The sequence below is a fragment of the Papilio machaon genome, chromosome W (genome assembly GCF_912999745.1).
Source record: "Papilio machaon chromosome W, ilPapMach1.1, whole genome shotgun sequence".
Lineage (NCBI taxonomy): Eukaryota > Metazoa > Arthropoda > Insecta > Lepidoptera > Papilionidae > Papilio > Papilio machaon.
Window position 1 is genome coordinate 8,602,547 of NC_060015.1, and position 60,948 is coordinate 8,663,494.

At 41.8% G+C, this 60,948-nt stretch overlaps 5 protein-coding genes across 5 annotated transcripts; 1 reads left to right on the forward strand and 4 right to left on the reverse strand.

Annotated features, from left to right (window-relative positions):
• Positions 1 to 23,615: 23,615 nt before the first annotated feature.
• LOC123723080 lies at positions 23,616 to 24,554 on the reverse strand. Its single transcript, XM_045685627.1, has one exon. It carries the CDS (start codon positions 24,552 to 24,554, stop codon positions 23,616 to 23,618), a length of 939 nt encoding a protein of 312 aa, XP_045541583.1.
• A 7,159-nt stretch (positions 24,555 to 31,713) lies between these two features.
• Positions 31,714 to 33,432, forward strand: LOC123723081 (putative nuclease HARBI1). The gene is made up of 6 exons (XM_045685629.1): positions 31,714 to 31,929; positions 32,059 to 32,243; positions 32,327 to 32,459; positions 32,531 to 32,560; positions 32,870 to 32,981; positions 33,072 to 33,432. The coding sequence occupies exons 1-6, from the start codon at positions 31,714 to 31,716 to the stop codon at positions 33,200 to 33,202; spliced, it is 807 nt and encodes a 268-aa protein (XP_045541585.1). The 3' UTR covers positions 33,203 to 33,432.
• Positions 33,433 to 45,495: 12,063 nt separating this feature from the next.
• Positions 45,496 to 50,176, reverse strand: LOC123723082. Its single transcript, XM_045685630.1, has 9 exons — positions 50,071 to 50,176; positions 49,877 to 49,939; positions 49,682 to 49,794; positions 49,104 to 49,264; positions 47,967 to 48,124; positions 47,278 to 47,424; positions 46,936 to 47,068; positions 46,315 to 46,480; positions 45,496 to 45,886 (listed from the first exon to the last, which is right to left on the reverse strand). The coding sequence occupies exons 3-9, from the start codon at positions 49,753 to 49,755 to the stop codon at positions 45,496 to 45,498; spliced, it is 1,230 nt and encodes a 409-aa protein (XP_045541586.1). The 5' UTR covers positions 49,756 to 49,794; positions 49,877 to 49,939; positions 50,071 to 50,176.
• Positions 50,177 to 54,195: 4,019 nt separating this feature from the next.
• Positions 54,196 to 55,044, reverse strand: LOC123723083. Its single transcript, XM_045685631.1, has one exon. It carries the CDS (start codon positions 55,042 to 55,044, stop codon positions 54,196 to 54,198), a length of 849 nt encoding a protein of 282 aa, XP_045541587.1.
• Positions 55,045 to 57,401: 2,357 nt separating this feature from the next.
• On the reverse strand, positions 57,402 to 58,183 carry LOC123723084. Its single transcript, XM_045685632.1, has 2 exons — positions 57,613 to 58,183; positions 57,402 to 57,526 (listed from the first exon to the last, which is right to left on the reverse strand). Exons 1-2 carry the CDS (start codon positions 58,181 to 58,183, stop codon positions 57,402 to 57,404), a joined length of 696 nt encoding a protein of 231 aa, XP_045541588.1.
• Between the last annotated feature and the right edge of the window lie 2,765 nt (positions 58,184 to 60,948).

Here is a 60,948-nt window from a genome sequence, read left to right on the forward strand (position 1 = left end):
AGATTGACCGGTGGCTACACATACAACCTGACTGTTCACTTGTACAACTGCATGGATTCGCAGATGCATCTACTGCTGCCTACTCAGCGGTTTTGTATATCAGGGTAGTTAAGGAAGATGGTGTGACTGTAACACTTCTGGAAAGCAAGACTAAGGTGGCACTAACAGAGTTGCAGAAATACAAGGAAGATTAGACAATGATAGATGGTGTCATGTAAAGTCAGAAAATAATCCTGCAGATTTGGCTTCAAGGGGAGTGCCTCCTTGTGAATTAAGAAACAAAACATTGTGGTGGTTTGGCCCACAATGGCTAAGTAACAGTGAAATTGAGCAACGCAAACCTCACATTCTTAAGACGGAATTAGAACAAAGAAAACAAACAATTAAGGTATTTAATTGCAATGTAGAGGACAACATTCTGAAGAGATTTTCAACATTTAATAGAATGATTCGAGTACTAACTTACTGTAGGAGATTTATTAATTGGAAAAGAAACAAAAACAATAATAAACAATTCACCAGTTACTTGTCCGCTGCAGAATTACAAGAAACATTATTCCAGCTCATTAAGGTTGAACAAGAAAATCAATTTAACGAAGAAATTAGTGACATCATAAACAAAGGACAAGTTAAGAAAAGAAGCAGCTTAAGAAAGTTGTCACCCTACATTGAACAAAATCTTTTGAGAGTTGGTGGACGTCTACAAGGTGCCAAAGTACCTCAAGAAATTAAACATCCCATAATTTTACCCAAGAACTCACATTTAACATACTTACTTATAAGAGATGCACATTTGAAACTGCTTCATGGAGGTAATCTACTCACCACCAATTACATAAGGTCCAGATATTGGGTTATAGGTTTAAAATCTCTTGTCAAGAAATGTATACACCAGTGTGTCACTTGTGTGAGACATAATGCCAGTACCAAACAACCCATTATGGGAAATTTACCAGCTCAACGTGTCCATCCTGGAAGACCATTTGAGATAAGCGGGGTAGATTATGCTGGACCTATCCAAATTAGAACTTCTAAAGGCCGTGGCCACAAATCCTACAAGGGCTACATATGCCTGTTTATCTGTTTTACAACCAAGGCAATACATCTTGAGGCTGTGAGTGACCTTTCGACTTCAGGATTTTTAGCTGCATTTAGAAGATTTGTGGCCAGACGAGGTCATTGTGCTCATCTATGGAGTGACAATGGCACTAACTTTGTGGGTGCGTCTAAGGAGTTAGAATTTCTATTCAAGACGACTTCAGGTGGGTTACAACGCCAGATAGCTGAAATGATAGCCAACGATGGAACTACGTGGCACTTCATACCGCCAAGAGCACCCAACTTTGGAGGCTTATGGGAAGCAGGTATCAAATCTGTTAAGACCCATTTATTGAGAGTATTAGGGAATACAACGCTAACATTTGAAGAAATGATTACCTTGCTAGCTCAGATAGAAGCCTGTCTTAACTCTCGTCCCATATGCGAATTGAACGATGATCCCAACGATGTTGCCGTACTTACCCCATCACACTTTTTAATAGGGGAACCCTTGGTGGCTGTACCACAGAAACAAGAAACTACATTTAATATCACGCCACAGGAGCGTTGGAAATTAGTTAGAAAATTACTGCTCATTTTTGGCAAAGGTGGAGCGTAGAATACTTGCATCATTTGCAACAACGACATAAATGGAACTCAAAATCAAAGGCTCTAGAGATAGGTGACATTGTTCTTATAAAGGAACCTTCTCTTCCTCCTACTAAATGGCTTATGGCACAAATTATAGACACACATCCAGGTCAAGATAGGGAAGTGCGAGTGGTAAGCCTGCGAACCAAATCAGGCTTACTGAAGCGGCCAGTTTCGAAACTGGTTGCTTTACCTTCACATTAACAACTACGGTGGGCTGCGACAGGAAGAACGGAGTTCTTGGTGGGCGGGATGTTCACCTAAATTGCCACGAGATGGCGTTATTACAAATTTTCTTGTCGCCAACCAACGAAGCGGTCGCGGCCGCTTTAAAAACTGTCAACGAGTCTGCAAAACACCTAACGTCGTGCCGTGAGTTTATTTTCAATTTTAATTAACTTTACTCAATTTATCATACACATTTTCTTTTTTTTTTTTTTTTCCATAGGATGGTTATCATCTCAATTACGCTTATGTCGTGAATATAATTAATCAATTAATTGTTTCTTATGCAAGTGTTTATTTAATGATTAGTTTCATGAAGTCCTCATAGATGGCGGTATACGTTGATTCATCGATAAAACTCTTCAATATTGTTAGACATCTAGATTGCAAATACACCCAATAGATGGCGCTGTGTTCTATTTCTTAGAATATAAATTATATTACTTAATTTCACGTAATATTTATTAAGTTATTTTTTTTTATTTTTTTTTATGGTTTTCCACCCGAGAGTACACCCTCCCGGATGGGAATTTATTCATGTGATTCACAGTTTTAATATTTCCTTATGTGCTATGCGTTCTTTTTACATATTGTGTCGCAAGGCCCAGGCAGCAATCATCCTAAGCGATTTGATACTAATGTCCGACTGCTGCCTGGGCACCTTGCTCCTATCAACTAATTTAATACTATATTTATTTATATACATACAGAACAATACTTAGTATTTAGATATAAGTAGAGAATTCTTGAGATACAAATTTAAAGTTCTTAGTCTATGAAGTATGGAATTGTAGAGATGAGAACCCTATATTTAATAACATATATTTAATGGTAATAGATCCTGATATTTAGTAGAACTAATGCTAAAACATATAGTTTGAATAGGGCTATAATGTGCAGTAAAATACACAAGTGAATGAATTGATATTTACTTGATGTTAATGGTAGAGTGTGGCTCAGAATAATGATAATATAGATATATGTTACCGAGCCCTTTGTTTTAAAGGGCCTCGGTGGAGGGTCCCTGCGGGGGCCACCCTCCGGGTCAACGGAGAGGAAGTCGGGGTCAAGGCCCGGATAAAATATCTGGGTCTTGTCCTCGACGGGGGTTGGCGCTTCGTTGACCACTTCAAAGCGCTGACCCCCCGGCTTGTGGGCGCGGCCTCAGCCCTGGCGAGGCTCCTCCCTAACCTCAGCGGTCCGGGTGTACATGCGAGGATGCTGTACACCACGGTCGTCAAAAGTATGGCCCTGTACGGTGCACCTATATGGGCTCGCGCCCTTAACGCACCGAACAGGGCCCTCCTCCGCAGGCCGCAACGCATTGTTGCGGCGCGTGCGTGCCGGGCCTACCGAACGATAGGCCACGCGGCGGCCTGCGTTTTGGCCGGCACCCCTCCGTGGGAAATCGAGGCGGGAGTGCTGGCCGAAGCCTACTGTGCCTTTCTACACTGTGACGGCTCCGCCGAGCATTTGCCTGGTTGTTTATCACCGACACCGCCACGGCGGAGCCCTCAGCAGTATGCTATTGAGGCACGTGCTAACCTGTCCCATTTTTGCCTGATGGGACAGTCGCCGCTGAAGGCAGCGTGCCTCGCGTCCTGTAGCCCGGCCAGGCCGCAGTTCCTGCAAGTCGGGTCCCTTCCGTCTGCGCGGGAGGGGCAATCCGCACGTTCGTGCTCCCCCCCGCACAGACCGCAAAGGTCCACGGTCTCCTTGCAGGTTCTACGGCCATGGCCGAAACCCAGGCAGCGAGTACACTGCAGCAGCGGCGACTGATCCTCGGCCGTTAGTCCCTGTATATCTATAAATACCGTCCTCGCCTCAATCAACCTGCGCCACATCTGTGGGGACACCTGCAGGATTGTATGGGTCTGATGAGGATTCCGCGCTTTTTTCCTATAAACCTCTTTGACCCTTTTTTTTTTTTTTTTTTCCAAGGAGGAATGCTTAATGCATACTCCGTGCCTCGGGGAAGACACGCGAGTTATGTGAGATTCTCTCCCCGAATGGGAGCATACCCACTAAACCTCCTTGTTCCCTCATGGCCATAATGTGGGGCGCCACGGGATCGCGTGAGCTTGCCACCGCGACGCCCCACTGACCGCCCCGGGAGGGGCCCTCTCTGCGCCCCCAAAGGGGCGCTGCACCCTTAGGCGCTCCTTGAAGACGACACCGTGCAATGCAGGTTCGAAATCCCCTCCTCCCCCGCTGGTGCCGCCTAGGGTTTATAGAGACCCCGCCTCTTGGCCCCCGTCTTGATCAAGACAGGGGCCCGCGGTCCCGGTGATGGCCACCGGGATTACGCGATGGGACGCAGGATCACACGCCATCGCATGACAGCTCTGCAAGCAGAGTGCTACCGAGGTCGTGCTCCCACGTCCCGACCGACGGCCACGACCCTAGTGGGCCGCGCCACCCACCACGCTCAAGGCTTACCCTCACCTTTCGCCGCCCTGAAAAGGGCAGTTACTCAGCTCGGGTTCGCCGCCCTCTCATGTACGGACCCACAAGTGGGCCCGCACCCTAACCTTTTTTTTTTTTTTTTGTACGAGGGGAAATGCAGTTACACACCCCTGCGCCGGGCCTGTATGTGCAGTGGCGCAGGGAGTGTGGGACTCGCCTAAAGTCGTTCGGCCATACCCACTAAAACCCCTCGGGCCCTCCATTCCGCCTTGTGGCTGGGTCACGGGAACACTTGCGCAATCTTCCGCGACCCAGCCGGCGTTGTCCTCTCGGACTCTCCTCTTGTGGGGACAAAGATGTAGGGAGTCCCCACAACGCACGTCTTAAGGCGCACCCAATGCTAGGGAGCGCCTTACACCCGAAGGTTTGGCGGGCGATAGGGCAATAGGCCGTCCATCGCCCGGAGCTCTTCCATTAGGGAGGCAGACGGCGGGTATGCGCCTGCCGCCTGCGCCCATCGCGTCGACGGCGAAGAGGGTCCGCGGCTGTGTCCTCCTCCCGCCGTCGTTCCGCCGCCTCCTTCAGCGCCATCACCTCCTCGCAGAAGGAGGCGACGGCGTTCCAGGAGCTCTCGCTACCCACCATCGCGTTGACGACAGCGGGCAGCGAGAGGTCCATCCCGATTTCTGCCACGAGTGCGGCGCGCTGGGCCGACCAGTGCACACACGACTCCAGAGTGTGCTGCGCCGAGTCCTCAGCGTGGCCGCACTCATGGCACCTCGCACTGGGCTCTCGCCGCGCAATCCGGCACAGATACGCCCCGAAACAGCCATGTCCCGAGAGTACCTGCACCAGACGGAACGAGAGAGCCCCGTGCTTCCGACCCGTCCAGAGCTCGAGGACGGGCCGGATCGCCTCAATGGTGCGTTGGCCGGCGGACGCCGTAAGCAGCCGCTCCCGCCATTCGGTGACGAGCTGCGCCTCCGCCGCCCGCCGCCACGCACTCTCCTGATCCGGGGGAGGGATCTCCCCCCGGGATCGGGCTTCCACCCTCCGCCAGTAGGCGCTGGAGAGCACCTCCGCATCTAGGTCCCATGGCGGCGTCCCCGCCAGCACACAGGCCGCGTCGCATGACACGGTGCGATAGCCACGACTTACTCTGACCGCCATGACCCTCTGCGGCTTTCGCAGCAGGGCTCGAGTCCGGGCGGTCAGAGTATCCGCCCAGATGGGTGCGCCGTAAAGCGCCATCGACCGCACCACGCCTGTGTACAGGCGGCGACACCGCGATCCCGGGCCGCCCAAGTTTGGCAGGAGCCGGCTAAGGGCCCCAGCCGCCCCCATGAGTTTCGGGACGAGACGCCGGAAGTGCTCTTCGAATTTCCATCGGCTATCGAGGACGAGTCCGAGGTATTTCATAGTACCCCCGACGCCGATGGAAATTCCGCCCACCATGACCGCGGACTGGGTTGGAGGTGCTCGTCGAGGCCCGTAGAAATACATGGCCTCAGACTTGTGCAATGCAACCTCCAAACCCAGGCGACGAATTCTGGCCACCGTTATGGCCAAGCCAGCTGTGGCCCTGCATCGGGCCTCCCTGAGGGTGCTGCCCCGCGCCGTCACCAAGGTGTCGTCGGCATAGCAGACGACTTCGACACCGCTTGGGAGGGGCAGGCGCAGCACCCAGTCATACCCGATATTCCACAGGAGCGGCCCGAGAACCGACCTCTGCGGAACACCGCACGAGGTTGCCTTCTGCAACCAGCCGACGCTGGTTGGGTACGCGACCGATCGCTCGGAGAGGTAGGCCGCGACGATCCTCCTGAGGTACGGCGGGAAGCCGTGGTATCCCAGCGCCTCCCTGATGGTTTCCCAGGGCAGGGTGTTGAAGGCGTTGGAAATGTCTAAAGACACGGCCAACAACACCTCACCCTGGGACTCGGCATCCTCCGCAAGGGTCCTCACCCGCGCAATGGCGTCAAGGGTGGACCTGCCAGTGCGGAAGCCGAATTGGTTGGCGCTGAGATTCGGCCCCACCCTCTCCAGATGCTGGACGAGACGAGCGGCAACGACACGCTCAAAGAGCTTGCTGATCTCGTCCAGCAGAACAATCGGTCGGTACGCCGACGGCTCGTGGGCCGGACGTCCATCCTTTTTGAGCAGGACCAGTTTCCCCTTCTTCCACTCACTCGGGAACTGGCCCCGCTCCAAGCAGGCTTGGAAAAGTGCCCGAATCCACGGTTCGAGCGGCTCCAGCGCTAGAACCCAGGCGCAACCGGGCACACCGTCGGGGCCGGGGGCAGTGTTTTTAGCGCGCATGCGCAACACCGCCGCCCTCAGCTCTTCCTCCGTTACCGGCGGTGCACCTGAATCCGCTCCTCCCTCTACAGTGGGGTCAGCCATTTCCGGCGCCCGCACCCTAACCTACCTTAACTAACTTAACCTAGCCTACTCTAAACTAACCTATAGGTTCGCCCTCACCTTTCCCTGTGGTACTCAGCTCGGGGTCACCTCCCTCTCTTTTACGAGCCCACAAGTGGGCCCGCAGCCTAACCTAACTTACATAACTAACTAACCTAATAGACGCTCGCCCATCGGCGAGCGCCGCCCTCTCTTTTGCGAGCCCACAAGTGGGCCCGCAGCCTAACCTAACTTACATAACTAACTAACCTAATAGACGCTCGCCCATCGGCAAGCGCCGCCCTCTCTTTTGCGAGCCCACAAGTGGGCCCGCAGCCTAATCTAACTTACACAACTAACTAGCCTAATAGACGCTCGCCTTGCGGCGAGCGCCGCCCTCTCTTTTGCGGACCCACAAGGGGCCCGCAACCTAATCTAACTAACCTACTTAACCTAACTAACCTAGCTAACCTACCAGTGTTTGGTTCGCGGGGCCGAAGCCCTACCCCGGCAGAAGGCCGGGGCGTTCCCCTATCCACCACCCGGGGACGCGCCTCGTCGGAGTTCACCTCTCCGCCCACTCGGACAACCGAGCAGGTCCGTGGAAACCTCTTTGACCCTAAAGTGATCAGGGTCCATGTCCGCCCACAAACTTTTATTTTGGACTTTTGATGATTCTATTATGTCGGCTTCAGTGTTGTAGGCGAACACGTTCCTTATGACCACTCTAGGGTCTCTACTTGCCGCAGGTTCAGTTTTTAGGTCGCTGTTAGTTTTAAGCCGACCTTTCATTTTTTCCAATTCTGGCTTATTTCCACAGCTTATGACAATCTTCCCATCTCTTATTTTTCTTATCCTGTCGATCTGTATTCCTGACCTTCGGGCATCTAGGGCCTTTTTTACCTTATCAATGACATTTTCACTAGTGTCCATGTCTACTTTAGAGGATACGATCAGGGCGTGGCTGGGTTGGCCGGGCGAGAGGTGGGCCTTTGGTGTTTGGGCTTTTGCCGTTTCGGCGTACGTTACGGCCCCGGGGCCTTTAAAGGCCTCTAGGGCCTTTCCGGTCTCCCTTATGGTTATTCCGTTCTCTTTCACTCTCTCCCCGACCTCGCCAACCCGTGTCCCGACCGTCTCCACGTTCATGCTAGTCTCTCCTATTTTCTTGATTACACCCTCTGTCATTTTTTCGGCTCCCTCTGTTACCTTTGCGGCTTCTTCTACTGTTTTATTGTTTTTTTTTTTTTTTTCCACATTTGTTTTTATTTCTTTTACTATTTCCATCAGACCTTCCAATTTCTTGACATTGCCGCATAGAGCCCTGCCCGGTGGGTATTCGTCGAATCTACTCATTACATCTTGGTTTATCATGGTCTTTATTGATTCTGTGTTTGTAACGAGTTCTGTTAACTTTGTTCCTATATCCTGTCCACTTTTGTTCCGAGCCAACAACAGCTCGCGGCTGTGTCGTGGCGGTACCTCTCCGCTTTTGTTTACGATCGTCGTCCTTACGTTCTGCGTGTGTGATGGCAACGTTTTTGACGTTTTTGCCCGTCGGAGGAGACATGATTTTCTAGGTGAGTACAACCCGACGTAAAATTTTTATTCTAACCTAACCTATTCGCCACCAAAAGGGGTGGCGGTCAAAAGACTGGATCGACAATTAAATAAATAAACTTAAAATAAAAATCGTAATGTCCCAATAAAGGACAGTCGGACAGCACAAAACAAATATTGATTAATTCTATGGGTCTTTGACCGGTCCAATATTTTAAAACTTAACTATTAAACTAAACTAATTGGTCAATAAACCCAGTTCTTATATTTATAAAACTATTAGATAGATCTAATATCACAGATTAAGACCTTGTCAGTATGCAACTATAACTATACAACTTTTTATGGCAATAGGTTAAATTGTAAAATCCAAATTGTTACTAAGTCTATTTTCTAGTTGATTTAAATTTAGTACTTATTATAATTTAAAGATTTAAAGTTTTTACAATTACAAAATTTTTAAAGTTTTGAAAGTTTTTATTTTGCTTAGATTTTAAAGTTATTTGTTATTTTAAATTAGTTTGAAACTACGTCAATATTTACAGTGATAGCTAACAGGTTTTGTTTACCAAGCAGTCAATTAATTAAAAAATAAAATAAATATAATTAAAGTTCCCAATGCCTGAGACAATAGGTCATTAAATTAAATTAATTCTTAAGTCCTTTGTTTTATTTCACACACAACAGTTGCAGTTACGTCGCTCTGTGGTTCCGGGCCACGCCCCTTTTATGATTTTGAAAAATGTTCTAGAATATTTACAAGAGTTTTATTCTGTTTTGTTGTTTGTTTTAAATTTTGTTGTTGTGTATTTAGAATATTTTACAATTTTAGTCGTCCAATGTTTGTTATAACTTGGGTTTAATATTTTTAATATATAAAATAAAATTAATCTCGTCTAACACTAAAGGTCAAGTAATCTTGTCAACACTCGACGTAGTATCGGGGGCAGTGACCCCGGGCCGTTTTCTTAATTCTATTTGCGGCGGGCAATTACTCCGCCAGCAATTCAACTTATATAGAATAATAGAAAAATTTAAAAAAATCTCAAAACAAAAGTTTTTGTTAAATATGAATGTTAACACAATAACTACGCCCTATTGTATTACAGAATGGCCGCCGCCGCGCTCCTTTGTTCCACTAATGACCGCGAGCGAGCGAGCTCTCGGAACACAATAGGCGTATGCAAATGATAATGTAAGTTAAAATGTAAACAAACTATTTCTTATTTTATTTGAATTAACAATTTTAAAGTTTTGAGATTTGAAAGTCTTTACAAAATTTTACAGCAATTTTTTAAAATGTTTAAAATATTTAATAAAATTAGTTATTATTGTCGTTATATGGTCGTTATATTTGTTAAATATTTACACACTTGATTATGTTAGTCTTAATAGTCTAATTCCAATAATAACAGTTATTACGTCTAATACAAAGGTCAATAAACCTTGTCAAAGTACGGCGTCACGTCTAGGGCAATGACCCCGGACCGTTATCTTAATCGTATTGGCGGCGGGCAACAACTCCGCCGACCATTCAACTTATAATAACTTATAACTAATATTGTCGGGTAAAGCCCGGGTCAATATGTTAATTCTGACTTTTTCCGACTTGACCAGTTCTACAAAATCTTATCTTAATTAATTATTTTATAATTTAGAAACAAGTTTAGACAATTTCGTTAACTTATTTTTATGATATAATTTACGTTACTTTAATTAAATTGCCAAATTTATAATTTTTACATCAATTAATGCAATTTTTAAAACTCTGGTAATTACTATTTACTAAATTTTTACACTTTAATATTATACACTTTTATTCTAGTCCTTTATATTACAATAACAACACATTAATACAACTACTAAATATTTCTAACTAATTCAGTCGTCAAGTCGGTTTAATAATTGTCTAGTTTATAATTTATCTGCAGCGCAGGTGTGCAGTTGCGTCACAAGTTCCGCCTTCCACGGGCCAGCGAGGTGCGGGCGGCGGAGGAGGAGGGGGAGCGCGGCTGCAGGTGCGCGCTATGACGTCACTTGTTTTTGTAATAACTTTATAATAACTTAACCGGATTTAACCAGTTATTTTTCTAAATGTTTCCAAAAATTTTCTTAAATTTACACAAAATATTTTATTAAAAATAGCTTTATTGTACGCTTCACTCTTACTTATTTACTTAAATTTTTATTTTACGATTTTTACACTTTTTTAAAACTTGTTTTTCTCAAAAACTGCACACGGGAAAAATCCAAGCAGGGTGTCTTTTTGTTCGTCTTTAAATGCACTATCTAACTATAATTTAAAATATATGTGTCCTCGCTTTAAATCGAAAGTTATGATTTTTTAAAGTTTATGCACTTTTTGTCAATTTTAAAATATTTATAACTTTTTAACCACTGACCTGATTTTCCTTTTGAAAGTTGGTACCTGCTCGGTTTTTGAAGGGCTATCCAGCAGTGTATGTCACGTCCTTCTAGCACGTCTGGAACCAGGTCCTCGTGGTCACGCCGTTTTAGTTTTTCCCCGTTTTCTCGGAATTTTCCTACGGGAAAAATTCGGGAGACGACTCGAGGTCCTAGTCCTTGTCGAGACCTTTACAATGATGTGATAAAAACTATATGTTGTCGCTTTTAATTTCGCAGCGGGAATTTTTAGAGTTTTAAATTTTGCAAAATTGGTGGTTTTCCACCAATAGCTCCCTGGTCTTTCGACCTATAACTGCGATTTTCACACCGTTGTGCTCGTGGTAATTTTCCCTATCTCACGATATGTCGCACTAGTAACTTCACCCGACTTTTACCACCACTTTGATTTTTCGAGCGTTTTTGACTCGCGGAGCACTTTAAACACACTGCGCGCGACGCGTCGTCAGGGCGGGCGGGACGTGACTGGGGTTTTTTTTTTTATTTTTTTTTTTTTTTTTGGGCGGCGCTATGCCGCCCTCTCGTTCTCCCCCTGGCGTATTTTGAGCCAGAGACTTTGGTTGTCTTTATTAATAATCATAGAAATTCTTAAGCTAGTTACTTATTCAATATTACATAATTTCTTAATGCTAATTTAAAACTTAATGCTATGTAAAATAAATTAACATTGTAAAATTACTATCTATGTACATTTAAAATTTCGTTTAAAAAATACATATAAATTTGCTAAAATTACAATAATAAAAAATATATTTACAATTAAAACTTTAATACTAAAACTTATGTCAAGGTTAAAAAAAAATATATATAAATGGTAAAAATAGAATAAATATCACATTTTGGTAACTAGCTTACTTATTTACTAATCGTCGCCTCAGTGCTTATTTGTTCTATCTACCAACGGTTACTTTTTCCAGTAGACACGTTTTTATCTCGATTTAAAAAAAAAGCATTTGTTTTTAGATTCGAAAGTCTTTCTTAGTAAAATAGTTACCAATCAATAGATTTTTATAATTCTCATGTAGGGATGGTTATGAATTATACCTTATTTCACAGTTTATATTTGGAGATAGAACAAACATGCACAAATGTTATTACGAATATGGAGTTAGAACATTATCACATAAGAGATAGGCCAAAGTTATTGTTCCATTTTTGCGTGCTTGTTTGTTCTATGTGCCAAAAGTATATATAGGATGTTTATTTTTTTTGTCATTAACTTTTGTGATGACAAAAAGCTTTTTTTTGACTTTTGCAACCCTTTTTAAGTACATGAAACAATAAGTAAAAAATTGTTAAATAGTTACCTCGATCTATAGAGGACCTCTGTGGCGCAGTAGGGCGAAAGTCTGCCTGTAACGCAAAGGTTGCGGGTATTTGTTCAAGATGATCTGGTCGTTTTTCTATGTATAATAAAAATATCTATATAAGTAGTTTTTTTTTTTTTGACGGATTTCTGCTGTATTCCCTTAGTGGGACAAAAACAGCGCAACCTTAGCGTTCAGGCGAGTCATACCTCGCAATGACAAGAGCGAGGCAGACTCAACTAGCCTGTATCTATATAAGTAGTGTATATCAGTCGTATTATATGTATATCAGTCATGTAGTACCCATAACACAAGCTTTAGGTGCTTATCTTGGGGCTAAATGATGCTGAGTGAAAAAAATAAATGAGAGATTAGAATAAAGAATAGGTAGGTATTAAAATTTTAAGGGTGGTTCCGGATCAAGATATTAATTATTTAAAATTAACTAAATTGGAAAAAAAATGTAAAGCGACTTCAAATAAACAGAAGGTACGAGTACCACCATAAAGTAAAAATAATGTCATTTTATATAAAAAAATCCTTTCTTAGTGCCGCTCATTTAGAAAGTATCAGGAAAGATAGCAACTTACATCCAATCGTACCCATTTACTCAAAGAATTTTCCCTTAACTCCTAACGGTTAAGGAGTTACACCTTCCATCATCAGCTCAGCAACTCGATTCGATGTTCAAGTTGGTACCTGAATAGCTTTTTATATATACAAATCGCTTCAAGTGTGCCTATAAAACTTTAAGAGTTCCCTCGATTTCTCCGGGATCTCATCATCAGATCCTGACCTGGAGACAATAGGATCATACGGGAAGCACAAGCTTTCAAATAAAAAAAGAATCATCAAAATCGGTTTACCCAGTCGAAAGTTGTGAGGTAACAAACAAAACCGTAGAATTGAGCTCACCCTTTTTTGAAGTCGGTTAAAATGTTGTTAGCGTTATCAGTTATTATTATAGCGCTATTATGCAAGATTGTAAAAACTTATTTTTTCGGTCTCGAAAATAAATACACGTCATAATATCTCCTTAAACCTCCCCCCCCTCGCTTGTGATTTATGATGATTTTTTCGGACCCTCCCTCTCCCTTTGAGGGATGGGTAAAAGTGTACAAGTTTGCAGAAATGGTTCTCAGTTATTAAAAACAACACCCTGTATCCAATTCATAACGGGATTGAGAGAAGGTTAAAAAGTACTCGCTGCTCAGTTCGGAGCTGCATCTTCTTATATTTATTTTTGCGACTAGTTGCAGACATTGTTTATCACTTCTTTGAAACAATTCTGGCACAAACACACAACGATTGATATGTTTTTTTTTATTTTTTCCGGGAGCGACTAAGTGGTCTCAGTGATGACTTCGGAAACAATGACAATCAAACAAAATGGCGGACATGGCGTCGTGGGCTGTGATTGGTCAATTCATTGGACATAGAACACACAAGCACTGAATTTTTATAACGATGTAGGATATAAAACAAACACTGGACTTAGAACAAATAAGCACAAAAAATTCATTGCAGTGTCGTGTCATACGTAAAATTTAAATGTGTTTTTGTAGTTTTAGAAACAAAAACTTCCTAATCTTCCTTTACCAACAAGACTGAAATTTAAATCTTTACGATACTACATTTAAAGTCCATTTTCGGTCAATTTGGTCGATAGAACAAAAAAGCACTGAGGCGACGTAATGTCGACAGCATTCGGATTATGTTTTATTCCTTTTTATTACTATATTTGCTACTTCTTTACAATACTCTATTAATTTTCCTCTACTTTCTTTATTTCTTATTATATTATTTATATTAGGTCCTTACATATGAAATTGGCGTTTTTCGTACTGGCCACTTTAATCACGAATTTCTCCTCTTTGGTAAGGAATTCCAAATTCAAATTTGTACAGCTATAGACTCATGTATTTGTGGTTCGATGACCGTCATTCATTTGTTTTTTTTCTTCTGTTTTTTTCTGTTTGCGTCACTCATTTTACAAAATGGAAAACTTAAAATATCGCATTATTTACGAGTACGAGTTCCGCCGTGGTACTAGTGCTGCGGAAACGACTCGAAGGGTGAATGATGTGTATGGCGGTCGTGTTGCAAAAGAAAACACAGTTCGTTTTTGGTTCCAACGTTTTCGTTCTGGAAATTTCGATCTGCAGAACAAGCCCCGTGGACGGCCTAAGACTCAAGTTGATAATGAAGAGTTGAAGGCTATTGTGGAAGCGGATCCATCGCAAACCACGTCCGAGTTAGCTGCAGGCTGCGATGTTAGTGATAAAACTGTTTTAATTCACTTGAAGCAAATTGGGAAGATTAAAAAGCTTGAAAGGTGGGTACCTCACGAATTGACTGAAGCAAACCGGCAAACGCGCGTCGACTGTTGCGTTACATTACTAAACCGGCACAATAATGAAGGTATTTTAAACCGAATCATTACCTGTGGTGAAAAATGGGTTCTTTACGATAATCGGAAGCGCTCAGCGCAATGGTTGGATCCTGGCCAGCCAGCCAAATCCTGCCCCAAGCGAAAATTAACCCCAAAAAAGTTACTTGTAAGCGTTTGGTGGATTAGTGCCGGTATTGTTCATTACAGTTTTCTCAAATCTGGCCAGACTATTACGGCTGATGTCTATTGTCAGCAATTGCAAACCATGATGGAAAAGCTAGCGGCTAAACAACCTAGGCTGGTCAATCGCTCCACGCCACTGCTGCTTCACGACAACGCTAGACCACACACTGCGCAACAGACGGCTACTAAATTAGAAGAGCTTCAATTGGAAAGTCTAAGACATCCTCCGTACTCCCCGGACCTTGCTCCAACAGATTACCATTTTTTTCGAAATTTGGATAACTTCTTGCAAGGGAAAAAATTCAACTCCGATGGGGCAGTCCAAATCGCCTTCAAAGATTTTATTGATTCCCGTCCGACTGGTTTTTTTAGTAAAGGGATCAATGAACTACCTATGAGATGGCAAAAGTGCATAGAAAATAATGGTTCATACTTTGATTAATTAAATATATTATATTAAAAAATATTCGACTTTTTGTTCCTCCCATACAAAACGCCAATTTCATATGTAAGGACCTAATATTTTCTAATGATATTTTCCCTTTTATTGCAGTTTCGAGCTCTACTCTCTTCCTACCAAACACCGTACACTCTACTATGGCATGCAGCACGGATTCGCCCCGTGCCGGATCGCAGATGCACGAGGGGCTCGTCTTACACTTGAACCTGTGTAAGTATTCTGCGAACCCCCCGTGACCTGTTAGAACTTGTACCAGCACGGGGTCCAACTCTAACTTGCGGAGCACTGGGTAGGCGCTGATGGCGTCAGGGAAGAAGACTCTCGTTGTCGAGGCCGTGACTCCCTCTTTGTAGCGCCCGTTCCATACCTCAAGCGATTCCAATCGGAGTTGCCGCTTGACGTATGAAACGGGACACTTGTCGTAGTTCGGTTTGGTCTTCATTCCGACCGCAGCTTGCTTTGCAAGTGCGTCCGCCCTTTCGTTTCCCTCCACCCCGGCATGCGCTTTCACCCAATACAATCTGACATCCTTCCCTTGCTCTCTGCTCTTTCGTACATTCTCTCTCGCTTTCACTGCTAGGGGATGGAGGGAATCGCCTTTTGCTACCGTTTCGAGGGCGGACCTGGAGTCGGAATAAAGACCAAACGAGCGTCGGTTGCTCTTTACTACAAACAGGGTTGCCTCGTGCAGGGCCAACAGTTCCGCCTGGTATACGGTGCAGAAGTTTCCCAGCTTTAATTTCCGGCAGAGAGTCTCCGCGGCGCCATCCCAAATAGATAACGCCGCGCCGACCTTGCCCTCAATTTTGCTACCGTCGGTGTAAATATTTACATCGACGGCAGCTCGCTGGGCCACTTCGTCACCGTCCGCCATGCAGTCGAACTGCAGCCCCTCCAGGTGCACCGGGTGCTGCGTCTGGGCGTACAGGACCGGTAATTCCAAATCAAGGTCCCCTAGCACTTGCCGGGAGTGACCCTTCTTTACCTCATAAAGGAGGGCCGCTTCTTGGACCCGAAGGTCCAGAGGAAGCAACCCAGCAAGTGCTAGTACCGAGTTTAGAGACGCAGTCCTGTACGCCTTCACAATCTTCTGCGCGAACCCCCGTTGCACCCGGTTCAACAACGTCAAGGTCCCCTTCCTTTTCGCCGCCTGTGCCCACGCGCTGGCCGCGTAAAGAATGGTGGGCTCCACTACTGCCACGTATATGGCCCTGATGACCTCTGGGTTCAGCCCCCAGGAAACTCTGGCAGCTCTTGCCAGTTGACGATAGATGCCTTGCGCTTTGACGCAGACATTTGCGACGTGCGTCTTAAAGGTGAGTCTATCATCAACTGTCAAGCCCAGGACTTTGACCTCCCTAACCAGCTCAATGGGCTTTCCGCCCATGTTCAGACGTGGGGAGTCGTATTTGATCCTCCTAGTGAGGACCATTGCCTTGGTCTTAGTAGGCGCGAATTTTAACTTGTTCCTAACTCCCCACTTCTGAACAAGGGCGAGGGCCGCATTGGCACGGGTCTGTATTTCCGAAGAGCTTTCCCCAGAGAACATCAGGATCACATCATCGGCAAAAGCCTGGCAGTGTGTGCCCGCGCTATCTAACTCCACCAGGAGGGGATTCAGCAGCAGGTTCCAAAATGTAGGCCCCCCGATAGAACCCTGCACGCAGCCCTTGGTGGTACATTTCGCGTACTCCGCACCCGCAAATCTGACGCGCACTGATCGGTCGCTAAAATAGCTGTCGATCATGCGCCTCAGATTTACGGGGCATCGCGTTTCCGCCAGTCTGCACCGGATTGCGGGCCACCAGGCGTTATCGAAGGCTCCCTCTATGTCCAATGATACCAGCACAACGATCTTTTTCTCTAAGAGCTGAGACCTGATGTGCTGGACCATCTCATAGAGGGAGTCTTCGGTAGAGCGCTGCGGCATAAATCCGTATTGGCGCCCGCTTATCGACGGCGCAGTATACCACCGGACACGTCTTACAGCCATTTTTTCTAAGATTTTTCCAAATATCGGCAGAAGGCCTATGGGTCTGTAAGATTTCGGCTGCGTGAGGTCGTCCCTACCGGGTTTGGGTAATGCTACCACTGCTGCCTCCTTCCACCTCCTAGGGAAGATAGAGAGGCTTAAACACTTATTCGCTATCGCCAGGAAGAGGTCCGGATCCAGAGTAATCGCGACTAAACAAATATCGGCCGTGAGTCCATCGGGGCCAGGTGCCTTTTTTGGATTAAAACTTGACGCGGACCACTCGAGTTCTGCCCGTGTGAATGGGGGGTCGTATGAACCATCATGCGACCCCTCGTTTACTCTATCGGCCTCTGTTCTTGTTTCTTTGTGGTCCGCGTCGTCTCCCTCCGGCTTGTCATCCGGGAAAAATGCTTCCGCTAGGCACCTGGCCGATTCCGCCCCCTCTAAGACCTTACCGTCTTTAACGAGGGGGGCTTCGTCCTTCCTCACGGCTGTACGGCGTATCACCCTGTAGATCCCGTCCCACATGGATTCCCGATCTTGGCGGCCACAGAAGCGTTTCCAACTTTGGGTCTGAGCGTTCTTAACCTCGCGCTTGTAATTCTCCTTTGCGTCGATGTACTGTTTGACGACCCACTCTCTGCGAACTGGCGCGGCGGTGGAGATCCGCCTCTTCTTCCTCAGGACCTCGGTCTTGAGTCGAGAGAGCTCTTCGGACCACCAGGGCAATCCTGCCCTCTTCCTGCTGCTAACCTTGGGCAATTCCTTTTCGCACGTCTCCACCACGGAATCCACATACCTTCCTATCATATCTTCTAATCTTTCAGCCGTCTCTATCTTCCCAATCTCTTCCACTGTAACCCTTTCATCCTTCCACAACTGGGCGAGTTTCTTACGAAACTCTACCCAGTTGGCTTTCTTGGTAGTGTACTTCCGGGTGGAGGAAGCGATGCTGGTTCCTTTGGACCTTCCCAGGTTTAGCTCGAACAGAATTGCCCTGTGGTCCGAACTGGATACTTCCTCCGATAGGCGCCAGTCCTGCAATCTGCCTAGCAAGTGGGCAGAACACGCAGTGACATCGACGCGACTGGAGAAGCGCACACCTCCTCGGGTTACTTCGAACGTTGGCTCAGACCCTTCGTTGACCACATGCAGACCCAGCTGGTCGAGCTTTTCCGCGGCTATAATACCCCGCACGTTATCCTCCCGGCTGCCCCACCAAGTGCTCCACGCGTTCAGATCACCTCCCACTACCACGTTTGCGGTATCGAGTCGTTCCACGGCGGTTCCCATCTGGTCCAGGAGCGGTTCAATGGGCTTATCAGGCTCCAGGTAGACGGACACCACCCCGATCTCCCACGCCGCAGTCCTCAACTTTGCAACCGCAATGTTGCATGTTGTAAGGTGCGGACAGTGGGACACATCTATGGTGTCATCGAACAGCACAATGGCCGCCTTAACCACGGAGTCGGTGGTTAGGCTCCTGGCACATTGCACTGTCCTTGTCCCTGGATGCTGCCTCATCTCCCCGCGATTGCCTATATATGGCTCCTGGACTAAGGCGAACGCAAACTTACGTTTGGTCGCCTCTTGGATGAGTTCCGCCGTGGCTATCTGCGACCGCTGCAGGTTGGCCTGCACGACGTGATAGAGGGGCCGCCCGGTGTTAGGGTTGCTGGGTACGCCTGGGGCCACCTTAGCAATACGCTATAGATGACCTCACCAGGGAATCCCATCGCCTACGCACCGGGCATTCTTCACTGAACGCGTTATGCTCCCTCCCATCGAATTTCGCATGTGCGCAATTACGACAGGAGGGCGGTTTACCGGCTTGCCGTTCGGTACACGCCGATGCCATGTGCGGGCCACCACAGTGGCTGCAGCAGTCTACTGACTCCGTACAGACGCGCTTGGTGTGCCCGTACCCTAGGCATCGCGTGCATTGAACGAGCGGGGATTGGTCCAGCACTCTTACACGCTGAAGGTCTACATGCAGTACCCCCGCCTCCGTGAAACCCTGATCACTACGTGGGACGTGTGGACATTCCTGGCCCGCTTCCGGAACCTGACTTCCATTCTAATCTCTTCCTCGCTAATCCCTTCCAACAAATCCTTATTCTGCCCCCTGATTGCCCTGATGATGTCTTCGTCACTATTGTAAGACAGCACATCCATCAGGACTATCAAGGGGTCCCTTGCTTTCATCTCTTCCACTCTCAGGTTTCCGGAAGCCTTTTTTAGCCTCTCCTTTACGCGGCTCAGTTCCCCTTCCGTGCTGCATCCTACAATCACCTTCCGGTCCCGTATCTTCCTAACCCTATCAATTTTAATTCCTTCCTCTTTCGCATTTATAACTTTTCTTATCTTTTCCAGAACCTGGTCCCCGGTGTCCGTGTCGTCGCTGGAGGAGACCGCCACCGAGTGTGTGGCCCCAGCACCCAGGGGCGGCCTCTGCGACGAACCTGCTACTACGCTCGCGTAAGTGCCTCTCGTTACCCTGTCACCGGCCTGTCTAAGAGCTTCCCTCAGTTCTTCCATATATTTACTATTCTATTCTAGTTGAAGTCTGTGCTGCTCTAATTTTTCCATTAACTCTCCTTGTTTCCTAATATGCTGGTCGAGGGGGGCAGGAAGGGGCGTTTGCGAAATTAGAGGGCTAAGGCTCCGTTTTCCCGCCGCCCCCCCCTGCGTCCCTCGATCAGCGTCCTTTCCTTTTTTCAATTTCCTTATTTCGAGTTCAGCTTCTTTGACACGCCGGTACAGTGCGTCGATGGCATCTGAGGCCACTGTCTTTATTTCGGTTTTTAGATTACGGGAGTTTGCAATAAGCGATTTCCCCGACAAATAATTTTATTTTATTTTATTTTATTTTATTAAGGTACTGAACAGCCATAATACAGAGAAGAAATAAAATAACATAATACACAAAAAGGCTTAAGAAGTACCATTAATTAATTACAAACTAATATAACTAACATAAGACAAATCTTAAAGTATTAAGTATTCTAAAACATGCGACGCAGCGCAACGCAATAAAAGAAACACAACATAGATGCAATGAACAACGCAATAAAAAATACACAATATTGACATAGACTTTAACATAACAAGTTATCAAAATTATGCTTACATCTTAACACTTTTCAGAATATTACGTACTTTAAATTTGTAGACCGCAAGTTTAAGTAAAAATATGTCAACCTCGGAGAGAAATTTATTATAGAAATTACAGGTGCGGAGAAAAAAGGTGGACCTGAAGTGGTTTGTTCGAGAGAATGTGATGTGAAATGTGTCTCTGGATCTTGTATTGAAATTTGGAACTTTAAAGGAAATTTGTTCAAGAAGAGGGGGACAGTCGATATATTTGTTAATAATTTTGTAAAGAAACATTGAATCGAGATAATTTCTTCTAGTTTTTAGTGATTCGAGATTTATATTTGAGTTGCTATTGAGTTCCAATCCGGTTATTATTCGAGATCTATAGTTTAAATGTCTTAGGAATATGTTTTGTATTTTTTCTATCCTAGCTGAGTGTACTTCATACTGTGGATTCCAGACCACACTAGCGAACTCCAAAATGCTACGGACATATGAGCAATATAGAATTTTAAGTGTTTCCAATTTTTTAAAAGGTTTTCCTAAACGCAAGATTAAGCCTAGTTTTTTATAAGCAATAGGAACTACAGAGTCTATATGAATATTATATGTTAATTTAGAATCTAACGTGACTCCTAAGTCCCGGATACAATTGACACGAGATATGATGTTGTTACCAATACAGTAGTTATAGGTTAAAGGATTGCGTTTGCGTGTGAAAGAGATTATATTACATTTTTCACTGTTAAGGAATAATTGATTTGAATTACAGTATTGGCTGAAAGTTACTAAATCGTTTTGTAATATGTAGCAATCTTCTACTGATTTGATAATTTTGAAAATTTTAGTGTCATCAGCATAAAGTAAATGAGATGAATCGCTAAAACATGAACCAATATCATTTATGTAAAGGGTAAAAAGGAAAGGGCCAAGGTGAGAGCCTTGAGGAATGCCAGAAGGAACAGGTAGAAATTTCGAACGGTAACCTTTTATAACTACTGCTTGACTTCGGTTTCTTATATATGACTCAATCCATCTTAGCAGGTCTCCGTGTATACCGAACATCTTTAGTTTTTGTAATAGTATTGAGTGATTTATTTTATCAAATGCTTTAGAGAAGTCAGTATACACAGCATCCACCTGGTGGCCATCATCGAGGGCTTTGGCAATAAAGCTGGTGTAAAGCACGAGATTAGTGTCAACGCTACGGCCACGGTAGAATCCATGCTGCTGCGTTGAAATATGATTGCAGAATTGAGTAGTTAATTCAGTAGTGATAATTTTTTCAAAGAACTTTGCGAAGATACAAAGTTTAGAAATAGGTCTATAATGCTTGACAATTTGTTTGTTCCCACCTTTATGTATTGGAGTGATTAAGGCCATTTTCCAGGTGTTGGGAAAACATCCCTCTGAGAGGGATTTCCTGAAAATAATAGCGAGAGGAGTAGCTAATTCCTTTGCTAGTTTAGAAACTAAAATAGGATGGATATTATCGTAACCGGAACCTTTATTGATATCTACTGTCTTCAACAGCTTATGAACCGTGTTATCAGATATGCTAATGGAGTTGATATTCAAAGGAGAGGAAACGCCGGCGTCAGTCAGGTTTGGGATGTTGTCGTCTCGGCTAGCTACAAAAACCGAATTAAAATATTCATTAAATAAATTGGATATTTCTTCGGGGTCAGATGAACTACGGTCGTCATATGTCATATGTACAGGAATGTTGTTAGGGGAGAATTTAGATTTTATAAAAGACCAAAAATATTTAGGAGAATTGGTTATTTTATCTTCTACAAATGAGATGTAATTGCGATAACATTCTGATTCTAGTGACTTTACCCTTTTGCGTAAGAACTTAAATTCTTCTAAATCTAAATAATTCTTGTAAAGCTTCCACTTCCTATGGATCCTTGACTTTTCGCGCATAAGTTTTAAAAGAGGTCGAGAATACCATTGTGGATATTTATTATTATTTTTATACGGTTTTTTAGGTACAAATGATTCTATTAACTCATACAATACACAATAAAAATAGGAAACTGCATCCTCCGTATTTAAATTCTGAAGATCATGAGCCCAATCAATGTCTGTTAAGCCCTTTCTTAATCCTTCAAAATCAGCAGAGTGATATAAGTATTTAAAACGATCAATGTCCTTTATATGAATAGGGTTGGAAAGGTTTAGTTCTATTTCTAAAGACTTATGATGGGGGTCCTCCGGGGTGAGGGGCGAGGTGCACGCAGAGACACTAACATCGTGGTCGCTCAAGACGAGGTCGAGGATGCGCCCGTTAGAGTTATGACAACCGTTATATTGTGACATATGGCAAAGATTCATAAAATCACTCAGAAGTGCAACTTTATTACAATTATTAACATTGATTAAACTAATTTGTGAATACTCGTTTATAGACCAAGACGCCTGGGATATATTATAGTCACCCAAAATTAGGAAAATGTTGTTTGCATCGGTTTCATGTGTTATATCGTGAACGTTATCAAAAAATGTTTGTAAGGATTGTAAATGGGCATTATTATGCGGGAAATAACTGCAAGCAATGTGAAGCGATCGTAATAAATTACTACGACTACACGGCCGACAGTTGTCAGAAAAGCGGGGCGCGTGCGCGGCGGCGGGGGGCACCGCGGCGCAGGGTGTGCGGGCGGCGGAGTTGTGTAATGAGGCGCGGGGTGCGGAAGCGGCGGACGGGGGGGGGAGGCGGCGTCGCGGCGGCGCGCGCGCTGAGTGTTTATCGTGGCCGGGCCTAGCTCAATAGTAAGCCACAGCTCCTCGGCGTCGGGTGCTGAGATCCACTCATCCCGCCGCCGCGCGGACAGGCCGTTACGCACCGCTATCAATACACCCCCGCCCCTCACTCCCTCCCCGGCGTTACAGCGATCCCTTCTGTAAACATTATAGTTGCTGAAAAAATACTCCGCGCTATCAAAATCTGCCGTTAACCAAGTTTCTGTTAGACAAATAATATCATAATTAGATTGGAGAACCCTAGAAAGAAATGAATGAGATTTAGTACGCAATCCCCTCACGTTCTGGTAATAAATATTTAAGCTGTTTAAGTTAACCATTTTTGATATATGTTAAAGTAAATATTAATAACGAAAAGTAACATATGTGTGACACACAGCTACTATAATAGTTAAAGGAAAGTAATGAAAATATTTGTAAGAAGTAATAAACGTTGTGTGTATAAACTATAAATAAGAGACGAGTTATATTGTGTAAATATAGAATAAACCAATGTAAATATACGAATATATGACAGTTTGATATTGTTGCGAGATATAACGTAAACATAAAGTACTGATAGGTTGACACATTTTTAATGCGTAACTTGCATGTTTTTATTACGATCAATGGTGTATTGTAGTCCATTAACCGTTTTAAGTTGTTATTATAATAGGAAGATATATGATCAATAGGGGATAACATGTGTTTTGTAACAAATAGATCTGTACCGAACTGACAAATACAATATAGTCACTTTACCTTTTGGAAATCAGTTTCTTTAGAGATACGAATAATGTTTGATTTATCATTTTTTCTCATAAATATCTTACAGTCCCTCACCCAGAGGTAAGAGTAATTATGCTGCACTTTAAGCTGTCGTGCGCGTTTCAAGAGGAGCTTGTTATGCGGGGTGAGGTGATCGCTGAGGTAGACGGGCAGCGCTGGGCCGTGCATCCCGAGGTCCGCCGTGGTGAGGCCACGACGCGCTCGCATAGCAGCCAGCAGCTCGTCCTTGCGCCGGCGCTGGCAGAAGCGGATCACGATGGCAGGATGTCGCAGCGGCAGATTAGTTGCGTCAGAGGCAGGATTGTTGTACGGCCGGACACGATGTATAGTGTCAACATCAGTGTTGAGCAAAGTGAAGCCCACAACATTACACAGATCACCTAGAATTTTGTTGAGGTTTTCTCCTCTGTGTGAGGGAACCCCAGACAGCTCAAGATTGTTTAGGCGGGAGAATTGGTCTTGATATTGGTTAGTGTTTTCCAAATCTTTCATTGAATCCATAATAACAGAGGTTTTTCCTTCCGCGATCTCAAGTCTGCTCTCCATGTTGTTGAGGCGCAACTCCAAGTCACTCCACTTATTAGTGAGATCCTGCACACTTTGAGCAATACAATGTATCTCTGACTTAAAAGAGTTGAAGTCGCTTTTCATTGTGCAAAAATCTTCACGGAAGCATTTAATTTCATTAAGGAGATCAGCCAAAACGGGATTTTCAGGTGAGGGGTTCCGACAGGAGGTGCATTTCCAGTTGGCGCGTTTCTCCTGCCCCATGCGTCGATAGGCGTTTTCAGTTATACCGGCACAAGCGTGATGATATCTATTCTCACACTCGCGGCACAGAACAAAGTCACTTACAGCTTCATGACATTTATTGCAGAGCGGCGATTTATTTTTGGCAAACATATTTAGGTAACAAACGTTTGCGTAATAGTAATTATTCGTTATTTAGTCCGTAATGTGCGGTAGCGGTGAATAAAGATAATGCGCGCGACTGTCCGCTGCAAGTTAGACGCGAGAACTGGAATAATAGGACCGCGCCTCCCGCACCCTTTCACTGGTGCTTATATTTTGTGGGGCCTCCGGTGCCTTCCACCTCTTTATGAATCTCCTGTGAGGGCACTATACGTTTGCGCCCAGCCTTTACAGTTTTCTTGGGAGACGCCTGGGAAGTGGGGTCCGCTCCGGACTCCCATTCCCCAACGCTCTTCCTGACGCTCAGGACCTGGGCCTCCTTGTCAATGTTTGGTGACAATATTATCTCCATTGAGTCAGAATCCCGTTCAACTTCTACCGGGCTCCGGTCCTGGGCGTCCCTCTTCTTCACCGGGGTCCTTATACCGAACATGTTGGGAAACTCGTCAGCTTATAATATTTAAATTCAAATTAAATAATAATAAAATTTTTAATTTTAAAATTAAAAAGATATAAAATTTTAAAATTAATTAAAACTATTTGTCAATAGACTTACTCTAACTTGGGCAAAAAAACCCTGTCCAAAAGCTTAAAACTTAATCTAAAACTAAGGGCAATAACCCCTTTAGTATACTACTACTACTAATTTCTTAGGGCAATAACCCCGTCAATTGTTAATTATATCCCTAATAATACTTACAACTAATATTGCCAGCAATAGCTCGGTCAATATGAAGTCGGACAATATCGACTTGACTAGTTATGTTTATATTTATGTCTGCTGTTAGTTCCAGGAGTTGGCCCACACAATAGAATTAATGATAATTATAATTTAAATTTCTAAAAAGAGTATAAAAAATCTAAAATATAAAATAGTAAAAGTACAAGTAAAATTGAAATAAATATTCAAATCCAAATCCAAAAAGTTTTAAACTATAATAGTCAAAACTTATAATACAATCTAAAACTTACTATCTAAGCTTAAACTCCTAGAACTATATCGCAGTTTTACTATTTATCTTAATTTAAAAACACAAAATATATCAATAATAATAATACTACTAATAAACATAAAACGATAAAAAACAATATGTCAATACAATGTCTATGACGTCAAGTCAATGTCCTATTAATTAATTGTTTATTCTCCCACGAGCAGGTGCGCCGATTCACACGCTAATTACCCCGTGGGAAAATATGTCTTGGCGCCGGCGTGTGAAAGAATGTTAGCGCCGGCCGGCACGCGCAGGAATGTTGGCGCCGCCGTGGGAGTAATGACGCCGGCGTGCGACGGTGCAGGTGCGCGGTGATTCACACTTGTTTACGTTTTCAAACTGATTTTACGTAAGTTAATTTTCAATTTGTCCCCTTTAAATTTTGACTTTTTCACTAAGTTTTTCACTTATATTATTCTTAATTCTCTTATTTTTTATTGCGTACAATAAAAACTACACTTAATCTAACCTTAATGTCTATAATGAACACTTAGAGTTTTCTTGATTTTTGTCCTTTTTGAAAACGTAATTTCACCGTGTTTTCTTAAAGTAAAAAATTTAATTTCGATATCAGTTTGTTCGTCTTGAGACGCCGGTTTTTATGATATATTAAAATATATATATCACAGATCTTGATCTTCAGTTACGATTTTTTAAAAATGATGTAAATTTTTGTAAACTTTCCTGTCTAATTTCTCCCTAACTAATTGTCCAATTTAATTCCTACAAATTGATATCTGGTTATCTTCCCAAGGGCTATTCCAGGATATGTGTCACGTGCTTCCCGCACTCCAGGAACCAGGACCTCGTGGCCACGCGGTTTTTGTTTTCTTAGGTTTTCTTTGGTTTTTCGTCCTTGAAAAATCCCAAAAACCGTACGAGGACCTAGGTCTCAGCGAGACCTTTCCGACGATAATTTAAAAACTATATGTCACAGATCTTATTTCGACGGCGGGAATTTTTGAAGATATAGATTTTCAAAATGTTCTGTTTTTCGTCAATAAAAATTTTTCCTTCACTTTTTTCGCCGCGAAAAATTCACTACGCGAATCACTTGATTTTTGCGCATCCAATGATATATCGCACTTGTCACTTTGTGAGAATAATCCCACAACTCTGATTTTTTAGTCTGTTTTAACTTGCGGAGCAACTTTTTGCAACTTTGCGCGTGTGTTCTCGCTAAGGCGGGCGGCGCGTGGATCCGGTTAGGTTAGGTTAGGTTCCCCACCCCACCAACGGTTCCCGCCTTGTCGTGGCGGTGGGGCTCTAGTAACCGTGGCTGTCTCCCACGGTGAAGCTAAGAGGAACCAGGGTCGGCCTAGCGTGTAGGACCGGTCGTCTTGGGCCGGACTGGACTGGTCCAGCGTGCAGGGCCGACCCACCCGGAGGAGGCTGCCAGAGGTGGACTTTGGGGGTCCGCCTCGGAGCAGGCCTGGAGGTGGGGCCGCGGGGGGTGCGGGTGGGTACTGGTTTATCCTGCCCCCTGCAGCCCTCGTGGCCGGATGTGTGGTGGGGCCGCGGAGGGGTACTGGCATACCCAGCCCCTCCGCGGCCCGTAGGGTCAACGGCGGGGCCCGACATCGGACCCGCCGATGGTGGCTGGGGAGGCGGGGGTAAAACCCAGTCTCACCGGCTTCCATAGCCCCGTGGTGGCAGGTTCGGGGGGACCTGTCACCCGCTTCGAAGGGCAAGGAGGATGGCGCGTATCGTTCCGGCGCGCCTCCCCTAAAGGATGGATGGTGGGTGTACCCACCCCAGTGGTGGAGCCGCTTCGGCGGCTAGCGCAGATGGGGCCGCGGAGGAGTGCGAAAGCGTGCCCGTAGCCCCGTCACCAATGCGCAGGAGGAACAGAGGTGGTTTAGCGGGTATGCTCCCATTCTGGGAGAGAATCTCGCATAACTCCGTGTCCCCCCCGGGGCACGGAGTATGCATAAAGCATTCCCCTCTTTAATTTCCCTCTCTTTAGAATTTTTCCCAATGATCCCCCGACATGTTTTGGTCGGAGACTTTGCGACATTGCTCTCTTTTGACTAATTGATGATTTACAATTTTTGTATCTATTTTACATTTTTTATGTTTACTTTAAAAATGTTGACAAATTTTGCGTATAATTTTGATTTACCTAATTATAATAATGGTGCGGCATTCTCTCTGTGTATTAAAAAATACACACAAGGAAGCCGCACCCAGACATAGTCTTTACTACATACAATGTTTGCACCATTTTTATTTTTCTATTCAAATTTTGGCCTAATACGACATTTTTTGTGCTTCCAGGTTCTTTTTTACTCCACGAATTGGCTGCAAGGAACTTCCTCCTCCACTTGGTGAAATTGGTAAGTTCTATTACTAATATTTCTTTTCCGTTCTCTTTTAATATGAATACTTTTCCATTTCTGGGTCCCCTGATGACATTGCGAAAATACTCCTCTAGATCTTTATTACCGGTTTTTCTTTCTAATACCAAAGACCACGCAGATAACACTGACCAGACGAGGTCGCCCTCCTCAAGTGTTTGGTGGCATGAAGTAATATGCCACCCCACATTTGTCGCTTTTTCCTTTTTCTGTGCCACGCTAATATCCGCGCCGTCTTTGGATCGTTTGTAGTCCGATCGGCAGCGTCCCACGAGTACCCCTTCCCTATTTCTATTTTTTGAGACCTGCCCATCACTTACGATGGACAGAACCTCATATCCCATTCTTTCGCTTTCTAAAGACCAAAACCAACTTCCAAGAGTGCCCGGGAGGACCTCAGCAATAGGCTATGGCAGATCTCGCGATCGCGTCCCATCGCTTCCTCACCGGGCACTCTCGATCAAAAACGTTATGATTTACCTTATCCATCCTTTCTAGCTTACAGTGGATACAGACTGGCTCCACTCCTGCTAGCCAATCGTCACATTTCATCTTTTGGTGTCCCGGCATCCCGCAGTCGCTACAGGTTTCGCTAGTAATTCTACATAGCCTTTTCGGGTGTCCATATTCCAGACAGGTCGAACACTGAACGAGTGGGGATTGATCCTCAACCACCACCCGCTGCAGGTCGACCCGTACCTTTCCTGCCTCTATCATTTTTCTCCAAACCTGCGGGGGTACCCTCAACACTATGTGTCTAGTGTGGGGATTTCTTGCCTTCTTTTTGTACACTATTTCCAACCTGGTTGCGTCTATATCGTCTATTATATTTTTATTCTGATTTTTCAGAGCAATCATTATCTCTTTGTCGATGTTGTAGTTAAACACGTCTTTTAAAATTACTAACGGGTCTTTATTTTGAATGTCCTTTACATTTAAATGTTTTTCCGCTTTCTTTAATCTTTCCTTTAATATCTTTCTCTCCTCTTCCGTCTTACACCCTACTATTACCTTTCTATCCTTCGCTTTTCTTATCTTTTCAACCGATATTCCGCCATCCTTCGCGTTTACTGCTAATCGAATTCTATTTAACACCTCTTCTCCTGTTTCTATTTCATTTCTGGCGGTTACGACTATCGAATGTAATGTTGGTTGTTTCGTTGTTTTTATTTCCTGTGTAACAGCATTTGCGTAAGTATAATTTTGTTTATATGATTCTTTTTGCTCCTCTAATGTGGTTTGTAATACGCTAATTTTTTCATTACTTTGTTGTATAAGTTCCGCGTGTTCTTCCATTTTTTGGATTAGGATTTTCCCAAATTTTTCCATTTCCTTCTCTTTTTCTTTTTCTGGTTCCTTTTCTTCTCTCTTTTTTCCTTTTTCATTCTCCCCTTTTTCCTGTATTTCTCCTTCTAATTCCTTGATTATCTTGTATAAAATATCTATGGCTAAACAAACTTCATTCTTTATTTCCGTTTTGATGTTCCTTGATTGACCCAATTGAATTTTAGCTTTCGTTACCCATGTCTTGGCTTCCGCAGCTCGACTCCGATACTTTGGGGAGCTGTCGGAAGTCTCTTTATGTATATTTAATTTGATGTTTAATTTCCTTTGTGCCTCTTTAACTAAGGTGCCTTTTGTTTTTTCAGGAGGAGGAGGAGAAGTTGTCTTTTCTACGCAGACCATTTTGGATGTTCCCGGCCTTTCTATATCAGGTGGAGTTACCTGGCCGGTCTTCTTTTCGGGTGTTCGGAATCCAAACATTGTTCGGGCGATCGTATAAAATTTTTGAAAATATTCTCAGTCCCAAAAACCTACCTAACTATACGCCACCAATAAGGGTGACGGTCAATAAGACTTTAAATACAATATTTATAATAATTATCTTAGTGTCCCAATAGGGGGACAGTCGGACAGCACAGTAACATAAATTGATATTTTCAATGGGTCTTTGACCGGTCTAAAAACTTAACGACTACTCAAATTTTTATAAAGCTTACAATCGTATGTATAAAGTCAAAAAACTTTTATACGTCAATAAAATTTTTCAATTAACCTAGGTATTGCACAATAGATGCAAGACGACAATTACAGGCAGATAAAAGCTTAAATAGCTTAGTTAACTTATTTTACAATGACTCTACAATTTGTAGAGATCGTCTCTATATACTAATAAGACGATAGCGCCAGGCTCCTACAGTTGGGGGCCCTGTGGCGGCACTCTACCCACTCCCGCAGGACGGGTCGGATCGCCGCCACCAACTGCCGGCTCGGTCCCGGGGACTCCAGCTCCTCCGCCCACCTCCGGAAGAGGTCGTCGCGAGCCTCCTCCCTCCACTGCTTGACCTCCGACGGATGCGGGCGGAGGTCACTCTCCTTCAATCGCCGATAGACCGCCACGAGGACCTCGGCCTCGAGCGCCCACGGCGGGCTACCGGCGATCAGACACGCCGCCTCGTATGACGCCGTACGGTACGCCCGAGCCACTCTCAGCGCCATCACCCGCTGCGGACGTCGCAGCAGGATGCGGTTACGGGCGCTGAGGGATTCCGACCATATGGGCGCCCCGTACAGCGCCATCGACCTCACCACCCCCATATAGAGGCGGCGGCATGTCCCTCCAGGGCCGCCCAGGTTTGGAAAGTTTGGAAGGCTCCCGGAAGGCCCATCGACCATCGAGGATGAGTCCTAGGTACTTCATGGTACCTGCGATGGTGATGGGTGTTCCGGCCACCGTTATTTGGGAGCCTCGAGGCGGCCCACGTCGATGCCCATGGAATGCCAGGGCCTCAGACTTGTTGAGCGCCACCTCGAGCCCCAGCCTCCGAATTCGGTGGACCACCTGGGCGACCCCCGCTGTGGCGAGAACCATCGCCTCGCGGTGTGTACTGCCACGGGCAGTCACGAGGGTGTCGTCGGCGTAGCATATCAGGCCGACCCCCCGCAACATGTCACCGCGCAGCACCCAGTCGTAACCGATGTTCCACAGGAACGGTCCTAAGACCGATCCCTGTGGAACACCGCACGACATGGCCCGTCGGGCCCAGCCGTCTCTCGTGGGGTACACCACAGCCCTTCCGATAAAATAGTCCCGGATCAGCCTTTGCAGGTGGCCCGGAACACGGAAGTGCTGCAGTGCCTCCATCACCGCCGTCCAGGGCAGCGTGTTGAAGGCGTTTGAAATATCCAACGACACAGCCACCAACACGCCGCCCTGTGCGACTACCTCCTCGGCTAGGCCCTTGAGTCGGGACACCGCGTCGATGGTCGACCGGCCACAGCGGAATCCGAACTGCGCGTCGCTCAGATTTATGTGCTCGGCGAGACGAGCAACGAGCACGCGCTCGAAGAGTTTACTCGGCTCGCCGAGCAACACAATCGGCCGATACGCCGATGCCTGGTCGGGCGGGCGGTCATCCTTCTTTAGAAGGACGAGCCTACCTTCCTTCCACGAGCTGGGGAACCGGCCCTTTTCCAGGCATCTGGTGAAAAGGGCCCTAATCCGCCCCCCGAGCTCGGGAAGCGCCAGGTATAGTACCCGACCAGGCACACCGTCCATCCCGGGGGCGGTCTTCTTGAGGCGGAGCTTTACGGCGGCGTCCATCACCTCCTGCTCGGACACCGGCTCCACCTCATCGTTGACCGCCTCTCCTTCCTCCTCCGCCGGCAAGGCAGACCCTACCCGGTGCGGAAAGAGAGCCCCGACCACTTCCTCCGCCAACTGTGGCTCCATGGTAGTTGTTATGGGTGGAGCCCAGGGTCGAAGCTTCTTCCGCACCGCTCGGTACGGTCTGCCCCATGGGTCCTCCTCCAGCGTTTGGAGCCACTCCTCCCACGCTCCCTGCTTGGCCTTCGCAATGGCGAAAGAATCGCGAACGGTTACTCCAAAAAATTCCGGAGTGGCAGTTTAGAGCTCATTACAGGCTGAATAAGGAAGAGTTCCACTCGTTGTGTGACGAGCTCAGGCACAATACCAGTTTAAAAGGTTCGAAAACAACTTCACTGGAACTTAAGGTAAATTGATTTCTTATGATATATGTTTTTTTTAATATATGTGTGTTAAAAGGTGATTATGTATTTAATATGATTAATGTTAACTTTAGTCACTTTGAGTCTTATACTGACACAATTATTATATTTTAGGTGCTGACAGCATTGAACTTTTATGCCATGGGTTCATATCAGAAAGGTGTTGCTAATGAGGTACATATGAATCAAAAAAGTGTAAGTCGGTGTATCAGAGAGGTGACAAAAGCTCTGAATGAGATTTCAAATAAATGGATACAATTCCCACAAACAAGCACACAAAGAACTAAAATTAAGCAAGGGTAGGGGTTACTATATATAACTTCCGTCATTTTATTTTTATTATCTTGAGCACATACAACTACTTACAAATATTATTTTACAGATTTTATACTAAGTTTAATTTTCCTGGTGTAATTGGTGCCATTGATTGCACCCATGTGGCCATAGTTCGTCCAGCTGCAGATGTACTTTGTTTTTATAACAGAAAAGGCTTTCATTCTCTTAATGTCCAAATGGTATGAACCTTTTTATGTTTGTTATAATAATTATAAGATAATTAAAGATTAATCTCAATTAAATATTTTAGGTATGTGACAGTGATCTCAGAATCACTAATGTTTATTTATTTATTTATTCTTTAGCACTTTTATAAGTACAAGGAGGACTTAATGCCTAAAGGCATTCTCTACCAGTCATCCGGTATATGAGAGGAAAGTATAATTATGTGCAGGGCAGATATGAATTGAAGATACTATTTTACTAATACAGATATTATGTAATACAGTAATACATTAGAAAAAAAGTAAGTTTAAATTTATAAATATTGTATATGTAAAAGAAAGAGAATAAGATAAATACGAACTCTAGATTAATAAGTACAATAATAGCGAGAAGGCTTCTTATGAATGGAGTCTCATAACATAATGTTAATGCCAAGTTTGGTGGTGCAAGTCACAACAGTCATATCTGGGCAAGTAGCAGACTGCAAAGCCATATGGAGGCTCTGCAACTATCTGGCAAGTCAGTTTGGTTGTTGGGTAATTGTATTTTTAGTAGAAAAATATTCAACAGGTGATGTTCTATGTTAAATATTATTTGTAACTTTAATATTACTTATAACATTTTAGGTGACAGTGGTTACCCTCAAAGGAGCTACCTTGTGACACCTATTCTGAATGCAGAACCAGGATCTAGAGGAGAGAACTACACTAGAGTGCATGTCAAGGCCCGAAACTGCATAGAAAGGGCATTTGGTTAAATATAGATCTTGATATTTGTTAGCTCAGCGTATCCTTTATTATCAGCATAACATGCTCATAGATTCAAGAGGAACTCCTACAGATGATGCAGAAGTACTTTTGTCCACTGCTCTTACACAACCAACTGTTGTTGAAAACGGGCTGGATGTGATTGTGGGGCGGGCTGTTAGGAATAGACTAATTATTGGCAGTTTTTAGTTTGGTTGAAGAAGCCCACACAATAATGTCTAAAAGTGAATTTTTAAGAAGAAATATGATGAAGATGAATGTTTTACAAATTAAAAATAAACTTTATTTATATACAATTATTTTTTATTTCAATATTCACTTAAACATTAATTACACAAGTTACAACCAAAACCAATGTAAATGTTACATGTTTTTGCATTTGAGACTGCATCTCAAAGCATAAGCATTACATTAATAAGCCAGTGAGTGAGGGTCCTGGATGCCATTTCCCTCTCCTTTGAACTGATGATGGGGCAGCATATATATCATTTTGTTCATCATCTGAAATATCATGATAAAGTTAGTAAATATTAATATTTAAACTGTATATAATAAGATAAAACTAAACATTAAATTGTATCAATTGATTTTAATTTATTTATTTTACCCAAATGATTAAACAGAAACATGGGCAAATAAATTAGGGTACTAATTAAATATTTTTCTATTAATACAGTTACCAACTGAAGAATAGATTTGCATATCTCTTTTCTAAATGAAATAACAGGATTGTAATAAATTACTGTCAGTGATCTGCTCCAAAATTTGTATTTGGATAGATGGTTCCTCAACTGGAGGCTCCTCATTTGACTGTTCCTCTACTGGTAGTCCTAAAATATAAAGTTTGGGTGATGAAATGTGATATTCGTAGCTAGGAAAATGGCAACTACAAAACTATTGTTATTAAATACATGATTCAATAGCAAGGGCACTTGCAAAGAATAAGTAAAATAAAAAAGGATGTGTCTGCCAGCATAACAAACATGCTTCAGAATGAATGTCTTGTTTTATGTTTACAATCATTATTACATTAGAACCAACCTTGATCCATTGCTCCATAGACTTGTCAGGATCACTACCTGCCTTACCCAGCAACATCTTTAATGGTTGGCAAAGTTCCTGGCGCCTCACTCTTCCCTGCGGGGTGTTTACCATTTTAAATACGTTATTGACGTACCTTTCCATAAATTCCACCATTATGGCGATTTGCACACTGCTTGCGTTTTTCGAATTCATTTTACAAAACGTAAATTGAAACACAAACACTTCACTAAACTTTTGTATTTTTACCGCGAGAATATTTGAACTTTATACGTCAAATTCAAATGACACAATGTTCATCGTCAAGTATAGACAATAATTTGTTTTTTTTTGACGATTTACCTTCGTCTGCACGAAAGCGACACCTCCGTGAAGTTGGCCCCCTCACTATAATTTTTTTAACTTTTTTTTACGCAAATCGTTTGAGAGGGTTTGAGAGAAAAGAAATATCGTTTGAGAGTTCCTACTTTCTCCGTAAAAACAATTTCAAATTCTAGTGTGAAGTTGGCCCCCACACTTTACTTTTTTTTCTTTTTTTCAATGCGAATCGTTAGAGAGTCGTTTGAGAGACATTAAGAGAAAAGAAATATCGTTTGAGACTTTTTACTTTTTCTGTAATAAATATTTTAATTCTGGGCATCGAAAGTTACTAATCGATTTTTCTTTTTTTCCGAATTAAATATGGCAATCATGCACTTGGACGTTTCAAATTTATTGTGTAGGTAGAAAATGGTAAGAGAGTGATTGAGAGAAAAGAGAAATCGTTTGAGAGTTAATACTTTTTCTGAAATATATATTTCAATGTCGGAATCGAAAGTATCAAATCGATTTTGCTTTTTTCCGAATTAAATATAGCAATCATGCACTTAGACGATTCAAATTTATGGTGTAGGTAGGGAATGGTAATAGAGTGATTGAGAGAAAACAGAAATCGTTTGAGAGTTAATACTTTTTCTGAAATATATATTTCAATTTTTGAGATTTGTAACTTTTGATTCCGACATTGAAATATATATTTCAGAAAAAGTATTAACTCTCAAACGATTTCTCTTTTCTCTCAATCACTCTCTAAGCATTCTCTACCTACACAATAAATTTGAAACGTCTTAGTGCGTGATTGCTATATTTAATTCGGAAAAAAGGAAAATCGATTTGATACTTTCGATTCCGACATTGAAATATATATTTCAGAAAAAGTATTAACTCTCAAACGATTTCTCTTTTCTCTCAATCACTCTCTTACCATTCTCTACATACACAATAAATTTGAAACGTCCAAGTGCATGATTGCCATATTTAATTCGGAAAAAAAGGAAAATCGATTTGTAACTTTCGATGCCCAGAATTAAAATATTTATTACAGAAAAAGTAAAAACTCTCAAACGATATTTCTTTTCTCTTAATGTCTCTCAAACGACTCTCTAACGATTCGCATTGAAAAAAATAAAAAAAAGTAAAGTGAGGGGGCCAACTTCACACTAGAATTTGAAATTGTTTTTACGGAGAAAGTAGGAACTCTCAAACGATATTTCTTTTCTCTCAAACCCTCTCAAACGATTCTCAAACGATTTGCGTAAAAAAAAGTTAAAAAAATTAAAGTGAGGGGGCCAACTTCACGGAGGTATGCTTATTGTACTCTTTCGTCATCTTTATGATCGAACGACGTCATCGATGTCGTTGTAAATACAGCTTTCTGATGAAGACAGTATATCAGTGCCCAGTTGGCACACCTAAAAGCCACTGCTTGGAAATTGAATTGAATTGAATTGATGAAGACAGTGGGGCTTTGATTTAAAATGATTGAGGCAACACTCTTTGCGTCCCATTCATTGTAAATGTTTGGAATCAAATAAAAGTTTTGTTGTTCACTCGACACCTACAATTTATTTATTGGACTTTATCGCATTGGAAAGAGATTAAAAAATATTTAAGCTTTTCATTTAAAGTGATATTGTGACAAGCTCAGCGTGAACGTATCCGGGGTGGGTCGACGGGTACGCTCCCGATTCGAAATGGCGCCACGCAGTCTGGAAAATGGCGACGTATTAAACAGGGAACAAACATTTTTATTGCTCACAGTTAAAATAATTTAATCTGCATTTTGTTAATTAATTATTTTATATATCTTATACAAATTTTGAAAAGAATGGATTTTATAATTGTTGAACAAAACTCATTTTCTTTGTTCAAATATTCCTTGTACAAAGTAAAGATATAAAGAAGTAAGTGTACAAACACTTTTAATGGCGAAATCTTTTTATAGGGTACAGCAGAGTAACATAAAACCATTAATAAGCCTCTTACCCGATCCGTCTAAGTCAACATTGGAGGATGGGGTAGGGGGAGGAGAGCGTTGCCATGACGCCCGGGGGCGCGGACCCGAATTTTATCGATTGATACAGCAGCCGGGTACAGGGAGAGCTCTGAGCCAAGCTAACACGATTCAACGCCCGTGTTTGCGTATTCCGACGGTTTAGGAGGGCTTTGACATACAGTAACACGTAGGATCCTATTTAAATAGCTACTATACAAACTCCCGCTCACCAAATTGCTTCTTACGTAGTATGTAATTTTCATCATGAAGTCTGATTATGTAAATTATATAACCTAAAATTTTACTTCTTTAGATCTTAACTTTGGTTAGAGAACAAAGTTAAATTTTGTAAAAAGAGCACAAGTTAAATATCATAAAAGTAACTTGGTATCGGACATCGTATTTTTATCATTATTATTAGATGTTTAATGCCATTCAACAATGCCATTAGCTTATTAAAAATAAAAAAATAAACAAAATCCTAAAACAAAACGTTCGATTTAAAAAAAAACAAAAAAGCAAACTCATATTAAAAATGTAAAAGAGCTTATAACCCAAAAGCGTAAATGGCAAATAAAAAATGGAGCAGTAGTTACAGCACATCGAAAACATAACTCTCCGAGCGATTTTTGACTGGAGATAAAGGGAGCATGGGGTCGCAAGGGTTGCCACGACTCTCTGAATGTCTCAATGTCTCACAAAACCTCCCCATGTGAATTGTTACCAGTTGCGCATATTTTTACTCGCAAAACAATCCTTTGTGTTCGCAGCACTAACTCATGTCCGATCATAAATAAATGTGTATTAATTTATTTATGTCTTTTACCGAAGTTTCCACTATGATATATTAAAAAAAAAATATCATCCATCTCTAAAGATTATATATTATATAGCTGTCGTTCGCGACTACATCCGCGCGAAATTAAAAAAAACAGCGTATTATAAGCCTATGTGTTCTTCCAAAATATTTTCTACATCTGTGCCAATTTCCATCAAAATCCGTTTAGCCGTTCCGGAGATACCTTCTAACAAACATCCATCCATTTAAACTTTCGCATTTATATTGTTAGTAAGATTAAAAAGTAATAAATAAGAATGAACTTAACAAAATAGGTTGTATATAATTTTCCTTATAGGTAAATTTGTAATGTAAATAACCACACTGGGGATATTTATCACAAAAAAGAGGAGGCCGTTTTCTCGTCTCACTTTTGTACTCCGGATTAGGTATCTATAGATATAAATTAGTATCTATGTTAATCTCATTTTCTCTTTGCAATTATAATAATATGTTTATTACAGTGAAAGTGCAACTTAAAATCCATACGGATAAAATTACACGAAACAATAGAAACGAAATAAAGAACAACCACAAAGAAAACGGGCAGATATAATTTTTTTCCAAACGACGCCGAAAAAATTCGTAAAAAGTATCACGGAGTCCGATTAACACAATATCCTTGAAGATGTCCCTCACAAAAAGGGGCACGAGGGGACAAAAGTCCGGGATACGGTTCCCATTGAGGCGTGGGGGCAAGGGGTGACCACCCTCTCCCCGAACAAAATAACGCTCTCGCTCCATAGTGTCCATAATGTATACTTGAGAGTGGACCGTGAAAAGAAATGAGCTTTAGGGAAGATAGTAATTTTTTAACAGTAATATCACAAAACAATCTCCATACAATAGTTGTAAAAACTATTCTAATCAGTACTTGATAATATGTTTAGCGAATCTAATACAAGGGTAAGACTATGTTGATGTTATAACCCCTTGATCAAGATAATATTTAAGGAGTAGTAATGGATACGATACGACCTTACGATTTCATATTTGCTAGACCATTTACTAATTTCACTTAGAAACTTACAACGAATATTAAATTCATCAGTCGGTATCAACTTACTACTTGGTTTAAGAAAATAGATTGTATACCAAAACTAGATACCTTATAGGAGACCTGGGGAAAGCATCCTACGCCATGTAATACGTCGTAATATTGTATTTAATTTATATTTGAACGTAAATGTTCACACTGTGAGTAGATAAGGCGGACCCCGCACCTTTTAACTTGTAATTGGGGTCCTGAATGACTCGCGATTATGTTGATTGAATGTTTCCTATATATGACCACTTTTAAATCAAATTTTATATGAACATTTTTATAGCGTAGACTTCGTACGTGGAATTAAAAGCACTGAGCCTAAGGGCTTTTTCAGACTGTAATCTAGCTCTGTCGTTCTGGAATTAGATAGTAACCAAGAACCATACATGAATCCATTCAAACTTTAGTATTTATAATCTTCGTAAGATTTATTGTGAGGAAAAGACGTGTTTACAAAAATATTAAACAGGCCTGAAATTGTCAGTGTAACAACACTGAAGTGAACAAACCAATGACTCTGCAATGACTATATTTAAATAAATAACAAATAATTAAGAAATATAAAGAACAAGGGTAATCGACAGCCAAACGTCATGAAGCAATATATCAATGTGATTGTCAATAATAGAAAACTACATAAGCTATCAAAATAGCAAAAAGGTCCGCAACATCCTCCCCCTCGTGCAGCTAAGCACAAACTGGTTATTCAAACCAAGGTCAGTCAAGGCCTTAGGTGGAGAGCCTAACCAGCTTTCGTACGGGTCAGTGTAGCGTTCCCCCTGCTGTTGCAACGTCCACTACCCTTATCGCGCCATTGAATTGACAATGGCTTCTGCCTCGGCTAGTAAACTGCTTAGGGTTTCTTCTTTCGGAGCTCGTTCGGTTAATGTTGCGTTCAGAGCCACCTTTACTGATCGCACCAAGCGCTCCCAACATCCTCCAAAATTAGGTGTCGCAGGTGGGGTGAACTTCGCGAGTATACCTTGAGTGCTTGTGAAATCTTCGACATTTTCTCCGTAGAACTCTCTGAGAATGCGATTGGCACCAACAAAGCAGGTTCCGTTGTCCAAGAAAACAGTATTTGGAGAGCCCCGTCTTGCAATGAACCTTCTAATAGCCATGATGGCAGAGTCAGTTGATAGACTATGTACCATCTCCAGGTGAAGGGCTCTGACAGTTAAACAGGTGAAAAAAGCCACATAACGTTTTTCATGCCTGCGCCCGATAGTGACGCTTATGGGGCCGAAGTAGTCCAGGCCCGTAAAAGTAAAGGGCCGTCGATGGTGAGCTAATCTCTCAGGTGGCAGATCGCCTGTTTTCGGGTTTACCGGCAAGGACTTTCTTATTCTGCATAGTAGACAATCTTTAGCTACTGGCTGACGACCGTCAAGAAGGATGGGGAAGCGCGTGTCAGGATCAATGCCTTCTGCGGCTTTAATTCTTCCGGCTAACCGCAGTAATTTGTCCTCTCCCAAAGCGGGTGACAGTTTTCTGAGACGACTGTTCGGAGGATGACATGAAGAAATTCTATGGAAAAGCTCTCGAGCTGTGTTCGTTGCAGAATTTGCCTTTCAGCGGCCTTTATTAAATCTGCACTAAGAGGATAGGGTAGTGGACGCTGAAGGATGGCGGGCACAAGCAACTTCGCCTTTCAATTTAGAATTTCTAAAGGAAGCCAAAATAACACCAAACTTTGCCGCAGCTTGAAGTACCCGGGCTGTGGCACGTAATAAGCGCTGCCAATTACTAAAATTGGCAAAAATAGCTGTGACAGGTGTCGGTAACTCTTCGACAAAGGAAGTTAGTCCGACCAACTCAAAACTATTGGTCTTGAGTTCATCGGTATTTGGTGATACCTCGGCTCTGTAGGCCAGTCCTCAACGGATTTAAAACGAAAAGATGGTCCGCGAAACCATCTGTTACGCGTCGAGGTTATTGATTGCGTTCTGGTAGCGTCATCGGCACATTCAAGTCTGTTGGTACCCATCGCCAGATGCAAGAGTTTTCAAAAATTTCGCCTAAACGATGGGCAACAAAAGGCTTAAAGAGCGCGCACCACTACGTAACCATTGAAGGACTGTCATAGAATCAGTCCAAAAGAAAGTATGTGCCGGTTGTTTTCTATGACTGTCCTTAAAGGTGAACGCGTGACGAGAAGCTATTAAAGCGGCCTGGAGCTCTAAACGTGGGATAGAGGTAGGTTTCAAGGGTGTAACTCTTGCCTTACTAGAGATGAGAGAAAGCTCGATGTTGCCGTCTGAGTACCAAAGACGCCAATGAGCGACACACGCGTTCGCGAGCTCACTTGCTTCAGCAAAAACGTGTAACTGCCTCTGAGTTGGTTCAGAGTTTTTAGAGTTAGAATACCAATACGGAATTTCCAAAGAAGTTACTTTTGACAACTCTTGAAACCAATCAGACCACCTTAATGCTTCCGTGGTTGGAACTCGGTGTCCCAAGCGACATTAGACCTCCACGTTTGTTGAAATAAAATTCGACCCTTTACGACTATTGGAGCGTCCTTATCTTGCTCCCTGATCCTTACTTGAGGGAACATTTCCCGGACATCAGCAGTGAGAGCGATACGGCCCTCGCGAAACCGAAGTAAAATACCTAACAAGGGCTGAAGCAGGTCTGGACCAGGAAGCAACAAAGAGTTTAGGCTCACGTTCTCATTCGTGATTGCGGCATCGTGAACTACACGAAGTTTACGTTTCCAAGGGTGGTACACGCCAAAATGGGCTAAACAGAGCCTCATAAAAGAAGATATAGAATTACGTACCTTATTCGTTATCGTAATTAACTCTTTTAAGTAATATCCCAAACGTGGTAAATTTTTTAGAGCGGAGACTTCCCTAAATACTATAATTTCAGGGCGAGCGAAGTTCTCCTCCAGAGCTCTAATTATATCGGTCGGTTCGTCAGTAGCCAGCAACAGTGACGCGACTGCATCTCGGGCCGCGCCGCGAAGTGCATTTTGTAACCTACTAATATTTTCAATATCTGAAAAATTGCTTTTGGTTAAATCAAAAATACGTTTAAAATGTAGTTTATGACGGTGCGAAGTAGCAAGCGCCTTGGCCGCAGCTGCAGTGTCAGCAACAGCTTGAAGCAGGCTACTCCGATCAAGCTCCGTGGATATGAGCGGTCGCGTTAACACGGCCGCCTCGGACGCTTTTGTGATGTTTGAAAGTTGCTTCTGAAGAACAAAACGGTTAATAGGGGATGCAGTTGACCTAGTGGCCGGCAGAGATGCCTGGTGGCCGGGAGGCGGAACCACTAATGGCTCGCGCCCTACTGCGGGAATGCCTCTATTACCTGTATCTTCGCCAACGCATAGCACGGCCGCCTCGGACGGCCTCGTGACGTTTGAAAGTTGCTTCTGGTGAAAAAAACGGTTAATAGGGGATGCAGTTGACCCAGTGGCCGGCAGAGATGCCTGGTGGCCGGGAGGCGGAACGACTAATTGCTCGCGCCCTACTGCGGGGATGCCTCTAAAAACTGTATTTTCGCCAACGCATAGCACGGACACGTTGGATGCTTTAGTGACGTTTAAAAGTTGCTTCTGAGGAACAAAACTGTTAATAGGGGATGCAGTTGACCCAGTGGCCGGCAGAGATGCCTGGTGGCCGGGAGGCGGAACCACTAATGGCTCGCGCCCTACTGCGGGAATGCCTCTATTACCTGTATTTTCTCCAACGCAAACTGGCTGTCGTAAACTTTGTACCCATCTTTCTGTTCTTTCCACACTTACTTTGGCAGAACCACTGTGACTGCTGCGACTTAAAGTGGCTTCCGCGTCGAGAGCGGCAAGTTCGGCCTGCAATTCGCCCTCCTCTACCTGCTGGCGGAGTGCTGCCAGCCGACTTTCTCGTTGCCTTTCGCGTTCGGCCAGCTGCCTCTCGCGTTCGGCCAGCTGCCTCTCGCGTTCGGCCAGCTGCCTCTCGCGTTCGGCCAGCTGGAGCTCACGCTGCCTCTCATTTTCAGCGAGCTCCTGCTCGTGCTCAAGACGTCGGCGCAAGGCGAGGGCCTCTAGGGCGGCCTTTTGAGCCTTAATTATGGACGACGAGCGTGATGACTTTGATTTAGACGTCTCACTTGGGGCAACGGTGTCTACGTGTTGGGAACTAGTCGCAGGGCTTGTCGGCATGATTTTACTTTTACTGCGGGTGATCATTAGGTGAAAAAAAAAATAAATAAATAAAGTAGTGAAAATGAAAGCAAATACTACGAAATGAATGAATAACTAAAGTTACGTAATGAAAAATAGGTACGCTGGAAACTTACGGGTGAAGGACCAAAATGAAGTGAACAAACCAATGACTATGCAATGACTATATTTAAATAAATAACAAATAATTAAGAAATATAAAGAACAAGGGTAATCGACAGCCAAACGTCATGAAGCAATATATCAATGTGATTGTCAATAATAGAAAACTACATAAGCTATCAAAATAGCAAAAAGGTCCGCAACATCCTCCCCCTCGTGCAGCTAAGCACAAACTGGTTATTCAAACCAAGGCCAGTCAAGGCCTTAGGTGGAGAGCCTAACCAGCTTTCGTACGGGTCAGTGTAGCGTTCCCCCTGCTGTTGCAACGTCCACTACCCTTATCGCGCCATTGAATTGACAATGGCTTCTGCCTCGGCTAGTAAACTGCTTAGGGTTTCTTCTTTCGGAGCTCGTTCGGTTAATGTTGCGTTCAGAGCCACCTTTACTGATCGCACCAAGCGCTCCCAACATCCTCCAAAATTAGGTGTCGCAGGTGGGGTGAACTTCGCGAGTATACCTTGAGTGCTTGTGAAATCTTCGACATTTTCTCCGGACAAAATGAAATGAACAAAATGAAGTGAACAAACCAATGACTCTGCAATGACTATATTTAAATAAATAACAAATAATTAAGAAATATAAAGAACAGGGGTAATCGACAGCCAAACGTCATGAAGCAATATATCAATGTGATTGTCAATAATAGAAAACTACATAAGCTATCAAAATAGCAAAAAGGTCCGCAACAAACACCTTTAGAACTTTTAGGCTTAGCACGATAGAAGTGTAGGTATTAGGTATACATTATTCTGTAGTAATCAGCTTAACACGTCACAGTGTTAAACCGAAGTGAATGCACTTAGGTTGCCTTTCAAGCCGATTATAATTAGAAATGTTTTGCTGAACACTAATATAAATAATCTTACTAATATTATAAATGCGAATGTTATGGTATCTTCGGAACAGCTCAACGGATATTGACGAAATTTGGCATAGATGAACATCAAGTTTTTTTCTTTGATTCCGCGCGGACAGTGTCGTGGGCGAAAATTAGTATTCCTATAAGAAATATTTGAACTGAATCCAAAATAATTAACAACTGACTGTATGACTTATGAAGCTCTGAGAAAGAATACAAATGACAACTCACTCTTCAAAATCAGTCAGAATGTATTTGTATACAGGTAGTCATAATAAACAGTTACCAAAGTAATTTATCTCTGATATAAATAACTAGCAGTTGCACGCGACTTTGGGCGGAATTAAAAAAAATCTAGTACTAAACATAAGCTATGGCACCCGGTGTTAGTGTAGTTTTACAACAATGAAAGAATTCTTCAAATACAGTGTAAACTCTTTATAACGAAACTCAAGGGACTGAGCATTTTTTTGTCGTTATAGAGAGTTATCGTTATATGGAGCGAACAAAAAAACAACCAAATTAGCAAGATAACATAACATAAACAATAATACCGATAATAAATATTTACTATCTACAAATATGAACACATTTTTCGTAATAGAGAATGGCGTATCGCTATAAAGAGTGTTTCAATATGTGAGTTTTAACGCAAATCAGCCAAGTTGGGCTCACTTCAACGTTACAGGGAGTTTATTGCTATAAAGGATAACGTTATAAAGAGTTTACACTGTAGTTTCAGTAGTTTCAGAGCCTATTCAATGACAAACAAACAAACAAACAAATCTTACCTCTTTATAATATTACTAAAGAAAATAATAAAACTCGATAAATTCAAAATTAATATTTTAATTAATATTATTTCACAAGATGTCAAATATTTGGACACTCCATGTGTAACCAATATCTTCAGATCAAAGCATTTTAAAAATAATAAATATAAAATGAAAATTTTAGTCATAATTTTACTAAGTCCCATGCAAGTAACTGTAAAAAAAGTCATCCCTTTCATTCTTTCTGACAAAAGAGACCACATCATGTTTTAATACAAATCTTGCAACAGTGGAAATGTACGGTTAGAATTACTGCAATTTGTAAAACAACTGACAAATGTCTTAATGCTAAATACATAATACATACAGAAAACCCTTTCTTTTCTGAAGATAAAATATATAAAGTTATTTTTTGTATTTTCAGCCGACTTCAAAAAAGAAGGAGGTTATCAATTCGACTGTATTTTTTTATGTTTTTTTTTTTTATATGATAAGGTGGCAAACGAGCAAACGGCCACCTGGATTCGCCGCAATAGCGAAGCTCCGCCTCTGGTGGTCCGATTTTGATAAAAATTATTTCAAACGAAAGGTAGTGCTTGCAGATGGGTCCCATTTTTTTTTTAATAACTAAAAGACTACTAGATTTTGAGTTTAACTTCACAATGTGTTGCGAAATTTAGTGACTTTGTTTTCATCGCTTATTGTATCTCTACTACATATTATGGTTTAATTTGATTGTATAAATTATTTTATAATTACTTTTTTTTGTTTAGAAATATTTTTGTACTTTCTAGGCGTTTATATTTATCAATAGTCCCTTATTAGTAATTAGTTTTATTTCACACAACAACAAAATTATCAGGACATAGACAAAATCCAGTTAAGTAACTTGTGACGTCAAACGAAACATACACATGAGATTTGAGACTGATGACGTCATAAAAACATGCTTTTTACTTTACAGGGGAAGGGGTAAAGAAAAGGGGGTGAAGAATCACACCTCGCAAGTTTCATGTTATTTTATACAATATCTAATATATCAAAGTGAATTGAAAAATTTCTGTCTAGACAACAATCAGTCTAACTAATCAATTGTGGTGTAGTCATAATCAACAACTTGCACAAACTAGGGAACTGTTTGTCGATGGCGTATTTGAACCACATTGAGTTGTCTATGGTCTCAGCTTGTGAACCTTCAATTTGTAAATAAGTGTACGGCGCAAATGGTAAATGATTCCTGAGACTTAGTTTAGAATCAGCGTTAGGGATGACTTTGTTCAGCATTGTTACAGTCTGCATGTTCAGTTTGCTGAACACATAACCTTCCTGGCGGTTGCTGAGGAAGTTTTCTTGATACAGACAAGATATAATGTCTGATGTATACGCCTTTAGTAACTGTCGATGTTCAAATTCGTGGGTATTTCGTACACCATTGTTCTTATTTTTTAACTTCGAGAATATCTTCCTGTACCTATAAAATTAAATTAAAATAAATTAATTTACATATATTTTCTCTAAAGTAATTTAAAGTTAAAATAATAGATTTTTTAAGAATTCACAGATAGTCTTAGTGAATATAATTTCAGCTATGGTGTTCTCATTTAAAACTATTTAGTTATTTCTGCCTTAAAATCTATATATATATAAAAGAAAGTCGTGTTAGTTACACTATTTATAACTCAAGATCGGTCGAACTGATTTAGCTGAAAATTGGTGGGCAGGTAGCTTAGAATCAGGAAACGGACATAGGATAATTTTTACCCCGTTTTCTATTTTTTATTCCGCGCGGACGGAGTCGCGGTTAAAAGCTAGTTAAAAATAAAAAAGAGAGTAAAGAGGTTCCTAAAGTGGAGTGTATCACCCTGTATACAAAAGAAATGTATGTATGATTGTACTGACGTAAGTATGAGATGTACGAGGTGGTCGAGGGTGGCGGCAGAGGGCGCCAGCAGCGGCAGCGCCAGCAGCAGCGCGGCCGGCACACTGCACGCAGCGCCCAGGCATACATCTGCGCGTGCGCAGCGCGACGCAGCGCTCAGGCAACTCGCCAGCACTAGCGCATTGTCTAACACAGGCTTACATTTACATTCCATACAACGAATACATTCAAATACAGTAAAGTGATTCAAATAAAAGATTTTTTTCATTCATCATCAGGTCACTGTACATCCCCACTGAGGGGCTCAGAGCCTACCCTAATTTAGGGGTGACGAGGACATGGTCAACCACAGCCAAGTGCGGGTTGACTTCACATATATCTTTGAATTTCTTCTCAGATATGTGCAGCATCACAGTTTTCCTTCATCGTAAGAATGTCGGATAAACGTACATATGTAAATCGAAAAACACTTGGTACATGGTGGGATTCGAACCCAGGACCTGCAGATTGCAAGTCAAGTGCTTAATCCCCTGAGCCACCGACGCTCCCAAAATTTAAAGATAAAATTCAATTATCTCAAGTCAAATATTACAGAGTTTTATTAATTTTTTATCTTATGTTATATACAAAAATATATTTACCTGGATTTATTTGTAAGCCTTTGCTATACAATTGTGTTAACAATTTTGCTACTCCACGTAAAATCTGTGTGTATTCTATCTGTGGTGAGTTTGTACTCATAAATAATCTGCAATTTCGAACACTGGTGTAGACCTAAAAAAAAATCGTTTCCAATGTGCAAACTGATGTTAACAACAACACTATCACGCTCGAAAACGCACAAGGGTAGGCAGAGACCATGGACTTCCAATTGTCATCTATAAACCAGTCCACCATTACTAGTACTTTTATTTACTGTTTAGCAGATTGAAGACTTTACATTTTACTAGAATAAAAACCATAAATAATATAAAGTAACTCACTAAATTAGCATATATCGCTGACAAACTCCTGAGTATAACGCATTGGTCCATTGAATTTGCTCTGCAGTATATCTTTGTGAGTGAAGTCATTATTGCCTCAATGTATTCATAACAATCCGCACTCAACCATTCCACCAGGTCCATTATCTGTAAATTAATATAAAAAATAATCTTTATACCAATATTATACATAGATGAAACTTGGATAAGCTGATGGTAAGAGATAATCTCTATAAGCGTGAGTCTTTGTCCGGTCCCGACGAACGACCTTCATAAGCGAGAAACTTGGGTTTGAGAGAAACCTCCGTAAGCGAGAAACTTGTGTTAGAGAGAAACCTCCATAAGCGAGAAACTTGTGTTAGAGAGAAACCTCCATAAGCGAGAAACTTGTGTTAGAGAGAAACCTCCATAAGCGAGAAACTTTTGTTAGAGAGAAACCTCCATAAGCGAGAAACTTGTGTTAGAGAGAAACCTCCATAAGCGAGAAACTTGGTTTTTCTACACACTGCCTACCCTATATCAATTTTGATCCACGTTCTTCACATATAATATAAATAAAATAATTATCTAAATATAAATAATTATCTTATTACGCTCGAGTGTTAGAAACCAGTCTTAAACTAGAGCAAACAGGAGTGAAATTTGTGCAAAAAAAAAAGATATAAAAAGGAATGTGACAATGAAATTACCTCACCAAAGAAGTCAGTTTCGTTCCAGAACGCTATAAACTGTGCAAGGAATCTGGTCACAACGGGAATTCCTTGCAGTATTGTGCGCTGGAATACTGCCAGTCTGTGCAGCAGGTATCGCTTCTCCTCGTAACTGTATGGTGATTTGTCAAAGAAACCTGAAAACAGAAATTATGACAAAACTTAAATCAATCAACACTCAATTCAAATCATACTAATATTTTAAATGCGAATGTTTAGATGAACGGATGGATGGATGTCTGTTTGAAGGTATGTCCGGAACAGTTCAACAGATCTATATGAAATTTGGCACAGTTGTAGAACATAGTCTGAGAGAACACATAGGCTACATATTAAGTTTTTTTTAATTCTGCGCGGTCGGAGTTGCGGGTGACAACTAGTAGTCTATATTAGCGCATTTTATAAAGTATTAGGCAATAGAGTATTTCACACTGTACAGTAGTCAGGGGTACAGTGACTGGGTATAAATCCTAGTCGCGTTTACTTAATAAAAACATCGATCACTCTTATTGTTTATTTGAAACAGGCGGAGTTTTTTTTTATATTGAATAAAGGCTTATTGACATTGACACAAACTTAAAGGCACTTTAAGTTTGTGTCAGGGTAAGTTTTCAGTAACTGGAATACCGCGAACGAAGTCGAATCTAATAGCATTGTGAGCATGAAATCACATGTTACCGGAATGGGATATCGTCATTGTCCTGACAGACGACTTCCAAAAGCGATGAAGTAGAGTAAGAGAGAAACCTTTATAAGCTAGAAAAATATCGTGATCCCTTGGACTCTTACTTGACAGGTTTGACTGTATATCATCAGCTCACTATTCTACCCCAAGTTAGGGTTGACTAGACCATAGTCAACCACACTGGCCGGCTGCGGGTCGGTTGACTTCACACATATCATTGAATTTCTTCCCAGATATGTGCAGGTAGCATCTCAATGTTTTTCTTCACCGTTAGAACGTCGGATAAATGTACATATGTAAATCGAAAATCGAAAAAACACATTGGTACATTGCGGGATTCGAACCCAGGACCTGCAGATTGCAAGTCAAGTGCTTAACCCCTGAGCCACCGACGCTCTTGACTGTATATTTGAATGAAATCTAACACTTACAGTGATTGAGTATATGATGCAGGTCATGTGAGAAGAAAGCCTGTTCATTGTCGCTGGCCAGTGCCAGCAGAGTGGTGCCAGTGTCGTTGCAGAGCAGAGCGCGCAGTCGCGCTGGCCGAATGCTGGACCGGCTAACACTGTGCTTCAGCAGAGATACTGGGCTGAGGAAGAAACATAAATACCAACATCTGATCGACTAAATGTGGATTTATACTGTAAAAACAATCACAGAAAAGCTGACTTATTCTTTTCCTTCTTTAATATCATCTGAAATTCTTATAATCCTTTTGGCCATGGAGAAATAGTAAAAAATTTCTTAAGAATGTTTTAATACAGTTAAAAAAAATACTAGTACAGTCGAACCTTGATAAACGAGAAACCTCTATAAGCGAGAATCATTATCTGATCCTGAAGGATGGCATCCGTAAGCGTGAAAATTATTGTGGTCCCTTGAACACTTATCTAGATTTGGTTGTGATTTTCATGTTTTTATACTTTAATTATATATATTATTATATAAAAAATATATATTACTCTCATTGATTTATATTTTTTAAGGAAATATATAGATATCTTACCTAGAAAAATCAAGATATGTTTTTTGTGTAACTTGTTCAATATACTGCATTGAACCAAGCTTTAAAAATTCCATGTTTGGTATCAGTGGGTCTTTCTTATTTCTTCCCGAGTCCTGAAAAAACCAACACAATATGTTATATTCTTTTATAAATTTATGTATTTTTTAATTTAGAAATGTTTATAAAATTACTTACACAATTAATTGGATTCGTCCACAATAAATACTGTTTTGTATTGCACAACAAATTTCTTTTGCTCTGAAATTAAAAAAAAACTTAAGTCAACATGTGAATGTGAGTAAAAAAAAACATTGAAAGTATGTTTTGAGGCTGACAGAGAAAGATCATGGCTTAAAAAAAAGTAAAATAAATTAATAATAATAACATACCTGACTTATTGTGAATCGATTCAAAAGGTTTGCATTTATCTTTCTAAAAGATGTATGTATGGATATGGATGGTATATCTTCAGGTACACATTCCGGTCTATATGACTTGAACAAGTCTATGACACGGTAATAATAATACCGTGAGTGAGAGAGATACAGTTATACACAATTCCTGTGACGTGACAAAGACAGGGATAACTATCTTCCGTCCCTTTCTGCGTACCAGGGTTTGGGGTTTGTTTGGAACAAAGGTTGTCCCCTACAAACAACCTAGGTTGTCCCTAACAAAGTTTGACATTCGTGCTATTTTTCGAAAATTGTGAGTACTTAGTGGCTGTAATTGTGCAAAAATATTTTGATATTACAGTTTTAGTAAGGTAAAGTTTATAAAACATGGTATACTGCTGTATCGTCGGTTGTAAAAGCCGTAGTGAGCGAAAAGAGAAAAACATAACCTTTCACTCGTAAGTACTGAAACTACGCACCTATTCACATGTATTCATACAAAATAAGGAAGAAAATACAAACTAGTTGTTCTTTACAGTCTTTGTAATAACTAATATGTTAAAATACGGGTAAAATCAGCTAAAATAAAATAGTATTTTTCGAACATTATGCGCCCAAACGCAGATGTCATTTGTGTCAAATAATATACTGTAGATCTGGGAAACAAGCGGCCATATTAAACTTCTTTTCAAATTGGTTGGTTATTACCCGTAAAAATAATACCACCATCTTGTTGTAAAAATTACCCTGAATTTAGGGGAAATAAATTATAGTATGTATAATGTATATAAATGAAACAATTCACATTTTTTATACTATTTTCAACAGATTTCAAAAGGAGTTTTTAATTCTGGTATATGCTGTGTTTTTAAATATTTGATACTTTCTTATCCCGTTGATTTTAAAGAGTATGCTTTTTAATTTGTCCCATGTAAATTTTGTTTGTTAGAAATTACATTCAAAATAGTTTAATATTAAGTAGTTTTACATGTAGTGTTCACTGTAATGATATACAGAGTAATTTAAAATTATATGACTATAATATTGGTATGTTTTTTGTAGCTTTTTATGAAGACTTAGGGCTTCGTGCATATCGAAGAAAAATAGGACATCGTTTGAATGCTCGTCTAATGGACCTAAGACTGAAGAGATGCCGCGCTTTGTTGAAGCAGTACGCGGGAAAAAAATATCGGGAAATTCTTTTTTTGGAGTCACTCAAGACATCCTTGATTAAGGCAGCCGCCGATATTGACATGGACCTCGTTCGTGCTGTGATAGACGACTGGCCGAGCAGATTGAAGGCCTGTATTCAAAATCACGGATGTCATTTTGAGTAAACTTTAGTGTCATAAGAATCTATGTTTTGTTAAGTTCATTTTGGTATATAAATGGTCACATAATGAATAAACTTGTTTCAATTATTTTATATTAAACATGTAACAGAATTTATGACCTAAGTATTACTAAAAAAAATCTGTTTACGTAATCTTAGTCACATAAACAAAAATTACGCATTGTTTTTTATATTTATTACGTTTATTAATTACAATTTAATTGGGAATATATAAATTGGTCTATATTAAATTATATCGTAATTATTCATTTTCGGGACAAAACAAATAACTGGTAACCCCAATCCTTTTACTTATATATAGGTATAGTCTATAGTACTCTCTATCTGTCCCTTACGGGTGAACGCGCATGCCATATCTATATAATTCTTCATCTGAGTTTGTGCCTCGTTTAGATTGGGATGAAGAAAAGAAATTTTGTTGCCACTATAACAAAAAATGTAACACAAATTATAACAAATACTTAAAAAATAATAAATTTGATTTAACGCAGTTTGAAAGAATTTGGTTAGGAATTACACACTGTAAATTACTTAAATAATGTTTATTATTAAACTAATATATTGATTGAACAACAACGTAAAATAATAAAATTAAAATTCTATCTCGTGCACATATTTTCTCTACTGTTTTAAATATATCTTCCTTATAGAATCAACCTAATAGTGCAACAACCTCTTTCGATCCTCAAGAAGATCCTATTCACAACACTCCACCTCAATTTAAGACTGCACTAAATTTCTGAAGCAAGAATACCAATCTTTTAACAGACATATCGATGTAATAAATAAACGGCACACCAAATATATTGATTTGATTTTATTTCATTAAAAATTACAGTGTCAACGTAACAATTTCTAAATATAAAAAATATGAAAAATGCAAAGGTTGAAATAACACCACATCACCACCTTTAGGATCGCCGAAGAGAAGTAGCTTCATCGTTTCACACAACTTCATTACCTCCTGCAGGTTCTGAATTTTCCCGAGAAGAGTGCTCCGTCTACTGTTCTACGAGGATGTTTAAAGAATCTTTCATGCGGAAGCATTAATGATGGTGCATAATAATGATCTGATGGAACTGCTGGTAAAACATGTTGATTGGTAATCTCAGAGTATACATACTCCTTAGATAACTTTGACCTACTTGGTTTTTTATGTAATATATTTAAATTACTTTAAATTAGGAATACTAGTTTTATTTTCAATAGATTGGATTCTGTCATAATAAATTAATTCCGTTTATATTCTCAAATAAGTAAGATGTATAGTATTCAAAAATAACTGTTTAACTTTTATATACATATTTAATAATAATCCTGTATCAACTAAATTATATCCAATATGTTTGAGTAAGAATAAATATTTTCCGAATCAGTCTATAAGTGTATATTTGGTTTGAGAGTGATCCCATCATCAACATCCACCATTTCAAGAGGTTATGGGCCCAGATATTTATATTTTTTGGAGTTTTTTTCCAGTTTTTTGAGCAGGAGTGACTGTTAAAAGGAAATTTTTTTTCAAAGATGGACAAGCCCATCAAACCATTATTATCAAAAGACTCTGACTACCATAGTTGGAAACAAAAAATTACTTTGAAAATAATTGCTGCGGGTTTTGAAAATATTTAAAAAAAAAATGAGGAGATTGCGACCACGACAACAAGTGAGGGATTATTATCGATAAATAAAATGGAGGCATGGGGTAAGTCGTTAATTCTAAGCTCAATAGATCCAGACCTAGAGAATTATGTGATTTTAATAGATACGACATTTTCTATGTTGGAGAAACTGGATAAGATTTTTCTAGCAAACAGAGACCTGCAGATCAGTGAACTTCTTAATGAGTTTTACACTTTTACATTTAATTCGGAGGATATATTGACGGCTATCGGGCGTATTGAGCTTTTAGTAAATAAACTGAACTCATTAAATCACAAATTATCGAATGTAGAAATAACAACGAAAATTATTTCAATATTACCAGCTGAATACAAAGCGTTTAGATTAGCGTGGGACGCAACTCCATCTGATAATAAAACTATGGAGAACCTTGTCTCTAGGCTTTATAAAGAAGAGAGGTTGGAAAAAGCAAATACAGCTACTACTGTATTCAAAGCAAATGAGAGGGAGTGCTTTATTTGTAAGTCTAAGGAGCACATTGCCAAGTTCTGTCCCAAAAATAATTTCGCACAGCAATATAACTGCGCTTGTAATTGCTCTAAGAATAAAAATTTTTTTTGCTCTTTCTGTAAGAGACCTGGTCATACTGCGGATAGATGTTTTAAAAGAAATAATAGAAACAGTTATAATCATAAACCAAATAATGTGAGTATAGTTGCTTTAACGAATGTTCTTTTGTGTCGTTAAATAAAACAGTATTATATAGTTATAAACGATTTACTTAAGCACAATTAAATATACACATCACAAAAAGACTTTTAGAAGCTATCTGTCTCAAGTATTTACGCTGTCGGGACTCAACGGTTACTCAACGGTTACTGTTCAAAAACCGCGTCTCGCCCCCACGCGCCCGATCGCCCCCGAGCGCCGCTCGGCGTCGTCAAGCGCGAGTCGGGCGCTAGTGGCGGGTAATTTAAATTATCCGCCACATCACCCCCCTAGGCAGAAAATAAGTCCATCCAAAAGAGAGAAAAAAATTATATGTAACAAACAAATAGTAAATGTAGTAAGTATACAAAAATAAAACAAAAAAAAAGTATGCTATTTATAACTAAGCTATGTATACAGGTTTGAATGGAAGAGAATTAAAGGTCCAAACGGTCCTTAAAGCGGACGGTACGGCCTGCGCGAGTGGTGTACGAGGGTGGTGTGTCACGTTTGTGACATGCAGGAGGCACAGTTGAGGCAGCTGGGACAGCTGGAGCTGCAGCTGGGGTGACCGATGCAGATGGTTTATCAATCGGACCACTAGGAGCTGGTGCAGAACTGTCTAATATGTATGCCGGTTTCACCCGGTCAAGGCTCACTTGGGTATTCTTGTCACCCACAGTGATGGTGATAGTCTTCTCCGTCCTAGAAACGACCTTATGAGGTCCACTGTAGGGCTGTTTGAGGGAAGGTCTAACCGTATCGTCTCTCAGAAAGACATGAGTAGCGGTAAGGAGATCCTTCAACACGAAGACTTTATGTTGACCGTGGCGAGAGGCTGGTGTTGGCCTCAGTCGTGCCATCTGGAGACGGAGTTGCGTGGCAAAGTTAGAAACATTTTCGACTGTGAGAGTATCTGTGGAAGAAGCAAGAAATTCGCCCGGCAAGCGCAGGGGTTCCCCATATACAAGCTGGGCTGGTGAACATTGCAAATCTTCTTTTAGTGCTGCGCGCATGCCAAGCAGAACCACGGGCAGTGTCTTATGCCAGGTGTCTTCATGACACATTAAGGAAGCTTTAAGCTGCCTGTGCATGCGTTCGACGAGACCATTAGCGCAAGGGTGATAGCTCGTCGTACGAACGCGCCTGCTGCCACACATCTGCATGAGAGTCGTAAAAAGAGAGGACTCAAATTGACGACCTTGGTCGGTCGTAACGAGGGCGGGCACGCCGAACCGAGCAATCCAACCTCTAAAGAAGGTCTCCGCGCATTCCTCCGCCGTCATGTTGACCATTGGCCATGCCTCTGGCCACCGAGTAAATCTGTCGACGGCTGTCAGACAGTACTGGTAACCCTTGCTGTAAGGGAGAGGGCCAATGATGTCAATGTGAACGTGGTGGAAGCGAGCGGTTGGGCTGGCGAAGTTGCCGAGAGGTGTGGATGTGTGGCGGGATATTTTTGATTTTTGGCATGCGACGCAAGCTCGGGACCAGGTGTTACAGTCCTTCCGCATGCCAGGCCACACGAAGCGATCTGCAACCATGCGTGCGGTTGTCCGCGCGCCAGGATGGTTGAGATTATGGATTTGGCAGAAATATGAACGTCGGAAAGATGGAGGAAGTAAATTTCGACATCGGAACCTGGGACTGTGACTCTCTGTAACTTAAGGGAAGAATTGGTCAGTACGCCGTGGAGTTCCTCGTCAGCCGCCTGTTCCTCGGCAAGGTCAGCAAAGTTATTGAGCAGATGAACGGCCTCTACTCGCGACATGGCGTCAGCGACGACGTTCTCCTTTCCGTTGACGTGGACTATTTCTGTAGAAAACTGCGAGATAAATGAAAGTTGGTTGAGTTGAACCGGTGGCAATTTCTCTCGTTTTTGAGAGAATGCGTACGTGAGCGGCTTATGGTCTGTGAATATGACGACATGTTGGGCCTCCATAATATGACGGAAATGATGCACAGCGTCGTAAATAGCAAGCAGTTCCCTGTAGTAAGCTGGCCAAATGCTCTGTCGAGCTGTAAGCTTTTTACTAAAAAATGCGAGGGGTTGCCATGAGTTGTCGACGAGCTGTTGTAAACATGCGCCAACGTGCGTGGAGGAAGCGTCAGTAAAAAGACCGAGTTTAGCATCTGGTAAAGGGTGTGCCAAGAGCGTCGCGTCTGCAAGATGGTCTTTGCACTTCTGAAAAGCAAGCTCGAGTTCAGGTGTCCACGGAACAGGCTGCGATCCTTTTAATTGAGCGGACGCATAGCTGTCGATAAGTGGAGCCTGAAGCTTTGCGGTATTTGGCAGAAAACGACGGTAAAAATTGACCATACCAAGAAACCTGCGGAGGCCTTCTACAGTCTTAGGTGGAGGGTAATTCCGCAGGGCTTCGATGCGCTCAGGAGGTGGACTTGTACCAGATTTGTTCACCTTGTAACCCAGGAAGATCACTTCATCAGCTCCCAGCACGCACTTCGACGGGTTGACAACGACACCATACTGGGTGAGTCGCTGGAATAAGACTCGAAGATGGTTGGCGTGGTCTTCGGAGGACTTGGAGAAAACAAGTATATCATCTAGGTAAGGGAAGACGAAGTCAAGACCATGGGTAACTTCGTCAATAAAACGCTGAAAGGTCTGTCCTGCGTTTCGGAGGCCGAATGACATGAAACAGAACTCAAATAAGCCAAACGGTGTTATGATGGCAGTTTTACTTACGTCTTCCGGTGCGACGGGAATCTGTTGGTAGGCCTTGACTAAGTCTATCTTACTGAAGATAGTACAGCCGGCCAGGTTGCTAGCAAAGTCGCCAATATGACGGACTGGATAGCGGTCAGGAATCGTCCTAGCGTTCAACCCTCTGTAGTCGCCACATGGTCGCCATCGGTCCTGCGATGTGGATGGTATCTCAAGGTGTTTATCCTTAAGGACCATCTGCAAAGGAGATGACCATGGACTTTTGGAGAGGCGAGCTGTACCGTAAGCAACCATGTCCTCAAACACAGCCTTGGCTACTTTGAGCTTCTGTGGTGCCAGCCTACGTGGCCGGCTGCAGACCGGTGGGCCCTCTGTCGTCAGGATGTGATGCACGGTGTTGTGCTTGACGACTCGAGGGAATCCCGGTGGTCTCGTGATATCTGGGTGCTCCTGTAATATTGCAGAGAAGACGGAATCATTACACAGAATTGTTTTAACACTAGCTTGATTGATAGATGCCACGGTGGCGGGAACAGAAATATTAGTAACTCCGTCTATCAACCTGCGCTTTGAGCAATCTGGTAACAGATTGTGATAAGCCAGGAAGTCAGCACCAATAATGGGAGTAGCAACATCTGCTATGATGAAGTTCCATCTGAATTCTCTTCGGAGTCCCAAATTGAGACGTAATATGTGAAAGCCGTATGTTTTGATGATGCTCCTGTTAGCAGCACGAACGTCAAATTCGGAGGCTTTACATGAGCCACGAAGTAGTCTGCGGGGAAAGCAACAAAGATCCGACCCGGTATCGATAAGGAACCGATGACCCGACTCGGTATCTTTGATAAACAAACGGCGACTTTTTTTGCTGTCGCAATCAGACGCCGCTACTGATTGCTTATTGCGTTTCCCGTCTGCTTGGTTGTCCAATTGCACGGGGATATGCATCTTGCGGCTTTAGCGCCGAATCTGGTGTGGTACCAGCATGCGCCAGATTTGCCGGTGCGTGATGCTGAGCGAGACCGGGAACGAGATGTACTCCGCGTGCGAGAGCTTCCGCGGTGTCTGCTCAAGGCGTCGACCTTGTGTGTCAAGTCATCAAGACGCCTCATGAGTTCTGTTAAGTCAACAGACGCAGGTGCGGCAGAAGTAGCACTAACTGACTTACCAGAGGGTACGTCTAGCATACTGTCTGCAAACTCGGCCACCTTGTCCAATGACAGGTCCTGATGAGGCATCAGGATGCGCTGAACATCAGTGGGCAGGTTCCTCATCCACAATTCGCGGATGATGCTCTCGTCGGCCCTGCCTGCGAGTGATCTCAAGTGCCGCAGGAACGACGAGGGCGTACGGTCGCCCAGCACCTGTTCGCTGAGAAGTTGGCGAATGCGCTGCTCGCTGGAACTGGAAAATCTTTTGATGAGCTCGTTTTTTAAATGCCCGTATTTATTTTCCGATGGCGCATTGTCGATCACATCCTCAATTTCCTCTGCTATAGAGGAATCCAGGACAGATAAAATGTGACCATATTTGGTTGAGTCCTTAGTTATACCTGCTATCTCAAACTGTGCCTCCGCTTGTGTAAACCAAGCTTTTGGTTTATTCGGCCAAAACGAAGACAACTTGACACTAACTGCTCCTACGTTGGAGTGACCATGACTACTACTGGAGCTATGTACACTGATGTCTTTAAGCTGCCTTTTAAGGTCTTCAATTTGTCTCTTTAATTCCTCTTCCATTTTTAAATACAACACGTTAACTAAATACCAGAGAAAAAAAAAATTAAAAAAACTTATTATTTAAAATGAAAAACAAACAAAAACCTACATGCATAAAACCATAAGTTTAACACACTCAGATAAGCTTGATAGTAATTGTTATAATAGTAAAATAATGAAAATAACAAACATTTAAATTTTCAATGATCTCCGGAAAGTGAATTGTTAAAAATTCTAACTTCAGTAATAAAATTGTTAATAAGAAAACATTCAATAGTTGGAAATGTATAAGTTATGCAAAAACAATGTTGTTAGGAAAAAAGAACACAAAACAAAGCAACAAGAGACAAAATTCTAGAATAAGAGTACATAAATGCTTATATTTTAAATAAAAATGTGATAAAAACAGTAAAATTATGTCAAATACAGCTTAAATGGTATTAATCTATGTGTATAATGTGTGAATTAATAAAGTTCAGTTACAATTGTCCATGCAAATTGAAAAATTTCCTTCACCAGGTCACCACTAATTATAAAAAAATATATTTTTATAGAAAAAAAAAATATTAATTAATGCACTGATCACAATGAAACTTGTTAGCAGTTTAGTCAGTTTTACTTGATGTTACACTATGTTAACTCACCACCGTGAAGCTGCAGAGTAGGTAAGCAAGGCAAGCAATAGGCCTGCGCCCTCACCAGATGCTCTGAACGTACCTGGAGATGCAGATACCTCGGGATTTCGTGATATTGTAGAATCGAGAACGTCGGCTTGCTCTCGCAAGTGCCGACCAGCTCGTCTAGTCGAGTGCCGGAGACATGCACGCCAGGTTAGGTGGATGCGTGGGCGCGTGTGCTGGAACCATCCGCTCGCATCGGCGGGATCTCTTCACAAAAGTGCCTGGATTGCGGCACGATTCTCTCCACGACGCGTAGGAATCCTCTATAGTTCGATATTTTGGCGCCCTCACAATTTTATGTGCTTGTGAAATATTTTCAATCACGATGTTTTCAAATCACGTCGGGGTCACCAATTTAACGAATGTTCTTTTGTGTCGTTAAATAAAACAGTATTATATAGTTATAAACGATTTACTTAAGCACAATTAAATATACACATCACAAAAAGACTTTTAGAAGCTATCTGTCTCAAGTATTTACGCTGTCGGGACTCAACGGTTACTTAACGGTTACTGTTCAAAAACCGCGTCTCGCCCCCACGCGCCCGATCGCCCCCGAGCGCCGCTCGGCGTCGTCAAGCGCGAGTCGGGCGCTAGTGGCGGGTAATTTAAATTATCCGCCACAGTTGCTGTTTTAGATTCTGGTGCTACATCACATATGTTCAAAGACAGTTCACTTTTATATAATTTGAAATCTTTAAATACACCTATAGCTTGCGCTGATAATATGACGATTAATGCAGAAGCAATTGGTAGTTGTATTACTGACACCTGTACTTTAGAAGGAGTGTTACATGTATGTACCTAAGATTGCTAAAAATATTATTTCAGTTAGCAGCTTAACAGATAGAGATTTTAAAATAATTTTCTATAAAAATTTTGCAGTAGTAAAGAAAGAAGAGAAAAGAATACTAGTAGCGCATAGGAACAATAACGGCCTTTATATTACGAAACTAACTGCAATTTTTCCAACTCTCTCGGCGTTGATGGTGGAAAGTGAAAGTATTTGGCACAGACGATTAGCTCATTTGAGCAATGTTAGAGAAACAGCAAAGAACGTTGTAGGTTTAAACCTGTCTAGTTCCGATTTCGTATCATAGTCCTGCGAAGTTTGTCATCAAGCTAAATTATGTAGGCTTCCTTTCAAAACTGTACGGCATTTAGCTAATAGACCACTAGAAATTATTCATCCTGATATTTGTGGTCCAATTGATTGTCAGACATGGGATGGTAGGAGATATTTCGTTACGTTTCTCGATGATTTTACTCACTACGCAAGGGTCTATCTTTAACGGAATAAATCAGATACAATAGGTTGCATATTACACTTTATTCGTTGGGCTGAAAGACATTTTAATCAAAAAGTTGAAAAACTACGGTGTGATAATGGAGGTGAGTACTGCAGTAGCCAACTAATTAAGTGGTGTCAGGATAGGGGTATAATGCTGGATTACACTGTGCTTAAATAAGGAATGTCAGTATTATTTTCTTAAGATTGACGTATGTTATAATAAATTAATTCCGTTTATATTCTCAAATAAGTAAGATGTATAGTAATCAAAAATAACTGTTTAACTTTTATATACATATTTAATAATGATCCTGTTTCAACTAAATTATATCCAATATGTTTGAGTAAGAATAAATATTTTCCGAATCAGTCTATAAGTGTATATTTGGTTTGAGAGTGATCCCATCATCAACATCCACCATTTCAAGAGGTTATGGGCCCAGAAATGCTGATATTTATATTTTTTGGAGCATTTTTCCTGTTTGGAGAGCAAGAATTACAGTTGCAAACAAATTTTTCAAGATGGAGGAAGAGTGACAGTTGCAAACAAATTTGTCAAAGATCCATCTACCATTTATTGACGGTGTTGAAAATGATGAATGCAGAGGCGGATGAAGTGATTTTTGAAGAAACGGTTGAAGAAGTGAAGAAGAGGTGACCATCGACGGTGTTGAAAAAGATGAGTGCAGCGGCGGATGACGTGTTTTGTGAAAAAATGGTTGAAGAAATGAAGATAGAATAGAGAGGGTTGCTGTTGATGTTGTTGAGTTGTAGTTGTTGTTGAGTTGGAGTTGTTGTTGAGTTGGAGTTGTTGT

Excerpts from the sequence above, each read along its gene's own strand:
- LOC123723080 (XM_045685627.1), bottom strand. The coding sequence starts at position 24,554 with ATGTTTGCCAAAAATAAATCGCCGCTCTGCAATAAATGTCATGAAGCT.
- LOC123723081 (XM_045685629.1), top strand. The coding sequence starts at position 31,714 with ATGGGTCCTCCTCCAGCGTTTGGAGCCACTCCTCCCACGCTCCCTGCT. Across the intron at positions 32,244-32,326 it reads AGAACTAAAATTAAGCAAGG|ATTTTATACTAAGTTTAATT; the intron begins GTAGGGGTTACT and ends ATTATTTTACAG. Across the intron at positions 32,460-32,530 it reads ATTCTCTTAATGTCCAAATG|GTATGTGACAGTGATCTCAG; the intron begins GTATGAACCTTT and ends TAAATATTTTAG.
- LOC123723082 (XM_045685630.1), bottom strand. The coding sequence starts at position 49,755 with ATGGAATTTTTAAAGCTTGGTTCAATGCAGTATATTGAACAAGTTACA. Across the intron at positions 48,125-49,103 it reads GCATCATATACTCAATCACT|GTTTCTTTGACAAATCACCA; the intron begins GTAAGTGTTAGA and ends TTCTGTTTTCAG. Across the intron at positions 47,069-47,277 it reads CAGCGATATATGCTAATTTA|GTCTACACCAGTGTTCGAAA; the intron begins GTGAGTTACTTT and ends ATTTTTTTTTAG.
- LOC123723083 (XM_045685631.1), bottom strand. The coding sequence starts at position 55,044 with ATGACGGCGGAGGAATGCGCGGAGACCTTCTTTAGAGGTTGGATTGCT.
- LOC123723084 (XM_045685632.1), bottom strand. The coding sequence starts at position 58,183 with ATGGAAGAGGAATTAAAGAGACAAATTGAAGACCTTAAAAGGCAGCTT. Across the intron at positions 57,527-57,612 it reads TATGCTAGACGTACCCTCTG|GTCGACGCCTTGAGCAGACA; the intron begins GTAAGTCAGTTA and ends TTGACACACAAG.